The sequence below is a fragment of the Ictalurus furcatus genome, chromosome 5, assembly GCF_023375685.1.
Source record: "Ictalurus furcatus strain D&B chromosome 5, Billie_1.0, whole genome shotgun sequence".
NCBI lineage: Eukaryota > Metazoa > Chordata > Actinopteri > Siluriformes > Ictaluridae > Ictalurus > Ictalurus furcatus.
Genome location: NC_071259.1, coordinates 26,044,720 through 26,107,219, shown reverse-complemented (window position 1 = coordinate 26,107,219; position 62,500 = coordinate 26,044,720). Strand labels below are relative to the sequence as shown.

Here is a 62,500-nt window from a genome sequence, read left to right as displayed (position 1 = left end):
CACATGTGAATCTAAGAGGGCTTTGGATGAATGTGTGTTGTGATGACGCCACATGATGCGTCTTGGCCCAAATTTGCAGAACATCTGTGGTAATTTTTAAAAATGGCAAGCTCCTCTGAATATTGCAGAGTTTCCTCGATTTCACGTTAATATCTATGATCACAAAATCACAAAATCCTGGAAGGACTGATTATTATTTTACATTATGAACTTTCACACCAATTCCCAATGTTCCAGACATCGTGAAACAGAACCACAAGCTGAAATCCACAAGCAGTAACAATGTCTGGGTTTGTTCGCAAAAGGAAAGAAAAAGAAATATCAACACTGGGTAATCCAATTTAGGAATACCTACACTGACTGGTTTCACCATCAGAATGACTGAGCACCACTGCCTACTGCTGCACCATCCATGAAAATACAACTGACAAGTTACCCATGATTGTTATTTTTTTTTTTACCACAGTGCTGTTGAATGCTCGATTCTGATTAGTCAGAAGTTGTTGATCTTTTTTTTTTCTATAACAATAGCTCCAGCTGTATGATTTAGATTAATGTGTTCCTTCTAATAGGTTATTGTTTCTATAGCAACAATGGTCTCGGTCATTTCCCACCCACCACCCAGCTCTCCTATCATATGATAGCTACCAACCAGGGAGGGTTTTTTCCAAGAAATATGAAGCCAACCAACGACATATTTTCACACTGCTGCTCATGCTGTGTCATATGGCAGCGTTCAACACCAGGAAGAAAACACTATCCACCCTCTTCCACATACATGAGCTCACAGATTCCCACAACTGGCTAGTGATTGGCGGGATTCGAACTCCCAACCCTGGAGGTGTGAGACAATAACCTCGCATATAACCTTATATTTTTCTTTATGTCTATGTCACAGTCTGGTCACTATGTTGTGAAAAGGTTTTCTGTTCTGCTCAGTACGGAACTGAGTCTGTGGTTGGCATGGTGGTACAGTGGGTAGTGTTAGAACTGCACAGCTCTAGTGTCCCTGGTTCGAGCCTGAGCTCTGGTTACTGTTTGTGTTAGAATAAAATAAAATATCCATGATCGTACCTTCTACCACAATTTACACACTTGAATGGCCATGTAATATGAAGCAATGAGATAACATAACATTAAAAATGACCTTAAATGGCCATGGACATTGTTTCGACTCAGGACAGCTGTCAAGCAACTGTATGATGCTGTAAACAACAGTGCTTCACCTTCTCGGAGTAGGTCAATAGTTGCTGCAAGCCTTTTATAATCGACCAGTTGATGTGCGAGAAGGTGGGAATTACAGAGCGGGGTTAAAGCAATGCAAATATACGCACACATGATGCAGTATTAGACCATAAGCACATCATAATGAAACTAGAGCCGAATCCTGAACATTTTCTCAAATTTAGAACTCCCGGCTGGACTGAAAAAGAGGACATGTCCAGGAAAAGATGATGTATGGTCACTTTATCTGTGCAACTACAATTTTACATGTCTTCAAATCCTCCAGTTTCTCCGGTTTTCTCCCGTGTCCTAAAAACAGGCTGATAGGTGGATTGATTACGCTAAATTGCCCCTAGGTGTGAATGAATTGGTGAAAGTGTGTGTGCATGGCCCTGGCATCCCATCCAAGGTCTATTCCCACCTCACAGCCAGGTCAGGTTGTGTATCCACCAGCCCACTGACCAGGATTACTCAAGATGAATTAATGAACGATGAATTATCGTTTGTGCTGATTGCACATACACTACAGAATCAGTAGATAGAATAAATTGGAAAATACTGCACCTATAATCATAGTGGTGAACATTACACCTGATACATAAGAGTTCAATTCAGCAGAGAAGTGGCTTCCTAGCACCAGGTGTGATAGTTGTTTCCACAAGAGGGTGGTGCTGTGCCTTTTATCGACCGGTCTCATGGTCGAATGGTATACATCTGTCCTTTAGAATCGGAAGAAACTAGTGAAAGCTAGGCTGTAATCCATGATTCCACAATTTAAATGGGTTAAATTGTGACAGAAGAAAATGTCTCAGAGTGCAGCAACAAAAAGTAGAACTTTTTAATAAAAAAATAAAATAAAATAAAAATTGTGTGTGTGTATGTATATATATATATATATATATATATATATATATATATATATATATATATATATATATATATATATATATATATATATATATACATACTGTATATAATATAAATATATAAAGCCATTTGCTACTTAGAGTTTCTCACATTTATGTTGTTGATGGTCTAAAATAACCCAAAATGACACTCAGCTCCATAAAACACAAATCCTATCAGAAACACTCTCTTTCGGTTCTTAAGCAGACTGCCCTGAGATTATGAGTAACATGCCCAGCAAAAACACGTATTTGTCTCACCAGAATGAGAGTGTGAGTGAGTTTTTGTTCTACAACATTTAAACATTCTTTGATGATCTGCTCATCAGTAAATGGGCCATTTGCAGTGACAGGGCTCAATTCAGAAGACGTTATATTGCAACAAAGAGTCCCATTTACCTTCATTGTACAAATCATTTATCTTATCAGCTGTACCTGTTTGTATGGGCCCAATCTGCGCTCGCATCAGTCAGAGATGGTAAACCGCACGTCCATCTCCCGTACTGCTCTGCAATCATCACCCGTACCACAAATCCAAGATAAAAATGCATCATGTGTGCCTAAAGTGTACCAATGTTTGCCACATAACTGGGTGGTTCACGCTCACACACACTGTCCATCCTGTTTCGAAATAACATCAGTCATGACATGCCCTACCACACACACACTCACTCACCCTACCTTGTTCCTTAATGCTGTGTGGGCTTGGCTCATCTGAGCCATTTCTATGATGACCGTAACCAGATAATCGCAACTCTGTTTTCACATACACATATTGCTGTGGGGTATTTAAATTGACATGTGCATTAATGTAGCTAAATAATACTGTGTGTAGCTAACATTAACTTCTGGGAATTAACCCAACATCATCGTCAGTGTACACCAGTAAATCTTTTTGGTCTTTCAGCCTTTAAAAGATAAAGCTTTATAGGGACCGCCCACTAATATCAGAATTTTCATGTACTCCAATCTTAACAGGGACACACAAAGACCTAAAAGTCTAAAGAGGCTGTAAAAGGCGAAATACATACACAAATACAAAATATAAATATTCAAAATATACATATACATACATACATACATGCATACAATAAGGCAGTTAAAAACAGCAATTTATATATGATTGCAAAGAAAACACATTTTAGTGTTTACTATTAAAAAAAAGTGTTTTTTGCATTTTTTTTAAAAGTTGAGGCTAAATTCCTAAGTGTAGCAAATAATTCTAATTAAATCTAATACATTTCAGCAAACAAAAACAAAGTGTAAGTACAGATATTGTGTCGATGACGTACAAAACCTTTTCTATTGTAAGATACAGTATATTGCAAATACTGGGAGGGAACAGCGGATTAAGGAGTGGATAATGTCTGTACATCAGAAATGCGTGCACACTACAGTGACCTTGTTTCCTATGCTGAGAGACTGAGAAATAGTAGAAAAAACATGTCTCCATTTTCAGGCTAGTCACAGGCTAGTTTTAGGTATTTTGTGTGGTTTTTGAGATGTAGTTGGGTCATGAGCTGCTGCTGTCGAGGACAAACCTAATTTTCAAGGGTTATTTTATATTGTGTCATTTTTTGTTGTTTTTTTGGTAGAAAGAGATTCAAGTATGTGCATGTGTGTGATCTGTGCATTTGGCTATTTGCTGGATTATAGGATTACAATCAGACTGGTCATGTGACATGCAATGACCCTACTTATTACCCAGATTATGCAGGAGCAGAAGAGGCAACCTCTTCTATCTCTTCTTCCATCCATCCATCTGTATATGTACTTCACATGTTCTCTCCTGATATCTGCTCATATTTAACTACAGAAGCCTTCACACTCACCATCATCATCATCATCATCATCCTACTCCTTTGTCCAGAGCCAAGTACTGACATGGAGGTAAGCTTGACTTTCAAACCTTGCAACATCCTTCACCATCCTCCTCCTTACAGGATTTTCACTAAAAACATTACTCATATAGTAAGACTGGATTCAGTGTGGTAATATTGTAAACAAAAAATAAATAAAAATAGCAAGTCATCCTGTCAGTTTGTGATGGAAAATGGAGAGCTTTGTAATAAAAGATCATAATTTACAATGTGCAGTAAACTGATGTCAATCTAATTCAAAGGTTTAAGTCTGAGCTTGTATTAGCTTTTTTTGTTTCCTTATAGCAGAGGAGGGAAGTGACCTAAAACTATCACTAGCATCAACAGAAGCGAGTCTGGCTGCCAAGTTTAAAATGGGCTGAGAAAAACCATGACAGCTCACAGAGGCAATGTTTGGCCCACAGAGATCAAATCCTGTTCCCAATTCACATATCTTCCTCATTCAGCGTCTGCACTTGGTTCATTAGGTTTGCTGGCACGAAAAGGCGCTGGCTCTATAACTGTTTCCTCATAAGACTTAAGCCTCCAGGCATACATTTAAAAAACTTACTTCAGCATAAAAACTTTGGTTCTGTGCGCCAAATTTAGCAATGTTGTATGGTTTTTAGTTTCAGTCCTCTGCTCTAAACTCAGAAGTTTAGGTAGGCCTCTCCTCAGTCAGAGTGGGATTTAAAGGACGTGTTTGACAAGCAGAAAAATATCTACACTTACCTTCGTGGCATTACGCAGATCTGTGAATTCTCCTTTATGCAAAGCAACTTACATGGCCCAGAAATGTGGCATTCATGAAATGATGACTTCTACAATGAATTTTACAATAGGGTTTCCTCTGGGTTCTCCCAAAAACATGCAGGTAGATGGATTGACTATGCTAAATAGCTCCTAGATGTTAATGAGTATGTGCTTATGTACACAACAAAGGACTTGCGTTGCATTCCGGAATGAATGAAGATGTTTTATTTCTATTGGTTGTATAATTTGCTCTATCTGCATTTGTATAAACATCTTGTGAAATTTCATCATTTCAAATGCATACAAATTTTGCAGGAGATCAGGTTCCATTGTTATTGTTGTGGTGGGACAGTAGCGTTGTCACCTCACAGATGCAGGATCACCAGTTTGATCCTGATCTTGGGTTACTCTCTGTGAAGAGTTTTGCATGTTCTACTAGCATCCATGTGGTTTTCTGATTCTTCAATTTCCTCCCACTTCCCAAAAACCTGCTGATGTGTAGTTTGGGTACTCTAAATTGCCGTATTCAGTGAATGTGTGTGCGTGCGTGTGCATGGGGACCTGCAATACACTGGAATCCCATCCAGAGTGTATTCCCATCTTGCACTCAGTGTTCCTGGGATAAGCTCCGGATCCACTGTGACCCTGATGAGGATAGAATGGTTAGTGAACATGAGTAATACGAATGAGTGAGATTGTTCACGAATAATGGGGAAAAAACAAGTAAAAACCAAGAAGTTCAACCTTTTTTTGTGCTAAATTTAGTCATTTGTCTATGGTTTCAGACACTTTTTGAAAGAGAAGGTGATATTTAGTTTGGTAGGAGTGATGTTAATGTGCCAGAGAAATAAAAGTGACTAAATGTCTGAATTCTCCACCAAACATTTACCAATTAAGATACATTTAAATTTTAATAAGCTGTTACAAAAACATAGTTTCTATTGTATATCCAAATGTACACCATCAACTGTAGGTATAGTACAGAATTTCAGGAATAATTTGTGTGGCACATTGCTGCCCTCTATTGCTAGCTTGGGAACCAACACGAGAACATAAGTGGACATCTTTGTAGTCTTGACCTCCGAGCGTGAACAGCACTGACTAATCTCATTAGGGTACCACTAAATATCTTCATTGGTCTGTGTTTTGCTCCTTCTCCTGTGCTTTAAATATTTCCACATGACATTATTGAGAATTATAAGATCAAAATCCAAGTGAAGATGTTCCCAACTTTCAGATAAGACCATATTGAATGTGAATAAAGCATGCAGGTCTGAGGCATGCTGGTCCATCCACCTGCAGATTCTCACCTTTTTCAGCCAAAAGAAGCTATTCTTTCTCTGCAGGTACAGAACAGGACAAGCAAACCTCCATTATATGTATATTTCACACAATCTCAAAGTAAACCCTGGACTAGCTTAGAATGGTTTAACAATTAGGTCCCGAAAAGTAACGGTTTATGTTCCCCAGCTCACTAAGTGTTTCTAGGGAGCACCCTTAGTGTTTTTCCAGATAGGGGCTGCAAAAATGTGAAAGGCCTTCCTGTAGCTGTCTGCATCAGATGTAAGACACTTATGCTTGCTTACAAAGCCAAAAATGGACTGGCCCTCACCTTCCTGAAGACACCTTTCACATACCACACTGTACCATGTTCCATTTGAGCAACAAACCAGGCTCGACCACCATGCCTCGATGTAGACATGCATCAAAACTTTTCTCTGTCAGGTGGTAGAATGAGCTCCCCCTGGTTGTCCAAACATCTGAGTCACTAGTTGTCTTTGAATAAAGATTGAAGAGTCAACCTATTCACCAAGTACTTAAATTAGCAGTGACTTGTAGTGTTTCTGTTGCTGTGCTACCTCAATGTACTAATTTCCAACAGAGTTTTAGCTTGATAGTATTCCTTAGACCATGAGCATTAGAATACAGTATATTTTTTGCTGGAGACTACAACGCACTTATAAGTCCCTCAGGATAGGTAATCTGCTAAATGCTGTAAATGTAAATAGTCTGATGTAAATGTTGTTTTTTAAAAACTGAAAGATACTAGAAAGACTTGGACCAAAAATCAAGCATGAAACACAAGCTGAGTGTGTTATAACCCTTTCTCTGTCTCAGGTGGAGTTGGAGGGGGAGTGTGGATGAGGAGCTTGGTGACAATTCTCGATCACCTCCATGGATCATAGAAGAACCTCCAACCCCCTTTTCCCTCTCCTTCTGCTCCTCTTTGTCGATTGTCCATGTCTGAGTGGGCCAGCACGCTCTCCTCTCCTGCCTGGTCAGCCCTTCCTGATTCTTTGGGCCGTACCAAACAAGGACTGTCTTGGTCGCCCTGATCCGTCAGCTTTCGGAATGGAGTGGGAGGGACGTGTTGCTGAATTTTATGAGGACTCACTGGGACTTTACCCATATTTCAATACAGAGGGAGAGCCTGTGAATGGCGGCCTGCCCCAGCACACCAGCCTGGAGCGCCACCTTCAGAAAGTGGAAGGGGACCTTACAGCAACTTTGCCACAGACAGGAATGCCTGGCCTCGGAGTGCTGAGGTGGAAGGAGTGGGAGCCACAGTGGAGCCGAAACCTGGGGAATCAGCGGAGGTATTTGCAGAAATCACGAGCATTGCTCCGGGGTTTTTTCCCAGGCTGGAGCACAGACGAGGTGGAGAAATGGGCTCAGGTGAAACTGCTACCACAAATAAAACACATAGGGCTACATCTTGTTCCCATATTTATCATTGAAATGGTGTACCCAATTTGTCTTAAGCAGAATGTCGACATACTGATGTCATTTCCTGCTAGGTGGACTTTGAAGCAGCAGCCCAATTCATACTCATGGAGACCCTGAGAGAGCTCAAGAGACTCCGCCCACAGAGACTGTGGGGCATGGCTCCATACCCAAGCTGCTACAACTCTGATCCCAATCAGATGCTGCTAGGCAATTACACGGGCCACTGCTCTGCTGCAGAGATGGCACTAAATGATGAGCTCATGTGGCTATGGAAGCGAAGTGATGCACTTTACCCAATCCTTGCACTGGAGAAACTCCCCGATGGAACTAAGGGTGCATGGCTGTATGCATCCAATCAGATCAGAGAGGCATTAAGAGTGGCAGCTCTAGCAGGGACAACATTTGAGCTTCCAGTTTTTCCACTGGTCAAGAGTATGTACATCTCTTCCAGTAGCTTTCTCTCCGAGGTAATAACTTAAGTGGGAGTTAATTCATATGCTTTTTGTTTCAATGATTAGAAGTAACTTTGTAATTCTTGGTGTAACTGTGTATATGGTAGATGGGACTGTTTTGATATTGTGTATATGTTTCTGTGTGTGTATCCATTGTGTACATAACTGTGTACACTGTGTATGTGTGTCAGGCTTATTTGGTGAATACAGTGGGAGAGAGTGCTGCACTGGGTGCAGCAGGAGTCATTATCTGGGACAGATTCCTTACTACTAAAACACAGGTATTCATTCATCCATCAGCTCCATTAGTCAGCAGTCCATCCATCAGCCCATAATCCATCTATCCATTAACTCACAATCCAACCATCCAACAATCCATCAGCTCACAATCCAACCATCCACCAATTCATCCATCCATCCACCCATCATTATTCCAGGGAGTCTCAACTCCAGCCATAGACAGGAACACAAATTTCAATGTTCTATTTTAAACACCACTTTACTCTAGCAGTATTCAAATCATTATATCAGTACATCAGTTTTAGCTTACACTACTATCACTATAAGTACACGTTTCATACGAGTTACAATGTACAATTTAGTGTTTTTGCTGAGTACATCTATTCACATTCATCATTTAAAGGAATACCTTGGTCAATAAAATTTCCCATGTACTCCAAACGTCCCTAAACAAATATGGCTACGTTCATGGTACAGAGTTTTTTGTGATATATATATATATATATATATATATATATATATATATATATATATATATATATATATATATATATATATATATATAAAATATAGTTTGAGGGCTATATTTATGGTGTGTGGGCATGTATTTACAGAAAAATATTTTGGATTTCCATGAGCTGTAAGCCATAATCATCAAAATTAAAACGAAAAAAAAAAGGTTTGATGTATTAAACTTTATGGGTAATGAATCTAGAATATATGCAAGTTCCACTTTTTGAATTAAATTATGGAAAAAAAAAGAACTTTTCCACAATATTATAATGAGATGCACCTGTAGACTGCAAAAGTGTTGGACACAAAGATGTGACACTTGCAATTAATGAGAAAGTGTGTAAATTAGATTGTTTGCCAAACTCATAGTTTAAGCTTGTATACAGTATTATTACATTTATTCATATTACAGTTATTAGCTACTTTTTTAAATACCTAGTCATTTGTCCACACCCAATTCACATATGCATGTCTTTTGTCCACCAGAGGTTGTGCTCTGATCTTACCTCATACGTGCAAGAAGTCCTTGGCCCCTATGCTGTCAACGTAACCATGGCAACACGTCTTTGCAGCATGTCACTTTGCAAGGGCCTTGGCCGCTGTGTACGCAAGAAAGCAGAAGACCCTGTCTACCTGCACCTTCCTCCTGCCCACTTCCTGCTGCTACGCCGGGGAGCAGAGGGCATCCGAGCAACGGGGCAACTCCCCCAGTATTACCTGGATGGGTGGAGACGGGACTTTCACTGCCATTGGTTTGAGGCATTGGAAGCAGCAGCTGCTGATCAGGAGTCAGTTGGGATTGAGAGTGGTGGTCAGAGGTCACTGCCCACAGTAAAGCCAAACAATATTGCTATTCATACTGTGGGCACAGATGGTCAGAGTGAAGGGATTGAGGAGACATTTGGGCAAAGTGAGGAGACAGTGGCTCCCATGACGCCTGCTGAACAAGAACCGTCAAAAAGTGGCTGCCCCGCCCACTTTGTGACCATCATACTTCTCTGTGTTCCGACATTCTTCAGCTTCACAAACTTTAACTTCTAAATCTGTCTTCCTGACGGATGGGGCATACAAAAGGAACCATTTGGCCTTGATTTTATTTGTTTAGCTTGAATTGTCTATCAAAACTAATGATAGGTACAACATAAGAGAAATTAATATTGTTTAATGGTAGCAGAGAGGCAACTGTGGGAAGGTGAACTGGATTCTCAGCATAGTCAGTTTAAAGTAGTGAACATCTAGCTAGTCCATCTAGCTTGAGATCCATCAGCTTTACAAATCCCCACCACTACCTAGATCTCCTCGATCACGTGACAGCTACCAATCTAGGAACATGAGGGCTAACATATGCTTCCTCTGAGATGCAAGAAAGCAGAAAGCCAGCAAACAGCTCCCCATGCAACGTCATAGAGAAGATGACAGCACTTACAGGACAACACTGGGTGCCCTTTTCTGTATGTTTGAGGAAAGCCATCTTTTTCATTCAATTATACTGTCTTGGACGCCCCAGTCAGCTATGACAATCAGGATGCAGAGCATCACAAACTTTGACCTTTAAGAAGACAAGCTTGCTAAGAAAGCCAGTGTGTGTTAAAGACAAAACACAGACACAAATGCAGGTATGCACTGAAAAACTCAACAATTTCCTATTGTTCTGCTCAGTGAGCAGTAAGTAATGGCCATTTAAATCTGTTTTTTGTAAGACGTTGTCGTGGGCTTGTAAATATTTAAATTGATTAATAGTACTCGTTTTCTGTAGGCATGTGACTATGATAATATAAAATAAAGGTTCAGTAATGTAGTCTCACTCCATTTGTCTAACATTTCTGATGTAATTTACTGAGATACGAATGTGTGCGCCACTCCTATGGAAATTTGCCTTAAAAGGTTAAAGTGGCATTTTCCTGGACAGGATTCAAATTATGCCAGAAGTAGACCGAATAGATAATTAATGCATTATGAAACAAAATGTAAGATTATTTACTTCCAGACTATGAAGGCCTGAACTAAATTAAACTAGCCTAAACTACTACCGTGAATTAGTGATTTTTGTGTTGTGCCAAGGCTGCTTCAAAAACCTGGGAAATCATAATATTATGTGGAATGGAAATTCAAATTCAGCTAAATCAATAGCCAAAAAAAAAAAAAAAAAACCCCACAATGGATGAAAAATCACTATTGAGAAACATATTACGCAAAAGATTTCAAAGCACCACATCACTGAAGACAAAAGACACATCAGCTGCAGAAGCCTGGATGTCAGTTTGAAATGAATTTAGCACTGATGAACACAAATCTAAAAGAACCATACAACAATTTAAGAACCTTAATCATTATTTGCCCTTTTGTGGGAGTACTTCAATGACAATTGTACTTATTACGGAATACAGATATTGTAAAAGAACATGAAGATACATTTAAGACCAAAATAAAGTCACTGACCAGCCAACAATCCAGATGATGATCAGACGAGAGGGACACTTATACTGGTTAAATAAACATTTGAAATGCTCATACATTAAATATGAGCTCTACTAGAACCCCAGTGCAAATATGAACCTGGTTGTAGTGCAGGTGTCTAAGGGTTGCTGGTTGTAAGCATGGTCTGAGCATCATCACGGTCATCAAACAAAATCCCAGCATGCTGCCTTCTTTAAAACGAAGCACACAGAGACAATGTAGTAAATCATGAGTTTTAACTTGAAGATTTTGTTTAGTAGTGCACACACTGTACATTAATCGAGAACAAGTTCTCATATCTGAGAGAGAGTGAAAATATGGTGCAGGAGGACATTTGGGTATATGGCATCCATGTAAACAGTCTGCTTCCCCTGGGAAATTTCCATATTCATAGACACTTGTAGCTTGTGCTGCATCAGGGAACCAGCATTTTTTTTTAAACAATTTTACATAATTTACATCATCATGATGAAAGGTGCCACATGTCAAAAACCTCCAAGATATGTACATTTGAGGACAAGGTCATGTAAGTTTTTCTCTTCGGCTCACAGACGAGAGCTTTTGCACCAAAAGTAAGAAGATCGCTGCTTTTACTTTATATTTGCAAGCATAAAAGCATAATCGTAAATCATGTAGAGTCAACTGTCACTGCTACTGTATGTGCGACTGCTATTGTCTTCGTATTTACTGATCTACTGCAAATAATCCATTTCCCACCATTAACAGCATTAGACTGAAGTGAATCCTTTAGTTTACACCCTGATATACTCCTGGAGTAACTTCATTACTCATTTGGACTCCAAATGATGAGATAAATTGTGATTTTCAATTTAATTGCGTTATTCCAGTTTAAAAGAGCAGTTTAATCTATGGCTAGGTCTGGGAAGCCGAACTAAAGAGCAATAAAACTGAACTGGTTGGCATAATAAACAATCTCGGCATGCCCTTCTGTATTATACGGATAGTGAAAATGTATATTATGACCTTGCTTAACTTAGTGTACGGCTGCAGTGCAGATTTCAGCTAGATGAAAGTCATGTGATCACACGATAACGGTCATGGGTCATAAAATCCCATCTGCGCAAGATACACAAGGGCAATGCTCTGTGAAGGAAAACAAGTTTTGACATGATTTCTGAAAGTTACACACAATAAAAACATCCCTAAAGGTGTTTGTGTAAACAAATATCACATGACTGAAGAATCCATATGCATGCAAATACACTTACCCACCCCTCTCTCAAAAGAATTTGATTTAAAAGATAAAAAGCGTTTATCGACCCGGGAAACTAAATGTACTTTTAATTTTGCACTCTTATTGTGACCATTTTTTTTTTAAATGTTAGAACTGAATTGTAATTTTCCACTTCTTAAAGCTTTAGTTCTTTCTTCTATGTGCAGCTGTTCTTCTTAACAGAAAGTAAGTGTAGGGACACATTTGCGCATATGAATAACCAGAGTCTCCTCTTTGACGCATGTACACATGCGTGATCTAGTGTAAAACCCGTATTTGGTGGATGATAAGTGCATCATCAGATTTACAGAATGCTGTAGAGCCGGTCAGCCGGTCCTGTCACCTCTATCAGTCCATCTGTCCAAGCTGTCCAAACTAACCCTTAATCTCATGTTTAGTCTTCGTCTTATCGTCAATCTGGGACAGACACGCAGATCTAGCCATGTTTACAGCAAATCGGAACCATCTGCTACACCACCACAAAAAAGCATGAAATGATACTGAACAATAGTAAACAATAAACAGCGGTTAAAAAAGCAGAGGCTTACTGTAGTCGCTCACCCTCTCAAAGGCAAAATACGTGCATGATTATGCTGTGTTATAAAATGTCAGGTTTAATTACAGGCTCTCAGGAAGTGAACTGGGTTGAAGTGAGTGGATGATCAACAGTGCTGTCGGCAACAATATGTAAGAAACACAATGATGTTTTCAAATTTAAACTCTTAATAACAAGTTTGTGGCCTTCCGAATGCCTTAAAGTCAGAGGCCAAGGGAGAATACACACTCATTCACACACACATCTCTAGTTAAGACACTATAATGCAGAGCAGCACAAGGTAGAAGCAGTAGTCAGCTGATAGGAATGTGCTGAAGTTCACCATGAGTGTTTTGTCTGTCATCTCACTTCAGATTGTACCATCGTTTGAGCTGTAGCGCTTCATGCCACCTGACCAAGACTAGACACACAATGGGAGATTGGGCCAAGACGCATCATGTGACATCATCATAACACATATTTAGCCAAACCCTCTTTGACTTGAGTGCGTCGAACATGAGTACAGCTAAAAGGTCTTATTTACCAACAAACATCACGGCTAAAGACAATTTTGCCAATTCAAGTTGTAAAATCAAGCATTTTTGGCTGCAACAAACACAAAAAAACTTAGAGAAATCATGTATGCACTGCCTGGAAGATTTCATGCTTGTCGCTTGCCTATCTTATTTGACTACTCTGGATTTGCTCTTTGGTTCTGATATTACTGTGGGTTACGGAGTCGGTCATATTGATTCATGGACTGTTGTTAATAAACCTCCTGCATATGGATTCACAATACTCTTGAGTCCTGTTGGCTACAGTAAATCAGCTATACCATGAACACGCTCGACCATTTATAAAGAAAATCAGCGTTGACAAAACAATCTTTTTTTTTTTTTTTTTTTTTTTAGTTCAATTGGCCCCACAAAAGCATTTACAAATAACTACACTAAAAGCTTGATAAAATTAAGCCCAATGATTTTTTTCCACTCAACTAAAAATATTGGCACCCTTCATCAAAATGAGCAAAAGTATACAATATGCCATGAGTAATCTTTCGCAATATTTGAGTTCAAACCTACTGTAAGGAGGCATTATACTGCTTTTATTTTATTCTTCAGAAACCAATTTGGCTTGGGTCACAGTGAACCCTGAGCCTTTCCCAAGATCACGGTCACAAAGCAGAAATCCACCCTGCAGAAAACAGTCCACTGCAGGGCTATAGTTTTATTTGAACTCGGTATTTTTCTAGTGTTTGGAGGTTAGCTAAGCTGGTTTGGTTGAGTCAGCTGCATGGCCAAATGGTCCAGTTGTGCTCTCATCTGACCACATCACATGATTCAAACTGAAGTTCCCATGAAACTGGTTCTTTCTTGCAACTCTCCAAAGAGCTTGTTGTTGTTATGGATGTGGTGTTTTGTAGCTAAATTTAAAACTAGGCAACCCAAATTATCAACTGAATACTGCAAACAACAAAACAGTGTATAACACACCATTATCCTTACTGTGCACATAGAAAGTGTGCTCATGTGTCAGAATCCTGGCAAATAAGAATGCATGAAATGTCAACAAGAACCACGTAGGATAGATGACAGATTTTACAGGTGCATTATAGCAAGTATAGAAATGTTTTGCAGTGCCAATAATTTTGCCAAACTATTTAAAAAAAAAAAAATTCTTATGAGAATTAATGCTCTTCAATGGACTAGCATCAAATCCAGGCATTTTTAATATTATGTTTATTTCCAATTCCAATTATTTTCCCCCATTCTGGATGTCAATATTTCTGGAATGAAATGTATGTGCAAAAAAGGTACAATTTATAAAAACAGCTCTAACTTAGAAAGCATTATAGAAGAAGAATATCATTTACACTACAGTTTCCTATTAAAAAGTACAGACTGTACTTTATCTCCAAATAAATGTTTGCTTTATATTCTCCAATCCTGTTTACCCATTTAGTTTCAAGCATCAATTATTTACTTTTCAGAGCTGAGCTGATGCACTTGCTTGAGGCTACCAAAGGTTTCATCTTAAATATGATAAGCATAATTCTAGATCATTCTACTAAATTTATTGTTATATTGCATTCTTTAAAACATACACATATGCCAGACAGTTTAATAAATTGCCGTACTGGAAGCAGACACGGAACGAGACGGACAAGGGCTGGCGATCAGGGACTGTCCCGCACTCCGCTTCATTCCCTGTCTATTTTTAATCTTATTTTACTCACACGCCCGTCTTCAGTCCCAGGGTTTGTTTCAAAACGACAGCACGCATAGCCTCTGTGATAATGTCCATCATGAACATCACCGTGGCAACAGAAGGTCCAAAGCTCTCAGGACGATTAAAAGGTCACACGTGTTAGAATTGATCAGTGGTCATGGTGGAAACAGGGGATACATAGCATCCAATCTGAAGACACACAAACACCCAGAGGGAGAAAAATACAAACAGAGAATGGCTTCTAGAACACGTTTCCATAGTGACAAATACAGATGTGACACATCTGACCTAATTTAAGGATTTCAATGCCATTACCAACTCGTCTCTCAAAACATAGACACGCACTATAAATAATCCCAGTACCATGTGTAGAGAAAGAGAGAGAGAGAGAGAGAGAGAGAGAGAGAGAGAGAGAGACTTCTCATGGTCGTGACGTCAATCTGTTGGACGGTGTGAGCTCACAGACTGGAGTCCATTGCTCTTTCCAATCATTCTAACGGAGTGGAGCCACAACAAAAGGATCATCACCACTGAGAGGCGATAGAGGGTAGGAGCGCAGCGCTCACGGAGCGTTTCTAGGAGACATGATCGTTAGCAAAGTGATTCGGTCGCATTATAATTAGCAGAGGGCGCAGTCGTTACAGAGCATCTCCTGGAGCTACATGGCGTAGTCACGCTCATGTATATTACTTGCAGATGGCTTCCAGAGTGTCCAGTGTGCGCTTGATGTCTCTGATCTGAGCCGCGAGCGTCTGGATGGGCTGCATGGAGCGATCCAGTTCCTCACAACGTGCCATCAGTGTGTACATTCCCTACGTACACAAGCGTAGCAAAATATTTCATGAAGAAAAATAACAAAAAAACACGGATGATGAGATGAGTAATAAATAAAGATTTATAAAGATTAGTACAAATTTCCCTTACCTTTATGCTCATATCTACCGATTCCCCCAAACTGTCCACAGAGTCTCGGTATGTCTGAATATAACCCACACTCAATGCTGTCATCTATATAAGGAGAAAGAAAGGGTTAAACACTTGCAATTACCATAGCATGTTCATAGCACTCTGACTATAATTACAATAACAACATGCAAGGTGCTAGCCTGCCGTCGGGGTTCAGTGTCTTGAGCAAGGACACTTCGGCATGTGGGCCAGGAATTGAACTGTCAACCCTACGTTTAGTGGACAACCCATTCTACCACCTGGGCCACAGTAGCCCCAAGTAGGCTCCTTGGCTACTAGAACATTCCAAGCTGCACTTTTTTGTCGTATTAACTTCAAGAAAGAGAGAAAAAAAATGAGACCGGTGAGGAAAAAATGTGTACAGCTGCTATAATGTAAGTGATAACAGGAATTAACTTGTTTCTTGGACAACAATAAAAGTAAGTATAAATGTTAGAGACATGCCATTCTTTAGTTTATAAAAATGTAATTGTTGGCAAATTGCTTTGGTATAAGAGGAATAATAATAATAATAATAATAATATTAAAAAAGTTAGGACATGGTGCTATAGCAAAATAATCAAATTCATGGTAGTAACACCAGCCCATCATCACGTCCTGAAGTGTCTTATTCTTTACATATCTAACACTATAGCAAATTCAAGAGGCCTGATTGAACCATGTTTGAGTACGAGTAATTAATAAAGAAACAATAGTGAATTTCTGACACTTAACGCAGCTTTACAACATATTAAACAAAAACAAACAAACAAAAAAAAACAGGCACAAGGGAGAACAACACAAGCTAAGGCGAGAGGAACACTAAAACTTGAAGCAGGACAGAGAAACTGTCATGGTGATTCTGTGGGAAGGAATTCCAAAGTCACTGAACAATCTGCCTCCTACTATGGGCAGTCTCATCCTACAGAGCACCAGTAGATCATACCGGACCTTAGAGGGCGAGCGGAGGGGGTAAAATGCTCAAAAAGATAAAAGGGAAGGAGAGCATGCAGTGCTTTAAAATTACATGAATGACACTGGCAGCCAGGGTAACTGACTTGGCTACCATCAGGGTTTCTGGAACAAACAAACAAAATTTTCTTAGGAACGTTAAAGTCGAAACATTTTTAAATAGCAGACACAGTTAATGATGTAGTGAGCCTAATACAATAATCTGACCTAAGATCTGAATGTCACTAAATTATCTCAGCAAAGTGGAGGATATGATGAAGAGGAGCAGATCAAGATCTCAACCTTGAGGGACTCCTTGTGTAATGTGTGTGTCTGCTCACACATACAAAGTGAAGTTTCCCATAGAGATTTAAAATATGCTAGAGTTGTGTCTGACATTCTGATGAAAAAGAAACAACAACAGATGAGAATGAGTCAGTGTCAAAGGCTGCACTAAAGGCATAAGGTCAACAGAATGAACTCAAAGTGGCAAAGTAATTATTATACCACTCTTGCAAGCAGCTTGGATGAAAATGAAAACTGGATCTATTTTTCTTTAGACATTAACAGAATCAATGGGAAGTTTCTAATAGAACACAGAACTAATCAAGAGGCTTATTAATTAAGTAAGAGACAGGGCATGAAATAGCAGATGAGCAGGTGATGGCAGATGAAGGGATTTGATTTAGTGAGCAGCACTTAGTGTACTTTATCAAAAGCTTGCAGTAGGCCTTGGCATAAACAGTAAGACCAGTGCTCAAGACGCCTACCTGCAGATTGAATGGAACAAAGTTCAGAGGTAAACCAAGGAAAGGTGTCAGCAGAGTCTTAACAAGAGGGCATAACAACAGGATTTGTGAGATTAGTGATGTCAGTAACGGGGGCCGACTGTGGTGCAGCCCAGAATGTGGAAGAATCAACAGATATAGTGTTGTGGGATGCTACATTGTGTAGGACGAAAATACTTTATTGTATGTTTCTGAGCTGTGAACAGCTCTATCAGTCATGTAATAGTAATTCAGCGCTATATCAGGAGTGTCTGGTCAGAATTGGTGGGAAATATGTCATATGCCAGCTTAGATAGGTAATCATCATGCACGCCCCAACTAGGTGACAAGAAATAAGTCTACAGAGTGACAGGCAAGAGCTGGCAGCCGATCGAGAGAGAGAGAGAGAGAGAGAGAGAGAGAGAGAGAGAGAGAGAGAGAGAGAGAGAGAGAGAGAGAGAGAGAACAACAGAGTGAAATGGTCTGATATAATCAAATTAGAGGAAAATGGATTTTTGGCTTCTTTTATTTTTTTCCGAACAGATAAGGCTTCTGTAATTTGGTGGAAAGTTAGTGAATGATAATCATTTGATACGTCCTTGCTGAGGAATCTGTATCACCGCCTAGTTGCAAATTTGTTTCGGTTTAAGAGATCATGATAGCAGGATAGTGGGCTTGTGTTTATGTGTATTTTTATACTTGGTCCACCAATCTGTGTCTTTTAACAACTAGACGTGATGGTTTTATTCTCTATACTGTATTTTACAGAGTTAGAGAGCTTACTAATCAGTAAATGGGACAGACATGCTGAAGTTCTACATTTCTAATACCATAATGAAAGTAGATTACTTAAAGAGTTGTGTACACTTGGACCCCATCCCAAACTGCATACTACAGTACTATATAGCATGTCTTTGGTGTCATTACTATTAGGAATCCTGTTTAGTGCACATTATGTGGTTTGTGATGCTTGACTTGAATGTGTAGTGATATTGAACTGGCAGCTGTGAGACTGAGCCACATTGTGGAGAATGGTCTATACTAGATCTGTACTTGGTGCAAGTACTGACGTCATCTCACAAAGGTAGTGTAGCAATATTTTACTGGAAAACGACTGGTTTTCCACTTGTCAAATTAGGTCAGTGACGTATTGATTTGTATGTTTAAACAGATGTGAAAAGGATTTATGTGTGTATATAAGAGTTGTGTTTACGCTCTAGTGTGCTATAGCTTACATTCTGGATGGTTCCATTGAGGCTGCGGAGCATCATCTCCACGCTCTGTGCAACCTCCTGAGTGTGTTTGTGTAGGTCCAGTAGCACACTAGGGTCTATGGGCGGGATGTCAGCTGGTCGACGCAACGAACCACGGCCTCGCACCACTGGGCCTGAGCAGTCCGCTGTACACAACAAACACACACACATGCAGATATCTGACTGATCAGTACAGCTCGAGAGCGTGCTGCCAGCTGTCACAAGCAGGTTAAAATGTCTACATTTAATTAATAAACTTTCTGTCATTACTTACTTATTTACGTTTTAAATGATAAAGGAATGTTTAGGATTGATGTAATTGCGCAACCTTACCAAAAGTTAAGTTACTGCAGTCATATGATATTGCAGTCAGAATGTTTAATCAATAAGGATGACAGGAGAAAAATCGAAAGGAAAATGGACTGTCACACACTCACAGTCGGTGTCAAGGCTGGGGCGCGAACTCATTTTGATTTTCTGCTCCAAGTTCTTGGCGATGAAGTGGGTGAGATCTCCGTCACGGCTCACTGTTCCCTCCAGTTCCAGGGCGCTGGAGATAGTGGCCCTGCGACCCTCGCCTGCGGCCGCCCGCATGCCACTTCCGCACGCTTCACTGATGCCGTCCAGACTCTTACTGTCCTGCATACCACGCACAACCCGCTCCCGTCCAGGAGCAGAACGCACCCGCACCTCTGCCATCACGTGAGCCGGCCGTGGCCAATCATCAGGTGCTGGCAGCAGGGGAGGAGGGACTGAGCTCGGGGGAGGAGCTGGGACCAGAGGCGGGGCCTGGTCAGGGGGCGTGGAAGCAGACAAATGACCATCATCATAAGAGATACAGTTGACCGGTTCTGTAGGTGGCATTTGTGAAGTGGTTGAGTCTTCAGACGTGGTCTCTTTTACTGGCTGAGGAGACAATGCAGTTCAAATGCACAGAACATCTATTTACACAGACTTTAGACATACCGACTATAAATACCAAGACTGCAATCTGATCAAGCTCTTGTTGTTAATGAGTATGGAGCTAAATAAAATTCAGGTTGTAAAAAGTTCACGAGATCCCAAACAAGCCTGGAACTGAACGCAATCCTGGCCAATCACAAAGCATCTCAGCAGTGAAAGGTCTGCTGAAGCCAGCAGCAGTCACTTTTGTGACACTTTCCTCAGCCAATCAAATGTTAATTCTGTGCACAATAAATAAATGAATTAGTAGTCATAATTCCTCCTTATTTTTAAACACTATTCAATCAACGTAGTGTTTTAAGTGCGAGTAAATACAGTCGCAAGTTGTGGTTTGAGATAAATGCAACGAGGCTGCAGGCATTGTGTTTGACAAGTGCCCTAATTCTGATCAGCTTAACTTTGTGGACTAATAAGTAAGCATGCTTCGAGGCAGTGAGGTTCTTACTCAAACTTTCTACTCTGTATGCTACTACCTCTGGTGTTGACACCTAGTATGCAAGAAGAGATAGTGCTCATAATGAATATTAAACCGAAATATCTCAATACACTGCAGAGAAGAAAAATCTGTCTCACGAGTATTTTGTATCGTGATAGTTGAGACAGTGAATTTCTGTCTCATGCTTTGTAATTACGGTTGGAATTCGATTTTTTCAAGGTTAGCTTCTACATGATCATTAAAGGACTTTAATGCCATAGTGTCACCTACACAGAATTATGGCAAGTGAGTGCAAGACAGCCATTGTTTTAACTACACTACTGAAAAGTCAGTCCATACAGGATTTCACCGAGTTTTTAGTGATTATTGTGGCAAAAATACTTGATTATGCTGCTGCTTTTTTCAAAGTTTTTTGTGCTTTTTTGGTGGAAAACTATTAGAATTGCTGAAATTGCTATTCCACAAAATATTTTGCTATCACAGTGATGTCTGTTGGTAAATGAGTCCTTTTAGCTGGACTCATGTTCGACACACATGAATCCTAGAGGGCTTTTGCTAAATGTGTGTTGTGATGACGTCACATGCCATGTCTTGGCCCAAATCTGCTGAAAATTTGCTGTAATTTTGAAAAACTGCAAGCTCCTATGAATACTGCAACATTTCCTTGAATTTGCGGTAATTTCTGTGATCGCAAAATCGTGACTGAGGGACTGAAAAGTATCAATCAATCCATCCATCCATTTTCTGCCCCGTTTATCCTACACAGGGTCGTGGGAGAGCCTGGGGCCTATCCCAGGGGACTCGGGGCACAAGGCGGGGGACACCCTGGATGAGGTGACGACACACACACACCCAGTCACACACTACGGACAATTTGTAAATGAGCCTACAACACGTCTTTGGACTGGGGGAGGAAACCGGAGTACCCAGAGGAACCCCCCGAAACATGGGGAGAACATGCGAACTCCGTGCACGCAGGGTGGAGGGAGGAATCACACCCCCAACCCTGAAAGTGCGAGGCAAATGTGCTAACCACTAAATCGCTGCGCCGCTGCTTTAAATCTATATACATTTAAAATATAACAAAACAAGATACTTAAAGTTATATGCTTTTTGGAATAGTGTTTCTGAGTTTTGGGCCTACAATGCCAAAAGGTAACACTTCAGAGATATGAAGTTTTTTTTTACCTCAACAAATAAACCTCTGAACATTGACAGTTGGGATTTATTTTGATTAGTTGGCTTTTTAAATAGGATCACATTCAGCAGACACATTTTGCTGAATTCTCACCTGCACAGTAAAGTCTGCTCTCTGCTGATTCTCCTCACTGTTTTCCACTTCCTCACCATCTCTTTCATCATCCTGGCTTCTGACCTCCTCCTCCTCCTCCTCCGCTCCTCCCCACCCATCACTGGCTTGTGTGTGTGGCATGCTGGCAGTTTCCATGTACGGACTGTCTTTGGTTACGGTTTCTGAGTGAGGTGTGTATTCGTCTGTGTGTGTGGGGCCATCTTCGCAGGCGTACGTGTTGGTGTGAGGCGCTGAGTTTGTATGTATTTGTCTGTACGCAGGGTCCATGCTGTGGAGTGGGTGTGCGTGAGTCTCAGGAGTTCCTTCCTGTTTGTCTTGCTCCAGGCAAGCTACTCCATCCCGACATTTCTGCATGTGGGAGGCGGAGCCATTAGCGGCTGTCCAATTGCAGGCCTCTGGAGAGTCAGGACTGTCCGTCCCATCGGTCTCCTCCTGCACATCGTGGCCAATCCCAGAGGAGTGGCTCATCCCTCAACCTGCTACATAAAAAATATTATCAGTGCACCATCATCGTAAACTCCATCTCGCTATCTCCTGTGTCAGTTTACTTTTGCACGTCCACATTATCATTGTTTCTTCCTTGGCAGGATGTTCAGAACAAATGTATGAAAACAATTCTTATCTTACTTATGCATGCCACAAGATATGTGAAACAAGCAAACGTTTTGTCTACGTAGAGTTGCCAGTTTATAAGGTACGCCTACCTTGAATCTATAGCTTCTGGGATTTTAAAAAATAATAATACAGGGTATTTCCATACATAGGGGAAATGAGCACTTCTTTCATACTTACTTTGTATTATACACTTGTGCTCAAAAATTAATAAAGGTGCCAACATTCATTGATGCTCAAGAAAGCAACATGATACATTAAGAGCCAGGGGGGTGTAAACTTTTGAACAGGATGATTGGTGAAATTGTTATTTTATTTAAAGATCTTTTTCATTTAGTACTGACCTTCAGAAGTTACATAAGATATTGACATGTTTCCCAGAAAACAAAATAATTACAATATACACTGATCATCCTGTTCAAAAGTTTACACCCCCGAGGGCCCCCCCACAGCTCTTAATGTATCGTGTTGTCTTCTTGGGCATCAGTGAATATTTGCACCTTTTGTAATAGTTGTGTACAAGTCCCTCAGTTATCCTCCGTGTGAAAATATACATCTCAACATCACATAGCCTCTGTTGGAAAGGGGTCAAATATGCAGAAGATGCTGGAAAAGTGAAGATTGTGCAGGACCTGGAGGATTATTCTGAAGAACGGGGCAGTTTAACTGCTCAGGACAAACAAGGGACTCATGAACAACTATCACAAAACATAAACACAGTCAAAGATCATCCAGGTAACAACACACAGTATTAAAAATCAAGCGTATGTAAACTTTTGAACTGGTCCATTTGTGTAAATTCAGTTATTATTGTGTCTTGTACTACATGTAAACATCTGTTATGTGAATGTTTATTCAGGGCAGGACTATATTATATATATACATACATACACATATACATACATACATACATACATTATATATATATATATATATATATATATATATATATATATATATATATATATATATATATATATATATATATATACACACAATTTTTTTTTTCAGACAGCTTTTAAGAACACCTTTGACAAAACAAGAACATATTCAAATCATTCTCATGGCTGGATCAGGAAGTTGTCGCAATGTTGCGATGGACAAATTCAAAAAGACTGGAAGTGTTACAGACCGACCGAGAAGTGAACGTCCACAAACATCCCCTGACGAAGGCACAACCGACATGGTGCTGGCAAACATAATCCCCTACGTATGCAGACTTTTGGGACACCCTGTAGATACTCCCATCATATTTGTGCACAATTACTATAGACATCCTGCACAATACTCAGTCCCTCCAGCATTTCCCTATCGCAGAAATGAATGCAAACTCCCGCAAACTCAGCAATATTCGGAGGAACTTGCAATTTTTCAAAATGGCTACAGATTTCCTGCAGATTTGGGCCAAGATGCGTCATGTCACGCCATCAGAACGCGTAATCATTGAAAGTCCTCTTCGATTCCCGTGCGTCAAACATGAGTACAGTTAAAAGGGCTCATTTACCAACAAACATCACTGCAAAAGACCGTGCAAAACAATTTCGCCAATTCAAGTCATTTCCCACAAATAACCCTCTGCAAATTGCGTCGCAAATTTTGAAAAAAAATTAAATAAATCAAGCATTTTTGGCTGCAACAAGAACAAATAAACGTTGCAAAATCCTGTACGGACTGAATATGTCGGCCACTTCTATCCCTGTACTAGAGAAAAAGGTCAGTAAGACAACCAGATCATATTTGGGTAGCGGACAATTCTCAGCACAGTGCTGACAGTCAAATGGTAGTGTGTGCCACACTGGCATGAGAATACAGTATAAGGTGGAATAGTGGTGCTGGGATTTTGTTTGAACAGACACACTGCATAGCTTCCCTTTTTTACATGTACAATGTGTGCACCATCATCCAGCCCTAGATCTACTGCTGGCTGGCATGCTGTACTCAATCCAAGGTGTCAACACTACCGTCCCTGATACATTTATACCATCCCCACATAGACACAACCATATCAGTGTCACACCCAAATCATATCTGTCCATACCCACTGATGGAAAGACTAGAGAGTTGTTGACCTACAAAGTGCACCTCTATAGTAAGTATATACAGATAAACTGGCAATGTATGCGTGGTATGAAATCACTCAATGACACTGCACTATTACAGCCATAGCTGATCTATAATGAGTTCGTCAATCACATCACAGCTTTCATGACACATACACTAGTTCAACATTATCCACTACATCCAGCTCTTTAAATAAGGGCTAAATTTATCGTAAAATATTTCGTGAGTCCCCAGACAGCACGCATTTCACTGTATTTCATGTGACCGGATCTTCTTAATCAGCTACAGTTACCTAGATTGAGGAACTGAAATCATATGACGACATTAGCCAGCTAGCTAGCATTAGCAACCAGAATTAATTGCCTTAAGTACACAAGCTAGATAACTGAATAGCTAAGAGAAACGCAATTGTATTCCTGAGCTGCAAAAATAACAAATAAATGCTAACAGAACTCACTCAGAGTTGAGTAAAGGTACTATTTCAGTGTTGTCACATAAGTCATCTGACGTTAAGTAACGCTTCCTGGCTGATGTGAGAAAGCAGTGGCGGCTGTGGAGCCTGTTAGCCAGCGTTAAGCTGAGCAGGCCTGTAACTTCTCTTCTCGCTAACTTAATGACAAGATCAACGGCTGTTAGGCCTTGGCCAGCTGAATTATTTAATCTGCCAGGAAAACGTGATATACACACAGTGCTATGACAGACACACCAGATAAATATTTACCTCTTCGGTTCTTTCCGGAGGATGAATGTTGCCAGGAAACTTGGTCCGTTATAAATATCCGCCGAGTAAAAACCGTGGAATGAAAATTTGGTTCCGTATTAGTCACTTTCATGGAAGCAGTGACAAGTAGTTTCGTCTCTTATACAAGACATTTTTTAATATACAAGTTGTGTCGTCTGGTGTATAAAATATATGTATATATATGTATATATATGTATAAATATGTATATGTATAAATAAAATGTAGTTTTCGATGCCACTCCTCAAAAAATATGTACTAGTTATGTAATGAATATGTAAATGCGAATTGGGTCATAAAGAAAACAATAATAAAAATAGAGCTGTGTAACCAAAATATCTTACAAATACATGAAAAAAAAAAACCTGCATGAAAAAAAAAGAGATCAGTTTGGTTCTTCCCCAAACTGTTACCACAAAGTTGGAAGCACACAACTGTCTCCAATGTCCCTGTGCACAAAGCGAGATCCATGAAGACATGATTCGCCAAGTTTGGTGTGGAAGAACATGAGTGTACAGCACAGAGCCTTGACCTCAACCCACTGAACAATTTCTGGATGATTTGGAACTCAAGCTCAAAATATATCAGAGCTGTGTTCTTTCCACCCTGCTGTATGGAGCAGAATGCTGGAGAATGACAGAAGGTGACCTGACTAAGCTGTCAGCATTTCTCACATAGAACCCTAACCAGGGTAAAGTAGCTACTGAAGATGAATGATGAATGAATTTATTAATATATTTTATATGTTGTCCTAAATGTACAGTATGCAAACTTTTGCACTTGGCTGTATTTTTTTTCTTAAGTATTCAAACATTTTTTTAGCAGAGTTGCTCATACATCAGCTAAACTTCATATACCAACCACCTATAAATGTACAAAATACAAGCGCATAAATGACAAAACACATATTTGGTGCAAATCACACAAAAGCACCAATCCTTTGTATTGACAATAATGAAAAAAGTAACGTTTCAAAGAGTAGAGTACATGTGAATTTTTCTGATTATAGCCCCATAAATTGTCTGTAGATCTCACTTTCCCATTGTCTCTGCTCAGTGTAAATGAACAATCTGGAATTAAATATATTATTCATTCATCCTCAGTAACTACTCTATCCTTGTCAGGGTCATGGTGGATCCTAGGTGTAGCCTATCCTGGGAACATAGGGCACAAGGTAGAAATACACCCTGAATGGCATGCTAGTCCAGCCGGGCACACACACACATTCACACTTATTCATCTCTAGGGACACTTGAGAGTAGCAAATCTGACTACTGGACTGTTGAACAGTGATAGGAAGCCAGAGAACATGGAGAACCTCCACACAGACAGTAACCTGAGCTCAGGATCAAAACCGGGGACCCTGGAGCTGCTTCACCATGCTCCACTTGATGTTGGTCAATTATCAAACAACAAAAATACAGAATACAAAAATACCTCCAAAATACATTATTTGTTATATATTATGTTCTTTGCAGAAAGGGAACAGTACAGAGAATATTCCACCTGCCTGAAGTTGGCCCCCCACCCAACGCAAAACGTCGGCAAAATTGTCTCAATCGTTTGTGCTCCGTTTGTGCTGGTTTGTGCCATAAAAATTTTGTTTGTGCCGATTCGGTTCTGGAGATATTAAAATAATATTTATAGGTCATTCTGGGGTCACTCAGCCCCCCAAACGCTCCAAATTCATTCCAAATAGTCTCAATCGCTTGTGCTGGTTTGTGCCACTAAAAGTTTAGTTTGTGCTGCTTTCGTTTTTAAAATATTAGACATTGAATTATGGTGCAGTGACATCACCAGCCACCCACATGCTCCAACTTCACTCCAAATAGGCTCGTTTGTTTGTGCTCCGTTTGTGCTGGTTTGTGCCGATAAACGCTTCGTTTGTGCTGTTTCGGATTTGGAGATATTAAAAGAATATTTATATTCTTGGCTTGGCTCAGGATCTCCAAAATCCATCGGCTTTGTTGCCTCTGATGCCGTCCATACATGGGGTTCCATTCTACCCTCACACAGTTCTTTGGCTATCTGCACACGCAAGTTACCAGACATTGCACGCTTGGAACAGTCAGTGTGCAGGGAGGCATCAGTGTTTTTAATTAAACAATTGAGCATCATTGGGCTGTTCATTTCAGGCTCTCTGTCACTTTTTATGTGAATGTGGCCATGACATTCCTTACAGTTGCCTCTGATTTCTATGTATTTCTCTGTGGCTGATAGACCTTGGCTCTTTTAAAGGCAAATGTGCAGGGGCTTTTCACTTCTTGCCAAATGTGATGATTTATCACATGCGTCCAGATGCCAGGCTTCAAAATAGTGTATTCCCTTTTTTGTGTTTTAGAGAACTTGTTTTTGTCTTGAACTGTTTCAGGCATGAATTCAATCCATTTCTGAAATGGAACTTGAAGATCAAAAGTCCAGCAATCTTTGGTCTGGGGGAAAGGGACCCTGGCTCAAAATCAGTGTCATCACTACTGCCACTTGTTTCATGAGCACTTTGATAAATAACCCCTAAAGCAGTCACAACATCTGTTCAATTTAACACAAGTATATAGAGCCTTTGCAGTGATCTTGTTTTCTAGCTGCTCACTAAGCTCTGTCCAGATGCTCTGATTAGGAGTAGCTACGTTGCCATTTTGGACTATGGCCTCTTTTGATGAACAGAGGACTGTGAAATGGAATCCCTGTCGACTGCTGGTTTCTTGGGCATCTGGCATAAGCAAAACATAATTACCCACTGAAATAATCCTGACTAAAACAATGTCATATACAATATAAACCTGTTTTCATGTATTACTGTATTTGTCAGAATACAAGGAAAATATAATATAGTAATAATAATAAATAAGGATATTATATCTTATATTAGGACCAATATGGTAATGTTGACCCCTAGATGCACAACGTATTCAAAAAACTAACATGGGTATCATGTGCAGTTGTAATTAGCATTTCATAGCTACATTAGCCATACTAGTATTAGCAATGAGTTTTCTGTTCAATAAACATTGTCAATCTTAGCTCTCTTGAATGTTGTACCATTATGATTGAAGTTAACTAATAATATTGTAACTGACAGTGTTAAAACATTGTACTTACACTGACCAGAATTTTTATTTAGTAACTATATTGACTTTTCCTAAACTAACTTAACACTAATTTCCACAAGAGCATCGTGAACAGAAGTGTCACTTGCACCTAGTGGTGGCAGTGAAGTGTAGCAGATGATTCTCCTTGTGAATAAATTAAATGTTCAATCATGAGAGACCAGTGAATGAAATAAAGATAATTGTTTATTGAACAAATAAACATGAGGTTGGAGAATACATGACAGGGATTTGAGATCGTTCCTCCATACAGAATCTCTACAGATCTTTCAAGTTTTCGAGATTAATTTAACAAAAGATCAAAAGTAAGTAAGTAAATTTTATTTATAAAGCACATTCTGTCTCTTGTTCCTCCTGAGGCTGGTCCTGTTGCTGCTGCTGCTTCTTCCACATCTTGGCCATGGCCAGCAGTTTGAAGTTGGGCTGATTGGCAGCATCCTCCGGGAAGATGTAGTCGTAATATTCTTCCCATTCTGCGTCCGACCCATCCTCTACCGTGAGCTTCCTCCTCTTCTTCACCTTCTTGGGCATGAGCTTCCTTACTCTGTCCTTGTTGGCTAGGGTGCCGAACTCCTGCTCGAACTCGTTCCATACCTCGAGCAGCATGAGCCTCTCCTCCTTCTCCTCACACGTGCGCAGGCCGCGGTTAGCTTCCTCATAGACCTGCCTGCACCGCTGCAGTTGCCCCTCTCCTTCAATCGACAGCTCAAACTGTGCATAACTGATCCATACCTTGACGTGCTGTGTGCGCTGCAAGAGCCTCTTATAAAGCCCACGCGTGTTCTCATACTCCTTCTGCTCAATTTCAAAGTCGATATAAGATTTCCAGAGCACTTCTGGCATGTCGAGGCAAGGCTGACTGATAGCCAACTCGAATATGGCCCGGACTCTTTCGATCTCTCCCAGGATTGTCTCCAGCTCGGCAAACTTGATCCAGGCAGTGCAGTTCTCCGGGCTGAACTCCAGGTACTTCTCGTAGAGCTTCCTGCAACGGTCGAACTCTCTGAGCTGCAGCTCCAGCTCGATGTAGCCCTTAAACAGTTTGTTTTTTGGGTATTTCCCAATGCCTGTGCCCAGGCATCGTCTGGCATTCTGCAGGTTCTTCTGGCGGACTTCAAACTGGCCATAGAGTAGCCAGATTTTAGCAAAGGTAAACTTTTGGTGAGGGATGAGCGCCAGACATGCCTGATACACCTTTCTCGTCCTTTCAGGGTCCTTGACCTCCAGCTCCTCAAAGAGAGCGTAGTTGATCCACAGGTAAATGTAGCATCTCCAGTGTCTCTTCTCCATGATGAGGGGAACGTTGGCAATGGCTTGTTCGTACACCTCTCGGACTGTGTCGGAGTCGGCGTCGCTCTCCACCAGCCGCAGGTAATCCAACCAGGCGTCGTAGTTGTGTGGGTTCGCCTTAACTTCCTCCTCATACTGAAGTCTCCTCTTGCTGACGATGACCTCCTCGATTTGTCTGCTGTCTCCGAACCTCTTCTCAAACAGTGTGTAGTTCTTGAAAAGCTCCTGGGCCTGCTGTTTGGGGATTCTGTCCAGGGTGTACTTATAGATCACCCGAACACGCTCAAACTCTTTCTGTTTTTCTTCGAATTTAGCGAAAGCCACAAAGAGGTTTTCATCCATATATTCCTCGTCGAAGAACTCGACAGCCCTCTCGTACGCTTTTCTCATGTGCGCAATGCACCTCCTTATAGCGCAGCTCAAAGTTGATGTAAGAGTGTCAGGCCTGCTCCTCAGGCCACCACTCCATCCAGCGCTCAAACACCTGCCTGCAGCCCGCTATGTTCCCCAGCTTCTCCTCCATGTAGGTGTATTTGTACCAGAACTGGTTGATTCTAGGCAGGATGGTTACGGCTTGGTCCCAGATGTTGCGGGCGTGATTGACCTGTCGGTTATTCATCTCCATCTTGGTGTATTTCAGCCACAGTGTGATATTCCTGTAATCCACATCCAACGCTCGCTCGTAGATAGAACGAGCTCTCTACACTTCCTTCAGATTTTCCTCCCATTGTGCGTATTTGATCCAGTTTCTTATGACAGTCCTGTTCTTTCTTATTTGGTCTTCAAATCCCTTGCGTTTTCGTAATTTGTAATCGTGTAACTCCTCTTCATCAGTGATAGTCTGTTTAGCTGGAGGGGGGAATAGACCAAGTCGTAGTTCATTGGCTTCTCGGATCAGCTGCTCGGCTGTGATCTGCACCGCAGCCGGGGATTTATTCTTCACCTTTGCCGCTTTCGGTATTCTCCACTTCCCTCCCGCGGTGGACGCCATGACTCAAAAATATTATCTTACCACCCACAAAAAATGAAGATAAAATAAGTTTACAGCATTCAATTTGTTAACGCAAACACAAAACACTCAACGCTATTCTATCAAAACCAAGTTTTCTGCCATAACTTTTTGGTGAGGGGCCAACTTCACGCAGGTTATTTTAAACTGTATGTAGACTAAGCGTCTCGTTACCATGGCGTCTGCGACGTAAACGTTTACGTGCAACAGTTATGTTCAAAGTTTGAAATTCGATTTCTATCTTTTGTGAGCAGCCAATCTTAGCGAAGAAGGCAGGACTTGATGTAGTACGGGTGGGGGAAATCATCCAGGGACAAAAGTTATGGCGGTAAACTACCTGCGTGAATTCAATGTCTAATATTTTAAAAACGAAAGCAGCACAAACTAAACTTTTATCGGCACAAACCAGCACAAACGATTGAGACTATTTGGGGTGAATTTGGAGCGTGTGGGGGGTGGGGGCGGGGCTGAGTGACCCCAGAATGACCTATAAATATTCTTTTAATATCTCCAGAACCGAAGCAGCACAACTGAAAAGCGCGCAAACGATTGAGACTATTTTGCCGACGTTTTGCGTTGGGCGGGGGGCGGTTGGGGGTTTTGGGGGGGCTGTGGTATGGGTGGGGCAACTTCACACAGGTAGAATATCCTAAACCAGATTTCAAACTTGTAGTATCATCATTTGGCCAAAGATGGCGACAACCACTTGCATTATCCTAGGGCTCAGAACTAAAACCCAGTTTGCTTTAGCTTAATGTGTCTACCAATAAGTGTTAAAAAAAAAAAACTTTTAGATCAGCTTTGGAGTTTTTGACAATGTTTGATAGCTAAAAGAACATTTCGAGGCGTACAGTGTCTTTCCAAGCCATAGGTCAGTTTTAGTTTTGGTCTAAAGCCCTGTGCCTGACAAACTCTGAAATAAAAGAGTCTGTTATCACTAATCCTTGCTGCTATGAAGGCAGACGCTGACAGTGACCCATGGACCACACCTATGTTCGTCTCTATCCTTCTGAGGAACTTCAACTGATATAATTATTAATGCAGCGAATTAAAGCTATGCCTACATCTAAATCTAACCCTTATCTTAACCTCAGTAACCAAAAGGAAACCCTTTGGCTCTTTAAGTTTTTTTTTGTTTGTTTGTTTTTAATATTTATTTATTTATTTGCTTGTTTGTTTTTACGAAAGCTGCAATAGATGTTTTCTTAGTGGGGATCAGTCTAATATCCCCATAAATTCAAACAGAGATATCCATTGAGGGATATTTGGTCCACCAAGATACAAACACACACACACACACACGCTGTACTTAATAAACTGGAGCAGGAAGATGAAAGGAATGTTCATGTCTTTAGGTCCCTTTCATCCTTCTGCACCGTGTTCATGTTTAACTATAATGTTTCAGCTTGTAACATGTCAGCGTGGGCAGATGTGATGTTGTTGTTATAATTAACATTTGATGAGGGATAAAAAAGAGAAGGATCTACACATTTTTAAAAAATGTCTTTCCATTTATGTTTATTCCAACACTGTGTTGTTATTGTTGTTGATTGTTGTACATAATGTTGTATTATGTATGTTCAGCTGCAGTAAACTCTCTCTCTCTCTCTCTCTCTCTCTCTCTCTCTCTCTCTCTCTCTCTCTCTCTCGCTCTCTCTCTCTCTTGTTGGCTCTACATTTAATATTCATCTGTGTGCATGCTCCTATAGAGTTCTTACGTATCCAAGGCAACACGCCTAGTTCATTTCACAGTCTCCTGTTTTGAAGGCGGGTAGAATATAATCTCACTGCAGCAAGCTGAGCCCACATCATATTCCAGCAGGTCACACAGAGTTCAAGGAAGTCTGCCTCCTCAGGCGCAACACACCACCACTGCAGATACTGTGGGTGACGCACAGTGGTCCAGTCTGAGTAAACTCTGTGTGTGTGTGTGTGTGTGTGTGTGTGCTGCGGGAGGTCTTTGCCATTTTTGTTTATTGCATTGCCATAGGTGTTTGTGTGGGTTGAAGTAGAATGATTAGTGAGATTCATGTTGTATTTAAAGAAATTATTTAGATGTGTGTTTAGTGTTTCAAGTTTATTTGTCATGTGCATAAAATGTCAGCGATCATTGTACATTGAAATGCTTGTTGTGAGGCTCAGGTAATCAACAGCTGTGCAGTACACACACACACACACACACACACACACACACACACACACATATATATATAAGAGACAAAAGGTAACACACATTTGGTACTAAATAGCTGAGGTGCGCACCTTTTGTTTGGCTCCTGGCCCCATTCTATGATTGTGTAGCATCTTGACATAAGTGTAATAGCAATTTGATGTAAAACTGTGTGTGAAACTGCTGCATGTATTCCTCACAGTATGAACTATTACGCATGAGACACTGTGAGTTTGTTTTAATGACAGCATGTGCACACAAACAAACTCTGTTTGGTACGTGCTACACGCAAAACGGCTAGTTATGTCATAGACTTAATCTAAATGTGAACATTTGGAAGTAAAATATTTACATTTTGGGTTCAGGAGAAGAACAAATGAAGACAACCACATGCAAAACAATCAGACTGGAGACAGTACTGTGGTTGAAAGTCATTGAATGATTATTTTATCCATCCATCCATCCATCCATCCATCCACAATCGCTCTTAAACATTTGATATTAAAATAGTGGGTGTGGTAAGATTTAATTATGCCGATGGTTATGAATCATTCTTTCCTTTGTAGCGAAGATTTGCATAAAAGTACAAAACCGACTTGTCAGGTTATAGAGGTGACTCAGACACTGAGTGTTTTTGTTAAGTGACTATAACTCATGGTTATTTAGTAACTGATATCTTTACTCATGTACTTCTCAAATCTGACACTGTATCTGTTGTCCTCATCGGTGTGCGTGTGATATTTTATATCTTGGTGGGGATCAAATGTTCCCACAAGGAAAGGAATATCTGACAGTTTTGAGTTTATGGAGACATTTGTCTGATATCCCCCAGAAAAACTCAATCAAAAACTACTGCTTTTATTTGAAAACAACAACAAATAAACAAACAAACCTAAAAGGGCCAAATGGTTTCCTTTTGGTTACTGAGAGTTAGAGTTAGATGATTTAGATGTAGAATATCATTAATTAGCTGCATTAATAATTTTATCAGTGGAAGGTCCTCATAAAGATAATAAGACAGATGTGTCTGTGCGCGTGCGTGTGTGCGTGCGTTCATGTGCGTGTGTGTGTGAGAAAAACAGGTTTAAAAGGACCATTTTTATTTGGACAAAACAGTTTTAGTAGGATTGCTCACATAATAAGCACTTCATACTGAACATCCTACAAGGAAACAAGCCAAAGATCCCAGTTGCCATGTACAATAGGACCATGTACAATTTATTATTGGGGAAAGCTGCTTTAAATTAGTCTATAAAGATATTGGTTATCTAGTTATTGCTGTTATTTTCCCTTTCTATTACTTCTCTTTCTGGTCACTAGGGCAACATTATACAAAAAATGATCACACAAAATTCAGATAACATGTTGTTGTTATATATCATAGGGGGAAAAAGACATCTTTATTTCTACTTTATTGCAACATAAGTAACATCATGATATACCACTATTGGCATGAACTTCATGTGATTTTAAGTAAAGTTTACTTAAGGACAAGATCTGCAGCATTCACTTTCATATTCTTCATTTACCCCTCTCTCTCTCTCTCTCTCTCTCTCTCTCTCTCTCTCTGTCTCTCTCTCTCTCTCGCTCTCTCTCTCTCACTCACACACACCCACACCCACCATCTATAGATCCAGTATAATTGGAAGTCGTTGTGCTCTCTCACCACATTTTCTCTGGACCATTGTGCGTTTTTTTACATATCAAAACTCATAACTCATTGTCTCTGTGATTGCCAGCCATGACTGTGTTTAAGAGTGTGCACATTTGTGTTAGCTGGCATCTTTATACACACTTCACAATTCTCAACAAATTGAGATTGCATGCATGAAAGATTGAGTGATAGAAAGAAAAAGAGAGAACAAATGAATGAATGCCTGTTCTGGCCTTGGCATTAAGAGCATGAGCGTAAGCCCAGTTTTTGCCTTTTTCATGACCCAAGTGAAAACTGATCCGAAAATTGGTATTCTGACTCAGACACTTGATATACACACCACCCAACCCAAATGTACACAGAGGTTCAACCAAATCTACTTATAAATCCACAAAACAGTTTATTGTACAAAGCAGTTCTACCTCAATGACGTCGGAGAATTCCAGTGTTGGGGAGCAGCTGAGTTGCAGATCGACCCACTTTTTCAAATGATTTCAACTTTGAAGTAATGAAAGTTTTCTTTTACCCAAGCAGTGATGTGGTTTGGTCAAAGCTGAGTGTGCTGTTTTGTTATTATGTTTAATATCAATTACAGATGAGAAACGTTACTCTTACAGTGGCTCAGTATGATCGTTACACATTTTTGATATAGTTACAGGATGAAATTTTTGACTAAATATGATGAATCTAATAGCCAGGTGAAAATGTCTACAAGCTCATGTACTGTACATACTCTTAAAGATGTTCTAGTTGAAAAAACTTCCGTTAAAGGGTTCTACAGAGCCTTGAAGGGATTCCCACAAAACGACAAGCTGAAGAATACATAAGGAGTCTAGATTTAACCTTTATTTATTTATTTATTTATTTATTACAGAACAGGCAGGTGTATACTCTCCTCCAAGTGTGTTTAGCTCTCTTATAATACAGTGATTGGACCATGTCTCACCATGTCCCATGTCTCAGTGTATGTTATCCCTCCCCCTTCCAGCTTGTTACCTGTTGCTTGAAAGGTGAGAACTAACTAGCAGGCGGGAATTAGCAATGACAAAACCAAGAAGGTGTGGAGTTCCCAAAAACACATCAGTAGGTGGATCGGTGACTGTAAATTGTAAATGGATTGGTGTCTTATCCAGGATATACTCCCACCTTGTACCCATTGTTCTCTGGATAGACTCCAGATTGACCCTAACCTTGACCATGAAGATGAACGAATGAATAAACTGAGAGAAAATTGTGGAACAACTTCAGGAAATGCAGCTGATAAGTACTCAACATAGGTGAGATGTTTGTTAAGAGCATTAGAAAGGTTGCTCCTTCATAAAGCTGGACGATCACAGTGCCTTATGGTTAGTGTAAAGAATCTGAAATATAGCTTTTGAATGTCTTTACTGTTGTTTTAAAGTGTAAAAATAGTACAAATGAAGCCTCCTTTTATAAGCAGGTGAAGAAACACTTTCCACTGGTACTGTAGATGTGCAATGCAACAGTTAACTGCTTAGATTCAAATATTCATAAATTCATAAAATTCATAACAGTAGCCTGCACCTGGGTGAGGGGATCCTGCCTAACCTCTGTTACAGTAGGTAAAGGGTTCAGTTGCTGGCCCTGCTGTCGTCATGAAGCTAGATGTTATCATGTACATCATGCGTGGTTGAAATCAGTTCTGTTTTGTTTTGCTTGAAGTGCTCCTATACCAAACAGTTCATGTCCGGTTAAGTAGAAAATGAATTTTGAGTTGTCTCTCCTTGTTTAGTCAAGTCCATTCTAAAGCAGTTCCCAATGCCAGGAACCATCAAGCAAAACATCAAGTAAGAGTTTCCACATATATGTGCATATTGCAAGTCTCTTAATATTTAAAGGAGAGTCCTTCAACAGCAAGGATTTGCCTAAGTATTTAACCACCTAGAAAAGGTCATTGTAGGACTATTTTTTGTCCATTTGTAATGACTGAAGAAAATGTTCACAGCAAATATACAGCTTTTGTTTGTAAAGGAAGTGAAAATAAATACAAAGATAAATAAGAACAAAGGGGAAAAAACATTCAGAACAATACATTTAGATGCAGCTAATATGCAATAACTGTCAAATTTGTGCTTCAAAGCCAGCAGTCTTTTTTAAACATAGAGCTTTTACAGGTGCTCCAGAAATAATGGAGGCTTTTTTTCTATTTACACAAACTACAAGAATGTCTGAGACACGTTGTATGTTTGTAAGGGGTTTCAGCTCTGCAAGGCTCTTGACCATAATCAGGATATGTCCATGTGACTGTTGGCTTCGAGATCATCCCTCATAAAAGCCATGCCCCTTGTCATTCATAAATCGCTGCTTAGAAACAGTCCTCTCATTGAGCTTATCATTATTATTATTATTATTATTATTATTAACAAAACAATATTGTCACCAGTCTGTGTATGTTGATGTATATGCGAGTTCATGCTTAAGATTGTGAAGGTGCTTACTATTCAGTTTCGTATTGTATTTATGGTATTGTTGGTAGAGTTTCTTTTGTGTACAGTACGAACATTACTAGGTGCTTCTCGGAGACCTTAAGGCAGAGCTCCCCATTTTGCTTCTGTTCTTTCTGCCTTTCCCCCGCTCCTTCTCTCCCCGCTCTCCTCCAGGCTTCTTTCTGTCTCCTCTCTTTCTCTCTTGTGCCTGCTGCTTTTCCCTGGACTTTTTGTGATCATGATGCTGTTTGCCCAGTTCTTTGCAGTAGTGCTCCAAGTCACTGTGGCGAATCAGAGTCAACGCATCCTGGTGTAAGGGCTGGGTGGAGTCTGCGATAGCGGGCTGGCTGGGATGCCACACACTCAATCGAATCGTTACGGCCGTCCAACGGAAGTCATGCTCCTCAAGCTGACAGTGATAAATCCCACCGTGGTTAAGCTCCGCCCTTGGAATGAGAATGCCCCTGTCAATCACTACCAGCTGATCCCTTGAGGTCACCTGAATAAGAGAAGGAGATATTGTTTATGTGTATTTATGCATGTGTATTATGTCTGCCTAGATGTATAGAGTTGAGGCCAAATGTTTACATGCACCTAGGCTAAACATATTCAATCTCAGTTTTTACACAATTTCACATGATCAAAAATGGACATATATTCTCTTCCCCTTCTATTACATCTGATGCTACATTTGATGCTACCATATATTTCTTTTGGCAAGTCCATTAGGGCATCTACTATGTTCACATCAGAGGGAATTTTAAAACAGTCAATTAAAGACAGATTTATTTCAGCTTTAATTCCCTAAAGTACCATAGGCATCTGTACAAACAATTGAATGCAAATATAAAAATCTTGTGACCACACATACACCTGCATCATTCAAGAAACAGACACAAAATAGCTCCCAGGAATGAATGAACATTGTTCCGAAAGGTTCAACTGAACCCACAAAACACCAACAAAGGAACTGGTGAAGGACTTGGAGGCATCAGCTGCCAAAGTACGTACATCCACTATCTCCATGCTCTGAAAGACTGTTGCATAAGGAAGAAGCCCTTACTCTAAGACCAGCATTAAAAAAAACATTCTGAGGTTTGCAAGTGATTACTAGCCTTTTGGAGGAGTGTTCTCTGGTCAGATGAAACAAAAATTGAATTGTTATAATGGCCATAATGATGAGCCTATGTATGAAGGAAAAAGGGTGAGGCTTTTAATCTGAAGAACACCATCCCAACTGTAAAGCACGGGAGTGGCAGCATTGTGTTGTGGGGCGGTTTTCTGGAATGAGGACTAGTGCACTTCATGTCATCATGAAGAAGGAAGATTATCTAGAAATATTGAAGGAACACCTCAAGAAATCAAACAGAAAGTTAAAACTTAGTCACAACTGGGTCCAGGCCTAAGCATACCGCAAAGGTTTTAATATTAATTAGTATTGGAGTGGTCATTACAAAGCCCTGACCTGAATCCCATAGAAAATTTGTAAACTGAACTAAAAAATGTTTTTTGTAAACTCTTTACTCACTGAATATGTGATATAGTAAATTTAAAAAACTACAATAAATCCGTCTTTTAGCTATTATTTTGAAATGACCTGTTACAGAGATAAAGTATATACCATGTTTGACTTAACACGATAAAAGTTGTTGTATGTAAGCACTTGCCCTCAACTGTATGCATGTACATGTATGGGTTGTGTTTGTACCTCGTATTGTTCCAGACTGTTCTCTCCGATCTGTTTAAACCAGGTAATTTTGGCATGGTGTGAATTAGGCAGACACTCCAAGTAGGTACTGTTCCCTACAGCCACCACTATTTCCTTCTCCTCTGACTGCACCTCTAGACCAGCTATGCAGACAGACATGAAAATGAATAAATCTGTAATTATATATGTGTATATATATATACAGAAAGAGAGAGAGAGAGAGAGACAGAGACAGAGACAGAGAGAGAGAGAATCATACAAACCATTATATTATAATTTATGAGAGTCAAAACAATACTGGAATAGTATCACAGTTATAATCTTGTGTTATAATACCAGATGTAGGTTGTACGTTTGAACTTTTATTATTTCATTATTGACCACTTAGTTTATTACATATGACAGTCTAATAACTTGTTGTGCCTGCTTTGGCTTTCAGAACAGCATGGATATGACTGGGCATGGATTCTCCATAACGATTGATGGTTTGTGCAGGAATATTATAACATGTGGATGTGATTGCTTTGCACAGTCACAGTGTGTTTCGGCAAACAGCCCTGTCCATCTCATTCCAAAGACTGACAGTCTGTTCAAGAGACCGGAAGTGTCCATCTTACACATGATAATCACTTACCATGCAACAATGTTCTGATAGCCAGTGCTGTATGAACACTATTTAGTAGGTATTAGCAGTATCCTATGTGCTATGTGCCCTATGACTTATATTCCTCATACAAAAATTCTGAAGCTTCCATCATCATGATGCAACAGCAACCTGAATTTGTCTAGAAAAGTTTTGTCCGCTTGCTTTTTTTGTTCCCAGCACACAATGTGGTCTTAGGCTGTTGTCAATTTAATAAGTGGTGCATTCTGAGATTCTGCTTGTGGCGTTGGATATGATTTGTTAGGTTGCTTGCATTATTCATGCCGTTCTCCTTTGATGCACAAGCTGTTTTTGCCCACATGATCGATGTTAAGAAAATGAACTAGCAACTCGGCAACTGAGAACTGAGTATAAAATAAAACAACTTTTAGAACTTTCTGAATCTTACCTCCCTGTCTGACACACTCAGTTAAAGGATTTCCGTAATCACCAACATGACGAGTGTTTCTCCTATAGAGAGACAGATAGATAGATAAATAGATAGATAGATAGATAGATAGGCAGACAGATACATAAACAGGAGCTGTGGATTATAATAAGAAAACCAAATGTATGTACATGCATATGTATGTGTTCTGGTGCTTACCTGCGTGCAACTGGCATATAGGGGCTGCATGCATGGCCATCCCAGTTGCAGTATGGGTCTCTGGCCAGACAGCACTCTGCACACACCTGACCGTATAGGTCACACTGATACAGAGCCAACTGAGACACGCCCTCTGCAGATCCCACGAACAGCCACTGCTCAAGAGGAAACACACACATGAAAATATGCACATACATGGACATAATTTGCACATATATATGCTCTGTCACTCAAGCTTTCTGCCTTCATGCTGTGCCCACATATTTGGTTTGCAGTGCACAACCTTAGAGAAATATTTCAGAGAATATAAGACTAGGAATTATATGCCGAATATCTAAGACACACAAACTCAGGCATTCACTCCATGCTTTAGCCTTAACCAGTGAAAATGCCCTGCTGCTTTGTGTTGTCTCAAGTGCATTCGCCTGCATGTTGCCTTACTTAAATGTGTGAAAACTCACACTCCTGGAATTGATTCTCATCTGCCTAGTCTCAGGTTGCCATAGAAACACTGTATAAAAGATAGTGGGAATAGGATATTGCTTTTGCTTATGTGTATGTGTGTTTGTCCACGTTCCACAGTAACCGTACCTTCTTCTTGGACAGTGTCAAGGCAGTGACTGGTGACTTGTGCTGCACGGACAGAGACAGATCAAAGGTCAAGAGTTTTATGTTACAGAGGGTATACAATCGCATTAGGAATGCAAACACACTCTGTACCTTAAAGACCTGCAGCTGTTCCAGGGTGACCTCTTCACTCCGTCCTTGCTCTTTGGGGAGGTGAATGGATTTCAGCACCAGGCCAGAATCTAGATAAGACACACACACACACAACAAGTGAATTTTTACAGTTTCTTACATAATAATATATGGAGCCTTCACACACACACACACACACACACACACACACACACACACACACCTGTCCCGATGAAGAGAACATCATATTGTCCATCCACAGCCTCCACTCTGTCCACAACGATGCGGGTCAATTTGTAGTCAACACCGACTCTAATTAGCAAAGGTCGGCTATCCACAGGATGCACCACTTCCTGCAGCAGTGGGTGGGTGCGGCTAAAGAAGATGACATCATCGGGATACTCCCGTGTGGAACGGAAACTTCCATAAGTGCTGCTTGGACACTAGGTGGCGACATGGAGAACACACGATGGTTAGCTACGTGTAAAGCTATCTGACACCTTCATAACATCTTCAGTCAGAATAGATAGGACAGAATAGACAATTTATAGAGTTCAAATGCAGTATCTGTCGTTATAACCTAAAAAGCAACCTTCTTACATTGACTTATCATCCAGTAAGTACAAAGCAAAACAATTACGCTAATATAACACCGTAAAAGTGAGGTAAGAAAATATGTCAAACCATTCACAGTTACTCAGAGTGAAGAACGGCGAGTGTTAAGAAAAGTACCAGACTCTGAGTCTCTCTTAATGAGGTGCAATCACATGCCACACATGACAAATCAAGAGTAAACCTCAAGGCCAATAAAGGCACATCATGGTCAAATTACGTCTCGCTATTCTAATCTTCAAAGAAAGAATAAGAACTTACTGTTCCAGGTCTGGGATAGGGCACTCTGCCGGTAAACTCCGCCCACTTATACTGTGGCCCCTCCCTGTGGTAGAAGTTTCCTTTGAAGGCACGAATGATGTCTTGCATGCGGTAGACACACACTGCCGATCCATTTAACACATCACTGCGTGTGAGACAGAGGACATATGCTTTAACAGATGTTTTGAATGTTAATATTTACAGTATGCTAATACCTTGGATTTCAACCCCAAAAACTGATGGAACTACAGGCTATTAGTTTCAGTGTAGATTCTGTATAGTTCATAGCATTTACTAAAATGATGTGCTTTAAGACGAATAACTGAATAATAAGCTTGGATTCCCTATATATCTAATACATCTTCATTATGATAGGTTTTTAATGGGCTAGCAATACACTATGTGGCCAAATGTATGTAGACACGCATCCTAATTATTAGTTCAAGAGTTTCAGCTATGCCCATTGCTAACAGGTGCATAAAATCAAGCACATAGTCATGCAATCTCAATAGACAAGCCTTGGCGGTAGAATGGATCATACTTTAGAGCTCAGTTACTTTAAACCTGGCACTGTCGTAAGATGCCAACTTTGCCACAAGTCAGTTCTGTTCTGCTAGATCTGCCCAGTCAACTGTTAGTGCTATTATTGCAAAATGAAAGCATCTATGAAACAGCTCAACCTCGAATCAGTAGATCATGCAAACTCACAGAGCAGGACCACTGAATACTGAAGCCTATCCTCTGTCGTATCTCTCACTACAAAGTTCCAATCTGCCTCTCAAAGCAACATCAGCACAAGTAGTGTGCGACAGGAGCTTTGTGAAATAAGTTTCCACAGCCAATAAAAATCCACACAAGCATAAGATCACTATGTGCAATGCTAATCACCAGTTTGAGTTGTGTTTAAGCATGCCACCACTGGACTTTGGAGCAGTAGAAATGTGTTCTCTGGAGTTCTGAATCATGCTTCACTATCTGACAGTCTCACTGATGAGTCGATTAGTTGGATACCAAGAGAATGCTACCTACTGAAATGTATAATGCTAACAGGAAATTTTGGCAGAGGAAAGATAATGGTCTGGGGCTGTTTTTCAGGGTTTGGGCTTCACTTAGATCCAGTGAAGGGTAATGTTAATTCTACAACATACAAGGACATTTTAGACAAATTGATTGAACATTGATTGCGAGCCAGGCCTTCTCATCAAACATCATCATCCTCATCCTGACATCACTAATGCTTTTTTGACTGAATGGGCACAAATTCCCACAGATACACTGCAAAATCTTTTAGAAAGCTTTCCCAGAAAAGTGGAGGCTGTTATACCTGCAAAAGGAAAGCTGTAAACGTGATGGTCAGGTGTCCACATACTTTTGGCCATATACTGTAGTGTATGATTTTATGAATCAGTACAAGTGCATCCGATAACAGAACTGTAGTTAGTTTAACTTTAATTCCTGCTGAAACTATGATCTGCATTGCATATCATTTGTCCTACTAAGACTGTATACATTTTAGAAATTGATTATTTTTGAATTCTAAAGTATTTCATCAATCTTATATTACAGCAATTTGACAAGTTTTTTTTTTTTTTTAATTAAACATGTATTTCTTTTTTTATCCATTTATATTGTTACAAGTTAGTTCCTATTATTGCTTACATTGCAGCAGCTATAAACAGCCACTCTCTCACCAGCTTTTCTTTTCTCTCTCTCTTGTTAATGAGTTAATAAAACAACAAAAAAGTCACCTGGAAAGTCACGTCTCTTGAAAATTATCCCATGGCAGAAAATTTACTGACTGTGTCAAAGTTTGGACACTGGAGACTCCTTACATAAATGTTAAGTTTTTATAGACAACATCACCTCATCAATGATTCTATGTTTTTTTTTTCTTTTCTTAAATAACAACACATTTATTATTAGCCTTAGATTTTGTGGAGCATCTGCCATACAAGCCCCTGTGAATAAGCTGTTACTATAGAAACAATAACGTATTAGAACAAGCATATTAGTATAAACTTATGATTTGTCTTGCAACTGTAGTAAGTTGTTTCATCAGCTACTCCAGTCCAGTGTGTTTTAGTGTGTGAGCCTTGTAAAGACTTTACCATCAGTCTGACTACTACACTCACTGTTTCCATTTGCCTAAGTCTGAAGTTTGTATTTTAGAACCTTACTCCACCCTTCTGCTTGATTCCGTTGCCTGATTTGGTTGTTCCAGCCAAACCGAAACACACACACACACACACACACACACACACACACACACACACACATAAAATTAATTCAAACAGATGTTGCCAGGCTCACATCTGTACAGACACACACACACACACACACACACACACACAAACACACGAATACACGCATACACGCACACACACATATACACACACACACACACACATACACGCACACACACACACAAACACACCCACACACACACACTCCATCACAGTAAGTCAAAGTAGAATAAGTTGCCACACCCATACTCAAGTTTGATCACCAGTGTGATGCCCACAGGCAGGGTGTGTTATATGTTTTATATATTGGAAATATATGGAAATGACTTGTAACGGCTGGTTGGAAAATATGAATATGTGATTGATCTTTGCTACACACATGCACATATAAACTACACAAGCAGATGTATTGTATCTCTGTCTGTCTCACACACAACTGCAGAAACCACAGTAACTCTAATAGTGCTGGAAAGAACAGATAATGTGTTCTAAACAGATACAAATATAGATAAAATCATTTCACATGGCATCTGTTTGAGACTAGAGGAGTTTAACTAGTAGAGATGCTCGGATCAGGATTTTTGCAGCCGATAACGATTACCGATTTCTTGTCATCATGATCGGCTGATACCGATATCGATCGTTCGAGCTTTATATAAGTGACATGTAAGCTTTTTTTGACCGTCACTGTTAACCTTTTTTATTCTTCAGACAAAGTAATACCACAGATGTTGCCTTGGTTATATTATTTACGATAATGTTATTTACAGATTGTTGTTTTAATTGAGAATTAAATAAATAAGCACAACATATATTCATTTTACAGTGAACATTTCAATAGGCCTTTTAAAATACACAGCAACTGGCGAATTTTTCTTTGTTTCCTGAGACCTCGTAATAATTCCACACAGGTGATCACATGACTGCAGTGCTAAAGTTGAACGGCATCACGTGTTTTGCGTCCTCACGTGTTTTACATCATCGAATTGCGATCAGTTCGCGAGATCGGCCAAATTTAGAGACTATCCATAATTACTAGTTAGAAGTATTTACTTTCATGCATATGTGGACAAGTGGTCAGATATGAAGCTTGCAGGTCAATGACAATGTTATTAACGTGAATGTGCTCTGCTGTATGATGCATTTACAGAATCCTTAATAACTGCCATGGTCAGGGTTCCGGAGGTTTAAATGAGGCTAGTACGTTATTTATCATTTGGGCAAATTTATTTAAAGTTATTTATCGTTATTTATCAACTTAATTCATTATCAAAGGTGGGCACAAACTAAAATAACTGCATGAGTGGGATGTAAAAAACCCCCCCAAAAAACCCAGTGTCATGCTCATCTCTAGTTGAGACCAACTAGAGTGACTTGAGTCATGTAGCTATGACTGAGAAACTGTCAGAACCAGAATGTCCCGACCATGCTGAAAGTGTTGGCATTTTCCCAGTGTTTTCAAGTGTTTCTGGAGGCATAGACGCAGGGTACATGTCAACAAAAAAAACTGGTATAGGCTGAAATACAGCTACAGATACACATATTTGAAGCACTGAACAGATACAGTTACAAATAATGCTATTGCTTTACACCCCCGCAGTAAACCTCTGACAGATTGAAGTAAAAAGCAGTTTTCAGGCTTCGCTTATGGTGTAAATAAGGGGTGAGTCAGAGGCTCCTCTTTTTGTATGTGGGCCACAAAAACACTGCCACCTGCTTCTCTGAATTAAGGGATTAGCAACCGTGTTCGAGCCGAGGAAAGAAAAAAGCAAACATGGGCTCATGCTTACAAATGTCTCTGAATTTCAAACCCAGTTTGCATGAAAATTTAATACTGGTATTAGGCGCAAGGTTAGCAGTCACACTTTCTAATGTCATTCCTAATGGATCTAACCATATTGTCATTGCTTAGCAAACTTTTCTGTATTTTGCATGAGCTCAGGTTTCTCGGGCGAGTGTGTGAGTTTACCTGGTGGTAGTAAAGAGGCCGTATATCAGCGGGTTCCTCTCGTCTTTGCCGTGCTGAATGAAGATGTCCTCTGTAGAGAGAAGTCAGTGCATTGTTAGAATAGTAAAAAGATCTTGCACTTTATAGCTTGATTTACACCTTAATATGTATATTACTTTCAGGAAACATGTCTTTTATGTGCCATTGGATGACAAAAGATATATCCTGTGTTTAACAGAGGTATGGAGAGTGGAGAGGAAATGTGAGACAGTGCGATGGAGGGAGTCAGTGAGAAAAAGACAGTAGGGGACAGGAGGAGGTGGCTGAATGTAAAAACATTTCTCCTGCATATACATGCAAAAGGAAAACAAAGCTTTCTCACCTCTGTCACACTCTCTTTCTTTGCAAATAAACTTGCACAATGTGACATACTTGTGGTTTCATGCATGCTTTCTTGCTCCCTCCCCCAACACACACACGCGCGCGCACGCACACACACACACACACACACACACACATTCATATGATCAGAAGGCACGTTGGTACATATCCGCATTCTCATGGTCCTACCATTTCAGATATAATCAGACCTTCTCTCTCTTTCTCTCTCTCTCTCTCTCTCTCTCTCTCTCTCTCTCTCTCTCACACACACACACACACACACACACACACACCAGTGGAAACTGCAGAATAATCTGAAGAAGCTGTATGTACAGACTCTGCTCACAATGTTCTGTTATATATTCCACTGTATAATAATAATAATAATAATAATAATAATATGAAAAATAGATAAAACAAAATAAAAGTTCTAGTAGCTAAATATGTCAGGCTAAAAACTTTATTTATTTATGTATTTATTTATTTGACTATGGATTTAGAGAGATTGTGTTTCTAATATTCTCTGTAAAACAATTCTGGAGTTTAGGGGTGATGTAGGAATAACAGTAGGTGAGCACTAACTAACTGAAGTAGGTCTGTCTTAGATAAGTGCTCAGGTTGGACATGACTGATTCAGGAGATCAGCTAAACCATTTATAGCTGTGTTAAGACTGTGAACTAAAAAAAAGTGACCCAGGCATGGTTCTGCTCTGAAATGAGACTGAAATGAATAGTGACAGATTTTCATCTGGGTGATCAGAATGGATTATAGTGCTTTTTAGCACAGTGGTGCTCTGTACCTAACTGACAAATATAAGACAGACCAAAGATAAAGACAGTGTTGATCCTCCTGATTTCTTCAGTCTCTCTGAAGGAAAAAAAAATGAAAGAAAAAAAATCTTCACCCCCACTCTGCAATTTTCTCACCCCTTCTTTCCATCCTCACTTTTCCCCTCTTCTATTTTTGTTTACCACTTTTAATTCCTTTCTCATATCAAAATAGTGGTGGCTTGGCAGTTAAAGGTTTGACCTTGTATTTCAAATCACAAGACTTGAGCAAAACCCTTCAAGTCTTCAGCTGTATGCTTTGATTGTAAATGAATAAACTCTACATCTTTTCTTTTGCTTCTCCCTCTTTCTCTCCTTCCCCTCTTTTGCCCCTCATTTCATTGGGAAACCATAGTGGTGGCAGATTCTCTAAGCAAAAAGCCCAGTTCTTCCTGAAAGTGAGATAGTTTTGTCTGACCCGCACTCATTCACCCTCCATCCTGCCCCTATTCTCTACCATCGCTGTAAACAACCCCCTCTCATTCCGTCACTCTCTCCACCGTTCCCTCCTTCCCGTCCCTGCTAATCTATCTGCCCCACATCCAAGCAAACTGGAGACAGGATGAGGGTGATACACACACACACACACACACACACAATAAAACAGTTGCAAAACCTTCACAATCGCGCACACACAAACACCTATGACAATACAGTAATCCCAGACATGCTTCAGACAAACAACTAAAAGTCTCACCACTTCCAAACCACAAGCCACTAAAAGCCACTAAAATATCTGCTATCTCACACCACACATATTCAAATAAATACACAGTCACTATAAACTCTGAACTTGGACAATGGCAGATTTTCTTGCATCATACATACCAACACCTACACTCACACACAACAAACACAAAACCTTCAAATAAACATTTTCCTGAATGAGAATACAATATTCTAGAAAATAAATAAAACCTAAAAATAAAACAGAGAAATTAACTTTGAAATGAGCTGAGATTAAAATAAGGCAAATTCAATACTGTCATTTGTGTTGTTTGAGTTTTTTAAATTAACAAACAGCTGGTAAGCACTGGAGTGCTATGGTAATATTTTCAAATAACTTTCTTAGCTGAAAAAGTATATAAACTAGGTTTCTAATCATAACACATTGTATGGCACATTATGCAGAGTTGATATATTTTGTGCTTAAACTAATTTTGTTAATGTCCTTGAAATATTAATTTATATTATGGACTTGTATGAAAACCTCAAATCCACCACAGGTCTCAGACACCCTGACAGGATACATACTTTTTAGGCCAATAATAATACCTTAAACATGTTTTGCACATTCCAAAGATGTTACACATATGCCCTGTAAAGCCACCTCCACAACTGTCACTGTTTCTGCTAACAGTAGATTTAGCACTAAAACTAAAACTGAAAACAAAATACAGAAAAAACTACCAAAAAAAAAAATCAAATTTTATATATATATATATATATATATATATATATATATATATATATATATATATATATATATATATATAAAGCTTATAGTCACTTTTAATGTTGTGGAAGATCCACAAAATAAGTTCCTGTTATCACCGTTACAGCAACTATAAAGAGTCATTCCCTCACCAACCTCTCTTTTATCTCTCTCTTGAAATTAATACAACAAAAAGTGCACCTTCGTCATAAAACCTCTCCCGTGTCAGAAACTTTACCGCTGACTGGTACAAATCACTTATACTGGAGATTCATCTATAAATTATAAATAAGTTTCTCCTCACAGAAAACCTCAGAGTTCTGTCGTTATAAAAAACTAAGCAACACTTTCTGCAGAAACGAGCATTCAGCAGTTCTGTAGTATAACACTGAAGTGCATACTGTACGCTGAAGCACGCGCACTAAACCATGGTTCTACTTTTAATAGCATCAACAGGCAGATGGCTATTCAAACTGGAGCAGAAATGAATCCACTCAATCATGACTTAATTAAAAATGTAAGTGAGGAATAATAAATCTATGTTACTAAATAAAGTAGGCACAATCTGTTGCAGTGGAAAAGTCATTATGAGAGAGACAGCCCACAGATGCCACATCACAGTCAAAGCAGGTTTGCTCTTAGTGAGGTTTTCACTAGTTGTGGTGTAGGTTTGATCCCCATTCTGGCAAAATCTTCCTTACAAGTATATAAACGGGTGGAGCTTTTTGTGGTAAAGTTTTCAGTGATGGTTTTACAGCAAGCTAGGATCAACAATTACACTTGTAGCTCACATGCCAATTTTGGCTCTCTGATTTATAAATTCAGTTCTCACTAGACAAAACATCACCACCCCAACTCTAACTATACACATCTTCAAGGACTCTTTCAACCTTTAAACCTAATTTCTGTTTACTGCATCGATAGTGTATTTGATCTGCTTCCTTACACTGAGGAAATTGGTCTGATTAGCCTGTTTAGCCAAAACATACTTTATTTATTTTATTCAACGCTTAATCATGGATGTTTTAGGGCAGATGTTGACTTCTCCAACAATCGTTCCATTCTTTCTTAGTACAGGGGGAAAAACCTTACATTTCTTGTCTGTGGTAAGAGACTATGTTTAAAAATGCAAAAGTATTCCTTTACATTTCTAAAATGATTCAAAAGTGATTCAAAAGTGCCAGAAGGACATGCTTGTGTTTATGCGTTTATGAATGTGTGCGATTTTTAATCATGCTACGATGGATGTAAAATAAGTGAAAAAATATGTGCTAAATTAATAAAAGAATAAACCTTATATGACCTTCGAATTTTCAAGCTGAGCACATAAATGCCTACAGACATGATGCAAGTGATATACGTTGTTGTTGTTCTTTCAGCTGCTCTTGTTAGGGGTCTCCACAGTGGATCACTGGTCTCCCATATTTGATTTGGCACAGGTTTTACGCTGGATACCCGTCCTGATACAACCCTCCCATTTTATCCGGGCTTGAGACTGGCACTGAGTGCAACCCCCAGTGGCTAGGGTTCCCTGCCTGGGAATCAAAACCGGGTCACAGTGAGAGTGTGTGATCCTTAGCCGCTAGTCCACCAGGGAACTACTGCAAGTGCAAAATATAAACTATAATACTATACAGGACTTTTTTTTACTAGGTAAGCAGCACCATAACCCACCAAGTAGGCTGGTAAATTAAGTGAATTTTATATATGACAGATGGATGTTATTTATAATCCTTGGTTTTATTTATATGTGTTATAATCCAGATTAAGATTCTTCATCTAGACCCTAGCTCTAGCAGCCTTTACATACCATTGGCCACACACTGAGTGTAGTGTGGTCTACCCATGCACCGCAAGCTCTGCATCATGAGGGCCCCAGAGCCACAAGAGCCTGCTGGGAGATGTAGTTGTTCCAGGCAACAGAGCATGGTGTAAATATCACACTGATGGAATTTTCACAGACACGCTGATGGCGCCGTAAGCAGAAGATGGCTGTAATAACGTCGTCATGGCTATGTAAGATTAACCGATTGGAAGCTGGGACTTGATTTTATTGGGTTATGTAGTCATGGAAACTTTAGTAAGAGTATGAGATGTTATTTAGTCTTTATATTATCAATAGAAAGGGTGTATCAAGGCTGTTCAAACCTGCTCTGAGATCTTTAACACTGAAGAGTGTAGTTCAGGCTCAAAATAAACACACCTAATGCAAGCAACCAATGCCTTCAGGAGCATCTGAATATTAGAGACAGGTGTGTTTTAAGCAAAATCCACTAAAATTTAACATGCACCAAACAAGCTTAAAAAGCTAAAAAGATTAACACTACTTTGCACTATTGGCGGATAGTGGTAGTGAAAGTCCATACCACTTTACATAATCAACACTTATAACACTTACTGTGTTAATACACAGCTAATACCTAGCTAAATCATAGCTAATACAGCACTAATATTCACATCATCACTGCTGGCAGCCATTTCCTGTATTTAAAATGACATTTCCTTCCAGTGATTCATGAGTTTAAAAAAATACAGTCCTTCATGCAGTGACAATAACATTGTATGAACATTTAAAATGAATAACAATCATAAAGTCTTGTTAGATAGTAAGGTTTCCACATGTGCTAGTGTTTTGGATTTTGTCAAATTGCTAACATTTAGCTAGACATTTTGCATGTTGCATTTGCGACATTTCATGAAATGAGTGAATCTGTGTGTTCAACATGGGAGGTTGAACAAATTTGAACTCGCTCTTCAATTATAATATAATTATATAATAAAGTTATAAGAAAACCCAATGCTAGGCAGCTGGGAAATGAACAAGCTAGCTAGCAAGACTAAGGGTAATGATTTATAGCTAGCTCTTACCTGCTAAGTAAAGGTGAAATGACAATGAAAACAAGACAAAATACTTGGAAATATCACCATTTTCCTCAAATGTGTTTGCAAGTTACTAAGAAAAGACTTTATACTGTATGACTAAAATAACACCATATTTATCATTTTCTTTGACTTTCATGGTTTCTGCCTTATTGTGAGCATTGTGCCACAACACTTAAACTTGAAACAGAAAAAAAAAACCCTCCAAAGTTGCGAATACCGCAAGACTGGGTTGTTCATATGGAATCTGTTAGAAAGTGGTCACATGCTTTTCTTTAATGCTAACCACTAAACACTATGACTCTGCACGACTGGCATGATCCTTTTACATTTACGTAGAAAAGATAGAGGGAGAGTTTGTGTAGAAGCAGTTATGAGATGTGAAAACACCTATACAGATATCAAACCAGAGCTTAAATGTTTGGTGAAGGTATAATAAAGGGTTTTTGTTGGGAGTGTGTTTGTGTTGTGCATGTGTGAGTGTGTGTGTATGACTGTGTGTGTGCATGTTTGATATAGTTCATTTAGTCTAATCACAGAAGAATTGTTTATTCTACAGCTTTTGCTTACACAGACTGAGTGATAAGAACCTGGTTTGTGTGAATGGGTGTGTATGTGTGTGTGTGTGTGTAAACACTGATCACGGAGCTTTGATATACCTTGGCATGTTTTCTAAGCGTTATCTGAAGCATAGGTATATCTTTCAGACCGAAAATACACTTGAACATTCATTATTTTATGCTTAACATTCATTTTATTTTTGTTTTAATTAGGAATTATTTTAATTATTAGTGTGCACTACTTACGCAGTTGGTCAAAGTGTGTCTGTAAGCCATCAGGTCCGGGTACAGAACAGATCATTCGAGCTTTCTGAAACGTACTCCACTTATTCACCAAACTGCGCTGGCCACCAATGTCATTCTACATAAACACATAGACAAACACACAAACTTCACAAAACATACCAAAACTGCGGGCAGATGATCAGATGATCACATCAAAATGTAATCTGTGATTTCAGGTATTTGATTAAAGTACAGTGATGTACTACTCAAACATATGGGTCAGGCAGAAATGCAGACGGGCACGTCCACCTCCATGCATGCAGGTAGATATGCAAGCGCACAGTCCCAAAAGTGAAGGTATGCACAAACCACACACACACACCTTGCAGACGCGGGCGACTCGAGTATACAGGACTTTGCCGGCGGGCCCCTCAGCCTCCTGAGCACGCTCAGTGAAGAACAAGTAGACCTTATCATCTTCCTCATTATCGCTCTCCTTCATCACGGCCACACGCACAAACTCAGCGTCTGAGACAGACAGAGAAAAACAGAAGGGAGAAAGAGAAAAAAGAAAGTGAAAAGGTTCATTGATTTAGAAGAAATGAGACTTTTGATACGGCCATTTCTTTGTATGTCAGAGTACTTACGCGTGGATTAAACAAGACAGGCTATGCTGTTGTAGAAAAAAAATAATCAATGATGGCGTGCTGTGATGTAGAATTACTTTTACCAGTCAAACGTGGATTATTTTCCTATCACAACACTTCCCAAATTGTTGTATCCTTTTCGAACCATTCACAATTTTTGATTTGTTAAAGAACAACATTTCATAGTTACGGTTAATGTGGTATGTCTCCCAAACAAGTTAGTTCCTGTCATCACTCACACTGTAACAGCTATAAACTGTCATTCCCTCACTTTCTCTTGAAACTTAAAAGGAATAGTGTTCCGTCTACTGTTACGAAGCAAGGACACTCAGAATTGAGAATTAACACTACTATATTAAAGTGTAGTTCAGCTAATAATAAAATTTATACAACTTTCCACTTGCCACAAATGAATTTGTTCAATCAACAAATGACTGCCTCTTTATTTATACACTGGAGCTACAAGGCTAATGTAGCTAACAAGTAGGGGAAGCTTAGCCATCAGATTAGCACTGTGCAATAATTATCCTTGTTTAGCCTCGTAGCTCTGGTGCAAAAGCAAACTTCAGACATTAAACTAAACCACTACATTTGTGGTGAAAATGTGTAAAAGTTTTTTTTTTAAATGAGTCCTAACAGGTGTGTTTTGCCTTGTTGCGTCTCTGTTTTCAAGTGTTCCTTTCTCTGTGTTCCTTTCTATCCACCTGCTACTCTGTACTGATTTATATCGATCTATTTATTTTTCTGTACATGTGAAAGTGTGGGAGTGTGTGTACCCTGAAGCCAGGTTGGCTCATATTGCTCTGTGCGGATCACATGACGTTCTCCCAGACTACGAAAAAATGCAGAGTCGCGACTCATAAAGTCAGAAGTGATTCCAGCATACAGCTCTCCATCTGCAATGACACACACACAAGCACAAGCACAAACAGTAAGTTTAAAGGACATCAAACTTAAAAATGAAGATTAAAGGTTGCACACACACACACACACACACGGACACAAACTGCAGTACCAATGATGGCAGTAGCAGTCTTTTGGTGGGGGTCATAAGGACACTTTCCTTTTCCAGACTCTGTCTGTTCATACTGAAGCGTCTGATCCTCAGCCTGCAACACACACACAAACACACAAACACACACACACACACACACATTACACTCATCACATCTGTGCATTCACTACCATGAATTGCAAACATGGTTATACCACAGTTACTACGGTAATTACTACTTGTTATAACACTGTTATTATGGTAATTACTACCTGTCATAACACTGTTACTATGGTAATTACTACTTGTTATAACACTGGTATTATGGTAGTTACCACTGGTTATAACACTGTTACTATAGTAGTTATAGTTTACTAGTAATTACAATAGAGTGAATTCTTGAAATTCCTGGTTCACTGCTTTCATAGCCACAACACTGATTTTAAAAACTGTAATGGTTTAGCCTTGAAGGAAGTTCATGCATCACCAACTTTCTATGGGATTATGGCAACGCTCCCGAAATAGTACACTATGTATAAAATACGGTGCATTTTCAGACACACTTAAAGTGAACACATTACTAATGAGTGTGTGTTTCTTTTTACCATCTACATATTGTCTATTGCATGGCGAGGAGGGGAATGTCAGAAATATCATATCAGGATATATGGTATGCTAGCAAAATAGCAGTGCAGCATTTAAAAAAAAAAAAAAACTTCTAAGAAACAGAGTTTAATATCCAATCAGCTGGATGTGCAGCAAATGGAGTTGGTCAGTGTTATACTAGAACTGACAATACATGAAACAAATAGTTTTGTGACATCATTTATGTTGAATGCTTGATTCTGATTGGTCAAAAGGTATTGGAAGGTACTGCATTTTTGCCTTATAAACTTATAAATGTGATAGAGAGAAAAAAAATATGTCGGTAAGGGAAGGACACATAGGCACATAAGTAATAACAGTAACTAATTTGTGTCACAAACGTTCCACAACATAAAATATAACTATGAATACTTTAATAAAAATAGTTTGATGCACTGTTTTTTAATGAATAAAAACAGTAGTTGTCTGCAAAATTACTCTGCTATAAGAGATAGCTTCGCCGATTACTTCGTTGATTACAACAGGGCATCCTGAAGTGTTTAATTCCTTATATATCACCCATCTTACAGCCATAATATAGCATTCTGTACCATGAGGAAGAGGCGGGTGGGGATGTAGGCACAGCGAGGGTTGAAGGCTCCCGTTCCACAGGCGTACAGGTGCGTTTGGTTATAGGGCTCCAATACACGCAAGAAATTGGCACAGTCCAGCTAGACCGGGCACAACAAAACAGGAAATGAATATATGAATATATTACATGAATATGAGTCTATTTAAACATTAAAGAGTGTGTATTTTACCTTTAAATCTTTTCCAGCCATCAGACAGTCCTGGATTCGATCTGGACTCGCAGGCCAGTAAATCTGAAACACAAACATAGAAGCAACAGAAGTCATAAAAACGAAACGCACACAGTCAAATGTAGTAATAATAATAATAATAATAATAATAATAATAATAATAATTTTGTTAGTGTAAATGATTGTGTAAATGATTGTTGGCTAATGTATTAAAGATGGATGAGTCAGTGCATGAATAACAGCTCCCACTCCTGAGACCTTATTGAACTGGCATTCCTGTATCTTTCAGATTTAATCTGCATAAATGTACAGTTAGTCATGTAGGGTAGGGACACACACACACACACACACACACACACACACACACAGAGTTAGTCACTTAAATGGAAAGGGCTGGACTGAAATGGCAGTTTTGATAAGATAAGGCAGTTTCTGCTTCTGGATTCCTGCACATATTTTATAGATGTCTGGGTGTGTGTGTGTGTGTGTGTGTGTGTGTGTGCGCATGAACATGTTACAACACAATGCAGCAGTATGACCTGCTGTTTAGGTCTTTATTCATACGTTATCTCACTTAAAATACTCAAATACGCCATTTTAACCTTTCAGATAAATATTATCTAACATAACATTTTACATTTATTCATTTAGCAGATGCTTTTATCCAAAGCGAGATACAAATGAGATATAAGTGAAGCGATATATCAAGCAGAGAACAATACAAGTAGTGCTACCATTCAAGATTTTTAATCTAGAGTTCTAGAGAATCAAAATGCAGAATGTTTAAAAAAAAAAATGTTTTCTTTTACGTCTTCAGACAAAGTGATGAGCATTAAATTCACAGCCTTGTGGTGACAGAACTTTAATGACCGAGCTCTTGCCCAAGTAAGCAGTACTATTTGCATAAATGGCTCCTCATACTACATGGGTTCTTGCCTTTACTCGCCGCGCATGCACGCACACATACACACACACACACACACACTCACAGAGCATAAGGTGGTGTCACTGATGTAATGCGACAGTGGCAATGCGGCAGGACTGAAGTCCTGCTCCTTTCATTATTGCTGTGAGCTGTGTGTGAGACAAAGTGAGGACTGAGAATGTGTGATCACCTTGCGATGGGGTTGTGTAACATCATCCAGGCTGGCTGACAGTAAATAGTCCTTCATGCTGATGTACAGGCTACGGCCATCTTCATCAGGGAGCAGAGAGTTCAGATCCCCCGCAGAGAGCGGCAGAGACATCAACCTGCCACTACGGACCAGCTCTGAGAGACACAGACAGATAGGGACAGACGTTATGAAACGTTTTCCAATAACGCTGTTTCACATCTGGGATAAAACCCCAGGACTACAATTGCTATGTTAGCTTTAGAACTGCAAACAGTTTCGCACTCAAGTCTCCATGAGTAAACAGTTGACAATGTCAACAAATTGTGAAAACTATAACGAATTTCCTGGTTACACATTTACACATTTTGACCATGTAGTACACAGTTATTGGGAATAACTGGGAATTATATATAATCGCACTATCCGGTGTCATCCAGATGAGGATGGGTTGAGTCTGCTTCCTCTCAAGGTTTCTTCCTCATATCACCTCAGGGAGTTATTCATCGCATTTGTAGCACACAATTACCACATACAGGAAATTCAACACATTTCCCTGAACTTAGAAAAGAGTGAAAAGCACGCTTATAATGGAAGACAAAAATAATAATAATAAACGTTAAGCGAATTAATTAAGGAATTAAGTATGGACCCACAGCCAGATGTTGGGAATGTAAAAATTTACATTTTAAACGTGTAGAATATGCTCTTTCATTGAATTTTACAGAGGAAAGAATGGTTATGTGCTTAGATAGCAGATACAGTACCAGATAGCAGTAAACCTTTATGTGAATGAATACCAGAAAACCTTCAGGGAAGTGTGTGTTAACAAAATTATTTTGTACTACATTGCTCTAGTTGAATAAATGTACATGTTTGTTAAGACTTTATCTCATGTAAGCCTCATCATAATGCTTTTATTGTTGTAGTGAAACAGTTTTGGGTTCAGATTTTTATAGTCATGTGTTTTATTTTATTAAAGGAATTCAACTGCCTTTAAACTTACAAACATTATAAACAGGGTTTGTCTATTTTTTGCAATACACGGAAATGTGTCAAAATTCTTGTCCATGGTAATTGCCCATACACTCCAGATGCATGTGTCATAAGCCAAGAAGCAGGAGAGGGAGAGGGAGTAATTTAACACATGTTTAATATAGCCAGCCCAATATTACATAATACAAATGGCATAAGCAAAGGAAATATTCCTGAAATATGAAAAGGATTTGAGTCAGAAAACCGTCCAAAATTAGAAGAGAAAGACAGACTAGTTATAAAACACAGACTCTATGTCTTGGATCAATACACTCTAGAGTAGATCAGAACTGGAGAGAAGAATGCTGGGCTAAAATGACAGAAGAATCTGGATTTGTTTAGTCTGTATTACAGAGCAGATCTGAGAGAAGCGCGTCCAAAACGTGCATGTTTCAAGCGCCACGTCTCTCTCTGTAATATCACATACATTTTTGAGGTTACTGGAAGACAACACTACCACACACACACAGACATACAAACAAACACACAAAAGATCAGACACATTCTAGGATGTCTAAGGACAAGAAGCTAGACAGCCGGACCAGAAAAACCAGCTCTGAAATCCAATAATCTACAGACTCATTCTGTCTGCTGATGACCGAAGGATGAACTAATGGGTCAAAAAGATAAAGATATGAAGCAATGAGGATATCACACACACACACACACACACACACACACACACACATACTAGAAGCCCTGTGGTGAGTTTAGCAATTGAACACATCACTGTTAAAACCTGACAGCAGTAACACAATCTACATGCATGCACACACACGTACAAAACACACACACAGAGTTTGTAGCTGCCTTGGATTTGTGGTAAGCTGACAAATATGACTTTTGCAGATTGTTTCATACACACACACACACACACACACACACACATACTAGAAGCCCTGTGGTGAGTTTAGCAATTGAACACATCACTGTTAAAACCTGACAGCAGTAACGCAATCTACATGCATGCACACACACGTACAAAACTCACACACAGAGTTTGTAGCTGCCTTGGATTTGTGGTAAGCTGACAAATATGACTTTTGCAGATTGTTTCATGCACACACACACACACACACACACACACCTATCTAAAACGCAAAACATAGTTCCTTAATTAGAATAATTCACAGACTCTTCTTGTTTGCCCACAAAATAGTATTACCCTCACAACCTCTCTCCACACACACACACACACACACACACACACACACACACACACACACAGATTCCTGACTCAGTGAGAGTAGCACCAGCTGCTCTGGCAAGGGTGGGGTGGGCGGGCGGGTATGTGCAGTGTGTGTAAACTAAAAACCCCTCCAAAGGATTATGGCTGGTATTCCACCTGTCTCTCAGTGTGTGTGTGTGTGTGTGTGTGTGTGCGTGTGTGTGTGTGTGGCCTGGGTTCTGGGCTCAGTTTCATATGACCCCTTAATGACTAGTTACTAAAGCCAAGTAACCTTTGACCTCAAATGGTTTAATTAAAAAAAAAAAAAAACCCCTAAACTTTTTAACCTTTATCACATAATCAAACAAATACTCAGATACATTCATCCTTTCATCCATCTGACTGTCCATCCCTCCATCCACATGTCCATCATTCCATCCATTTGTCTGTTCATCCATCTATTTCCATACACAATCTCTCTCTTCAATCATCCATCCATTCATCATCCATCCCTACACCACTTCTCCACCCATCCACCAACACGTCTTTCCATCCATCCATCCACGCACCCTTCCATTCATCCATCCACCAACCCATCCATCCATCTTTCATCCGTCAATCCATCCATCCACTAACCCATCCATCCACCAACCTATCCTTCCATCCCTCCATCCATCCATCCACTAACCCATCTATCCACCAACCCATCAATCCATCCTTCCAGCCATCCATCCATCCACCACCCATCTAATCATCCATCTATACACCAATCATCCATCCATCCATTCATACACCACCTATCCATCCATCCATCCATCCATCCATCCACCCATGACCTATTCATCCCTACACTACCCACACATCCATCCATCCATCCATCTATCCACCACCCATTCATCCCTACACCACCCATCCATTCATTTATCTGTTTATCCATTCTCTTCCACACACTGTCCATCCATCCATCCCACATCCATCTGATTCCATCATTCCATCCTGTCTGATTCCATCACACAGCAGCCACCAATCTATCTATCCATTAATCCATCTGTCCCTATGCCACTCATCTATCCCTATCAATTCATCTATTCAGTTCTTTCTTTGTTCAAACTTTTCACGCACTTGGTAAGAGGAAGCATTTCATATTCAAATCTGGGTGGGAACATCAGCAGAAGATATCCAGTATTTAACCTCTCTCCCTCGCTCTCTCTTTCTCCCTCCCTCCCTCTCTCTCTCTCTCTCTCTCTCTCTGTATGTGTGTATCAGATTACCTTAGTCATGGGGATGCTCATTGTAGAATATTTGATTATTGCAAATGTGTTCTGTGTGATACTGATAAAGATATTTTTATATCAGAGACAACACACACACACACACACACACACACACAAACACACACACACACAACACACACTTGTTATTTGACCGAAAGGCCTTAGCGGACTGATATCTTTCTTATCTTCAGAAAAACTTGAGATGTAACGGTCACTGTAACTAAAATAACACCTACAAGCACATAAATTAAAATAAAATAAATAAAAATAAAAAATAAATCCTGTTGATGAGATGCAATGTTTGTTTCGAGTTTATCTAGTGGGAAAATATGCATGTGTACGTGCATACAAGACATCTGAAAAAACAAAACTGTAAAAAAAAAAAAAAAAAAAATGTAAAAAAAAAAAAAAAGTTTAACCTAATGAACTCCTCATATATCCATCTGTCACTTAATTCAACCACTATTGTGCAGTCATGTCATCTGCTGGGCTAAATGACAGAGTAGCATGAAAAAAAAACTGATGCAAGAGTCAGTTTGTGGCATAGTCACTCTCAACCATGTCATTATGTGGAAATGGACTAGTGTGTCCGTTATGCGTGTGTAGGTGTGTGTGAGAGAGAGAGAAAAAAAGAAAGAGAGAGAGAGAAAAGAGAGTAAAGAGAGAGAGAGAGAGAGAGAGAGAGAGAGAGTATATGAATGTATAGCCTGTCTGGGCAGTGTTCCCCTGGCGAAGAGTTTTCCTCCTGCGCTGTAGGGGACCGCTGGAAACGGGACACACTTCCTGTGGAAATGGGGTTATCATTTCCACAATTATGGCCTAATTAGAGAAAAGAGGTCTGGAGAGCAGGGCTGGGAAAGGCACACATTCATACACTCTCACCCACACACACACACACACACACACACACACACACTTATAACTACATCCATGCATAAGCCACAGACACATACAAACACATATGTAAACATCATAACACACATTCCTCATGTCTGGAATTTGTCAAATGTCACTCAGAAACACCTTTTCAACATAACCTACAACCTTTCTTAAATATGAGCATACATCATAATTATAGTCCTCACACGCACACACACACACACACACACACACACACACACATACACACACGTCTTATAATGAGGTCTCTGTTATTTTTCGCTGCCTGTCACACCCAAGTATTGCACTTACTTCTGAAACTGTAGATGGTTACACATTCTTATTACACAGTATTAGTTTAATCAACTTGCATTATTTTTCAGATCGTTTCTGGAAGCTTGAGTGCAGTCGGATTTATAGGATATTTAGCATTTTTTCATTATTATGAGAAAAATATGAGATTATGAAAAATTAATTATAAGATTATGTACACTTTTTAAAAAAAATTTCATTTCAAGCTTAAAATGGTCGTTTTTGTATATGTTTTGAATTATTTCTGGGAAGTTATCTGCCAATAGAACAATATTAAATTAAGAACAGATCATAAGAAATGTACTACAATACTATATTAATTAAGAAGAGACAATATTACATTTAGAACAATACATTTAGAGATTAAGTATACATAATTTACATTCAATTTATATTAAATAAGAACAAGTAATAAATCCCAAAGCTGAAATGATTAGAAATGTCTAGAAATAGGCATAAAAATCATATGTGTTTTTTATCATACTTCATAATGAGAAATATCAGATAAATTCCACTATATTCAACATATATTCACAAGAATATAATATCAGGGATATAACAAAATATCAGGGATAATATAATATAAGTATCAATTATCATATTCTAAAATAATATGATAATAGAAAATAATTATAAAATACCAAACTATATTTTTAAACTGAATAAATGGCAATGAGAAGGAGCATAAACAAGTCAATATATGTACAGATTAATTTTCTTGAATGTCATTATTTTGTTCTTTGCTCTCTTGCTATCACACGCTCATTTCATTCTCTCAGTGCTGCACTTTGTAAAAGTGCTGTTGTTGAACCCTGCAGTTGGAAAAGCAGAACTCAGCTTCTCACCAGCTGTCCAATAAACACTGGCAACCTGGCACTTTCGCCAATGACTTTGTCACATAGCAGTAAATCATCCATCTGCTGATTTACTGAGCTTTATCAGCTCACTGAGTGTGCTCAAACACTGCACAATGCTTGTAAATGGTGAAAACTCAAACACAAACTAATCAATAAGTTCATTACTGAAAGCAACCTGACGAGTCAAATCTATTATCCTCAGATACTTAAGCAATCAGATACAGTGATTTAATGATGATGGTCAACTAGACCAAGCAAAGCATTACTGAAATGTCTAGGGGGGCATTTAGTTGTGGGAATATGTCATGTCCAGTTTAGAATACGAAAGATTTTTGATGGATAATCAGCGCTGATTGCATGGATGAGTCAGAACAGAGGGTTACACTGTGCCTGGGAAAGCAGCTCAGAGCACTGAGCAGGATTGGGCAAAAATATATAGACATGTATTTTGATACAAATGACAAAATAGGTCAAATCAATAAAAATAATAAATACAGATATACATTTTATTTGGAGGACATGACAGGAATTACTGCTAATGATAAATATCCATCAAAAAACACTGATCCAAGTATTTTGGATCAGAGATGTTCACCTGTGGTTTTGGTGAAAGCATAATATAGTTACAAGATCTTAGCAGCTTCGCCTGCTAGTAAACATCTAGTAGACTACTATCTAGAAAAACGCATGGTGAATAATAAAGGAGATTACTGATAAGGTGGGGGGAATGGCGGCTTAGTGGTTAGCAAGTTTACTGTGTGCATGGAGTTTGCATGTTCTCCCCGTGCTTCAGGGGTTTCCTCTGGGTTCTCCAGTTTCCTCCCCAAGTCCAAAGACACGCGTTGTAGGCTGATTGGCATTTCCAAATAGTCTGTAGTGTGTGAATGGGTGTGTGATCCAGGGTGTCCCCCACCTTATGCCCAGAGTTTCCTGGGATAGAC

The 62,500-nt window shown here is 39.5% G+C and overlaps 3 protein-coding genes and 1 pseudogene across 4 annotated transcripts in view; 1 reads left to right on the top strand and 3 right to left on the bottom strand.

Moving 5' to 3' along the window:
• Nucleotides 1-6,715: 6,715 nt before the first annotated feature.
• Nucleotides 6,716-9,714, top strand: si:dkey-72l14.3 (Glyco_hydro_56 domain-containing protein). Its single transcript, XM_053625911.1, has 4 exons — nt 6,716-7,417; nt 7,540-7,935; nt 8,112-8,201; nt 9,160-9,714. Exons 1-4 carry the CDS (start codon nt 6,917-6,919, stop codon nt 9,712-9,714), a joined length of 1,542 nt encoding a protein of 513 aa, XP_053481886.1. The 5' UTR covers nt 6,716-6,916.
• Nucleotides 9,715-14,622: 4,908 nt separating this feature from the next.
• Nucleotides 14,623-25,807, bottom strand: borcs6 (BLOC-1 related complex subunit 6). Of its 2 annotated transcripts, none has more exons than XM_053625425.1 (6): nt 25,150-25,807; nt 21,735-22,234; nt 19,482-19,950; nt 19,027-19,190; nt 16,053-16,136; nt 14,623-15,940 (listed from the first exon to the last, which is right to left on the bottom strand). In XM_053625425.1, exons 2-6 carry the CDS (start codon nt 22,221-22,223, stop codon nt 15,815-15,817), a joined length of 1,332 nt encoding a protein of 443 aa, XP_053481400.1. In that variant the 5' UTR covers nt 22,224-22,234; nt 25,150-25,807; the 3' UTR covers nt 14,623-15,814. The 2 variants fall into 2 exon arrangements, with proteins under 2 accessions (XP_053481400.1, XP_053481401.1); XM_053625426.1 differs by lacking the exon at nt 25,150-25,807 and adding an exon at nt 24,886-25,117.
• A 2,792-nt stretch (nt 25,808-28,599) lies between these two features.
• LOC128608275 (crooked neck-like protein 1) lies at nt 28,600-30,656 on the bottom strand (annotated as a pseudogene).
• Nucleotides 30,657-35,284: 4,628 nt separating this feature from the next.
• Nucleotides 35,285-62,500, bottom strand: part of sema3h (sema domain, immunoglobulin domain (Ig), short basic domain, secreted, (semaphorin) 3H) — a 29,433-nt gene continuing 2,217 nt past the window's right edge. Inside the window, exons 2-17 of the mRNA XM_053625423.1 lie at nt 56,038-56,192; nt 54,923-54,985; nt 54,713-54,832; nt 53,538-53,631; nt 53,299-53,418; nt 52,258-52,403; nt 51,897-52,011; nt 45,588-45,657; nt 41,376-41,520; nt 40,726-40,945; nt 40,524-40,612; nt 40,395-40,436; nt 39,804-39,958; nt 39,606-39,667; nt 38,554-38,696; nt 35,285-37,344 (exon numbers count right to left, since the gene is read on the bottom strand). Coding sequence (XP_053481398.1) covers nt 36,925-37,344; nt 38,554-38,696; nt 39,606-39,667; nt 39,804-39,958; nt 40,395-40,436; nt 40,524-40,612; nt 40,726-40,945; nt 41,376-41,520; nt 45,588-45,657; nt 51,897-52,011; nt 52,258-52,403; nt 53,299-53,418; nt 53,538-53,631; nt 54,713-54,832; nt 54,923-54,985; nt 56,038-56,192 — 2,159 coding nt within the window. The 3' untranslated portion in view covers nt 35,285-36,924. The remainder of the gene's footprint in view (nt 37,345-38,553; nt 38,697-39,605; nt 39,668-39,803; nt 39,959-40,394; nt 40,437-40,523; nt 40,613-40,725; nt 40,946-41,375; nt 41,521-45,587; nt 45,658-51,896; nt 52,012-52,257; nt 52,404-53,298; nt 53,419-53,537; nt 53,632-54,712; nt 54,833-54,922; nt 54,986-56,037; nt 56,193-62,500) is intronic.

Coding starts and splice junctions, on each gene's coding strand:
- si:dkey-72l14.3 (XM_053625911.1), top strand. CDS start 6,917: ATGGATCATAGAAGAACCTCCAACCCCCTTTTCCCTCTCCTTCTGCTC. Junction 7,418..7,539: donor AGGTGGAGAAATGGGCTCAG/GTGAAACTGCTA, acceptor ATTTCCTGCTAG/GTGGACTTTGAAGCAGCAGC. Junction 7,936..8,111: donor CCAGTAGCTTTCTCTCCGAG/GTAATAACTTAA, acceptor TATGTGTGTCAG/GCTTATTTGGTGAATACAGT.
- borcs6 (XM_053625425.1), bottom strand. CDS start 22,223: ATGAGCCACTCCTCTGGGATTGGCCACGATGTGCAGGAGGAGACCGAT. Junction 19,191..19,481: donor CCCCAGCCTTGACACCGACT/GTGAGTGTGTGA, acceptor TGTTGTGTACAG/CGGACTGCTCAGGCCCAGTG. Junction 16,137..19,026: donor TCAATGGAACCATCCAGAAT/GTAAGCTATAGC, acceptor CTCCTTATATAG/ATGACAGCATTGAGTGTGGG.